The following is a 71,149-nucleotide window of genomic DNA, read 5'->3' on the forward strand; positions in this document are numbered from 1 at the left end:
CCCTTATCCAAAAACACTTAAAAAAACACACAAGCGACACACAACCCCGGAGGTGCGAAAAAACCTTACCCAGCACAAAACGCCTCAAGTGGGTAAAGCGTAAAAACACAGCATTGCATAATAGCAACCAACAGTTAATAAATAATGAAATAGGAGACACCGTACCTCGTGTGTACAAACAGAACCGTAAGCGTAGGAAACAAAACACCGCGTAAGCGTCAGAACCCAGAACTGACCTTACATAATAATTAACCATATGTTAACCGAAAAACCTAACCCTCAGCATAACGGACATCAAACAGAAAACGAAAGTAAACGCAAAATCTAATTGAAGAGAAAAGTACCGTATAAATAAAGATGTAAGATGAGACCAAAAGGAGACATTCGAAGACAGTGAAAGTCACAGTTACGCACAGTACGTGCAGTTGTGAAGTGGTGCTGCTAAGTCTTGGTCGGTCAAGTCTCGATTTGCAAACAAAGTGAAATGTGTAGTTAAATTCAGTTATGTTTGTCTTCTGCCTGAAACATTGATAATATTCAGGAAACATCCGAAAACTCCACCCCTCGTGTTTTAAAAGTATTCCTAGAGTGAGATGCCTAAATTGTCGAATTACCTGTCGCGTACGAACCAACCTATTACAATAGCACTATCCGCTTTAACTCGTGCTAGCCGGTGGCAATCTTCTGCTAGCTGTGCTAGGATTGCATCTGTGCGCTCTTCCATGCTAGCAAGCAGCCTGACACGAATATCACGATCACATTCATCCTTCAATCCGCATACCAGGACGAGACATTTGAATTGCTCTTCTGTCATAGATGCAAATTCAAAATCGACGCATGCGCGGTTTACTCGGCCGGTAAATGACAAAAGATCCTCGGAGCGCGATTTGTTGATGCTCAAACATTTATACCGCTTGCTTAGGGTCGACTCCATTTTGCCAAAAAGCACCGTGAGCTTTTCCACCATTTCTGAAAATGAAAGGTCACGGGGGGCACGCGGTAAAATGAAATTGGTGAAATGAGCTTACTCGCCTGCTCCTAACTTTCGTCCAAGGAGTCGAACTTTTGCAGCGTCGTCGAAACGGGATACATCTTGCGCGAAAAGGTTATCGTATCGCGCGTAACATCACTCAAATGTGATGTTGGCTTCCGCATCATGATGAAACTCGGTGAGGTTGCCAGCAAGAGCTTCGAGGATGAGCTCCGGATTGCTGGGTTTCGCGGAAGGTTGAAGCTCACTATAATGGGTCACTGGTGTAGGTAGCTGCTGTTCCCGTTGCTGCATAAGCTGAGAAAATAGTTGCTGCTGCTGTGTCATTTGCTGCTGCTGTTGGGCCATTTGCTGCTGTAACAGGTGCAGCATTTGCTGTATCATTGTGATGTCCGATGTTGTTTGCAACGATGGCGCATTCTGCGATGGTGGTGGATGCTGTATGAATGCTGCGTTCAGGACACCATTCTGCGACAGCCGTCTCTGCTCCTCTGTGATCGGCGTCTCTTCGGGGCTTAACATTCTACGGCGTTTTCGCGGAATTGTTGCACTTAAAAAAAACGTTGACTGGGTTCACTTAGCTCGTCACCACTTTTGTGTTTTGGTACTATATGCTTTTTTTCGACAAAATAACTTTAGTAAACTAACACATTAAAAATTGTACACATATAAAAAGACGATACGCGGTAGAAAACACGTCCTGCTACGACGGCACCCGAAATGGAAGAGGCCGATCTCTCTCGCTTTGCCGCCGCGCGAAGTACCGACGAACCCTTCGGCTGCGTCGGATGCTGTCGGTTACCAGACAACACCGAGTACCTGTGGCTGCGTACTGCGCCCAGCGTAAGACCGCGCTTGCACAACAATGATTGATTCGGGAGCTGATGTAAACACGATCGACGAAAACAGTTTCAAAAAATTAAAAGAACTTAACTCCGGAACAATGCAAATCTTCAATGTAAAGAACGGAACCGATCGACCCTTGAGAGCATACAGCGTGACAAACGAAATCCCAGTGGTGGCATCCTTCGTGGCTGAGCTGTATATTTCTGAAGAACGACCGCGATTTTGGGAAAAGTTTTACGTCATCAAAAAAGCAAAAGCATTACTCGGTAGGAACACAGCTATAAGATACAGTGTTCTTCAACTTGGAATGGAAGTCCCGGTAAGGAATTCTTCGTTGGAAAATAGCAATCGACTTTATCCAGGAGAAATTTTTGTTCTCTCGGCAACCGGTGAATTCCCGAAGTTTAACGTCGCTCCAGTAATGCTTACCTACGACAAAAGATTACCTCCGTCAAGGAGCATTTTCACATGCATACCACCAGCATTTAGGAATGAGACCGATAGACGATTGAACGAACTACTGTCGTCAGGAATAATAGAACCTGTTACAGAGCAAATGGATAAATCATTCTGTTCATCACTTTTGGTTGTTTCAAAAGGCAAAAATGACATTCGCCACGTCGTCGACCTTAGAGGGCCTAATAGATGCATAATTAGAACGCCATTCAAAATGCCAATGTTAGAAGCGATCCTTTGCAAACTAAACGGAGCTTCAGTTTTCTCCACAATTGATTTAACCAACGCATTTTTCCATGTCGAGCTTCATGAATTGTGCCGACACTTAACAAACTTTTTCGCTGGAACTGGTACTTATTGGTTCATAAGGCTACCCTTTGGACTATGCAACTCTCCTGATATATTTCAGGAGTTGTTACAAACCGTTGTGCTAGCTGGGTGCACAGGAGTTATTAACTACTTAGATGACATTCTGGTCTATGGAACTACAAAGGAAGAACATGATAGAAATCTACATGCCACGCTATTACGACTCCGTGAACTTAATGTGCGTCTTAATGCCAGTAAATGCGTTTTTGGAGTAGGTACTGTTAATTTCCTTGGATTCAATCTATCGGGCGACGGGTGGAGAGTAGAAGACGACAAAAGACAAGCAATTCAAAACTTCAGAAGACCAGAATCATTATCAGAGGTGAAAAGTTTCCTAGGGCTGATGAATTTCACTGAGCGCTTTATTCCTAATCGAGCAGAAAATACAGAAAAACTTCGAATGCTAGCTAGAGCTGACAACTTATACTGGACTGCGGCAGAAGAAGAAGAATTTCAGTTCTTAACGAACGAAGCGCTTAACGCAATTACCAGACTGGGATATTTTGACTGCGATGACCTTACGGAACTATACGTTGGTGCATCACCTACGGGACTAGGTGCAGTCCTTGTACAATTCAACAAGACAGGTAAACCACGAATCATAGCCTGCGCTTCAAAGTCTCTCACATCTACTGAACAGAAATATCCTCACACTCAAAAAGAAGCGTTGGCAATTATCTGGAGTGTAGAAAGGTTCAGCTACTACTTAATTAACAAATTCTTCATTATAAGAACCGATTCTGAAGCGAATGAATTTATATTTAGTGGGCTTCAACATACAGGCAAAAGAGCTATATCAAGAGCAGAAGCTTGGGCACTTCGATTATTACCATACAACTACAGAATCGCTAGAGTCCCGGGGCATTTAAATGTCGCAGATGCACTTTCTAGATTAATTTGTTCATCTCAAGAAGATGATGCATTCGATGACGACAATGACAAACATTTACTGTATTCACTAGATGCAGGCGATATGAATATATCTTGGAGTGAAATACAAGCGTCATCCGAATTAGACGAGGAACTGCAAGCAGTACGGCTAGCAATACAAACCAGAAAATGGATGAATAGTCTACGACGTTATGAGTCGGAGGCTTAAAGTTTAAGAACTCTAGGACCACTAATATTCAAAGACGACCTAATAATCTTACCTATTAATCTTCGTAGTAAAGCACTAGAGGCAGCTCACCGTGGTCACGTTGGCTGTGGAGCCACGAAGAAAATTCTTCGGGAATTCTTCTGGTGGCCAAACATGTCAAAGGAAGCCGCACAATTCGTAGGTAATTGTGAAACCTGTCTCATGATTTCAAGGAGAAACCCTCCCATCCCCCTTTCCAGTAGAAAATTACCAGACGAACCATGGGAAATCCTACAGGTAGATTTTTTATCAATGCAAGGTCACGGCTCGGGAGAATTCTTATTGGTAGTTGATACTTATTCCCGCTACCTTTATGTATCAGAGATGAGACATACAGATGCTAAGACCACCAACGCAGCACTGTGTAAAATATTCACCATGTGGGGTTTACCCCTAATCATTCAAAGCGATAACGGTCCTCCCTTCCAAAGTAAAGAGATTACTGAATACTGGGAAGCTAAAGGAGTGAAAGTAAGAAAATCAATTCCATTAAGCGCACATTCAAACGGAGCAATAGAACGCCAGAACCAGGACGTTATCAAAGCAATGGCTGCAGCTAAAGTAGAAGGAAAGAGTTGGAGAGTGGGGTTGGACGAATACGTTCACACGCATAACATCCGGAAACACCATTCGCGCTTAGGAGTGACACCATTCGAGCTTTTAGTCGGTTGGCGTTACAGGGGGACTTTTCCATGTTTGTGGACTGCCAAAGGTAGATCAAGACGATATACGAGAAAACGATGCGGTTTCGAAATTGGCGAGTAAGCAATTTGCAGACAAACATCGGGGGGCAAAAGAGAGTAATATTGCGACTGGGGATATCGTTTTGGCAACTGCGCACCGTAAGACTAAGACTGATCCAATTTTTTCGAAGGAAAGATTTACAGTTTTATCAAGAGAGGGAGCGAAAGTTGTAATCATTAGTGGATCCGGCGCGAAGCTGACCAGAAACGTTCGAGATATCAAGCGTATTAATTGAGAAGATTCAGACAACGAGGATATTGAATTAGCGGAAGGGGAACGTTCGCCAACTTGGATTGATTCTCAGCAAGAGGCAACACGAGATGCTCTTAGTCGCCCAAAAAGGGACATTCGAATACCAGAGAGGTTCAAAGAGTCTGTTATGTATCACATTTGGTGATATAGAGTAGGGGTGAAGAAAGATGTAGGGAATAAGATAGGGTAGAAAATATAATAAAAAAAACGACGAGAGAAAGGTAGAATATCAACGTAAATCATAACCGAATAAACAGATAATCAAGATGTATATTGAAATCAGGCGAAAATGTCAGAACTGTCAAAACAATCGTCAGGCGAAAATAGAGGGGAATCGGGAAACGACAGGACGCGGAACAACGTGCTTCAGTCTTGTGGTGGAACTCACAACGGATACATCGAGTAATAAAAGTAAATAGTAATAGTAAAAGTAATAGTAATAGTAAGTAAAGTATCGAGTAAATAAATAAATAAAAAATAGCTTCATTCAATGGATGATTCATTCGACGATCACGAAACTTATGTCTTTTTCTTTTCTTTCAAATGTTGTATTACAATGTAACAATATTTTGAAATTAGCACTGAAATCTTCTCTTTTAAAATGATACCAACCACTAAAAGCAAACGAAATAAAATTGGCTGAAAATTAACACACACATTCATACTTTTGGCATAATGTTACTGCCGAATAGGGATAGGTGTTTTGGAGCGCACCACTGGCTCCGAAGTCGGCTCTGCACCCACGGCTCCATAGCCGGATCCACACCAACAGCTCCGGAGCCGGATCCGCACCAACAGCTCCGGAGCCGGCTCCGTACAAACAGCCCCGGAGCCACCGACGAATCAAAGGCTCCGGACCAACGGCTCTGGACTAACGTTTCAATAGGGACGGCATTGTATGATAGCCTAAAAAACGAATCTATCTTCTCGCTAGTGTAGAAGCTAACACCCAATGTGATTGTGTGAATGTTGAACAATGTTCAACACTTATCGATTTTTTTATAGATTCCTTTCATCATTATTTACTCAGCTAATTATGGATCTTCCCGATTGAAACTTTATTCAAAATGATTTTTTTGGTGCAATCTGTAAAAACCGGCTTCGGAGCCATGAGTGCGGAGTCGTTGGTGCGGAGCCGGTTCCGGAGCAGCTGGAGTGGAGTCAGCTCCCGAGCCGTGGGTGCGGAGCCGGCTCCATTGGTTTGGAGTGGAGGAGGTTCCGAAATTGTCTGAAGCCGGTCGGAGCCGGTTTTTAATAAAACATAATGAGCATATTTTAACTTTTGAACTGAACTTTTGAACTTTTTCTGTGAACTTTTGAAAGAAACGTAAGTAAAACTTAGAAAAAAACTAATCATCCACTTAAAACATGGAGCCTGGCCAGTTATGGTGGTGGAGTGTTAAAGTGAGCAACCTCTGCTTAAATATTGCTTATTACGATATGTCACTTTGACATTGGACTTTGTTCATTGGGAACTAGTGTTGGGTAACCGTATTAATACACGATGCGCAATCTCAGATTGCGCATATATTCGTTTTATCAAAATATATGTCATTTCGCGTAGCCAACCCTGAGCTATAAACGTCATTTCCATACAATTTCAGATTGCGCCAAGATTGCGCATAAATTTTCAAGATTATATGTCCGAGATATATAAATTTTTTTTGACAGATAATTATATCAAACCGACCCGTTTGACAGATAAATATATGCGCAATCTGAGATTGCGCATCGTCTATTGCTACGGTAAAGTGCTGCTGTGCGCACTGTGCGCACAGCACACCATACTGTGCGCACAGCACAGCACAGTGCCTTAAGTGCTACCACAGTGCTAGCACTTTCGCACAGTGCTAGCACTTTCGCACAGTGCTAGCACTTCCGCACAGTGCTAGCACTTTCGCACAGTGCGCTCTCTGATCACAGTGCGGAAGTGCTAGCAAAGTGCTTGCACTTTCGCACAGTGCGCTTTCTGTGCACTACACAGGGCTACGTGCACTTTTGCGCTGTACGTTTTTTTAATCCTGTGCGCTCATAGAGCAATTTGTGCACTAAGTAGTGCCTCGTTAACGTGGAAAAAGCGGAAACCTAATGGCACTAACAGCATGAAATAACATGAAAGATGAGTATGAAGTGTAACAGAAAAATAATGTTCCAATGGTCATTTTCCCTCCTGTAATGTTGTATAAATGATTGTGTTTAAATTATAAAAACTAAATAGGTACATGAAGTTGATTCAGAATATTTATACTATACAACCGATATGCAACACAAATATAATTCAAACGAAAGATAGATTGTTAACAGATCTTCGGATTACTTCCCTACATTTTTTTCCTTTTGTTTTGTTTTATAAGGAGAGAGGATCTTCTAAAAGACACCCTGGTAGTGTGGGATTTTTACCCACTAAAAACTCTCCTTCATGAATTCGAAATAAGCATCTCTTGAAACCGGCGTATAGCCTAGCTATCGCATTCAAAAGAGCTTGAAATCAAGAATTTTTCCGACTGGTTAGAGTAAATCAAACTTGACAAAAAATCGTTTAATGCAGTGACGATCCCATGGCTCCATGTGCAAAAATCCTTATTTCCCAAAAGCTTCTGAAACCAGCGAAAACGACCTATTGAAGATTGAAGATTGAAGATTGAACTAATTGAAGATAGTATGTTTGATATAAAATTATAGAAAAAAAATCAAGCATGACAGCTTATTTAGCATCAACACTTATCAAAAAAGTTGTGTTTAACCAAATTAGTAGTAGTATTCTGGTTATTAGTAGTACAATAAAGGAATGGTAATGCAGTAAAATTATGAAATATGTATGGTGTTTAAATGTAAGTAAAATGAAAAAAAAACGGTAGTGCAATTGATTCTACGCTCACTTTATGCTTTTTTAGCACTGCTGCTAAACCGGTTCTAGCAGTTTTTATTGTGTTTTATGAACAATATTTTGTTCAATTTGTTTGGTTTTAGTCGATTTCGTTTACTTCGTTCAATGTCTCCTGCCTTAGAAAACACTCGTTCACAAGGAACTGATGTAGCAGGTATGCACAACTCACGGAGCATTACTTGGTAGACTGTTGGATTTTTATATTTGTTTAGCTTCCACCATTCTAATGGATCATCGTTACGGTGTGCCAAAGGCTCTGCAACGTAATTATCAAGCTCTTTTTCTAGACAACTCCGTGAGTTGAGCATGATTTGTGGATGATTTTGATTAATGTCAAATTCTGCCCAAAGATTCGTATCGTCCGTGGCAATTTCTGTTCCCGTTACAACAATTTCTGGGGAGTTGTTCAGGTCGTTTTGGAAGTTGTTCTCCATTCTCAACTCTCGTAATACTGCATTACAACATTCTTTAAACTCGTGTTCATCAGAAAATCCTTTTTGTTTAAATCGAGGATCAACAACGGTTGCTCGGGAAACAGAGGTGGTGTATGCATACTTAAATTTATTATTTAAGCCATCGATCAAAAGTTGCATCATTTCTAAAACTGGTTCCGAACTAGTCTTAGTTTGCAACAACGATTTTAGTTTTGACAACAGTAGCTTATGCAAAACACGAACCTTTGATACAGTTACATTTTTTTCAGCTGACATTTCTTTGGTTACTACATCGAATATTTTTAGTATGTCAGACGCCTCCTTCATAATTAGACATTCAGCTTCATTTAATTCATATTCAAACCGGAGCAATGCAAGAGTAGAAATTATAGGTTCTTTATTTGCGTAAAATCGCTCCAGCATATAGTACGTAGAATTCCACCGTGTGGCTACGTCTAACAAAAGTTTCAGCTTTGGATATTTCATATTGTTCTGCATCTCCTGGAGCTTCAACAGAGCAATTGTGCTTTTTTTAAAAATGTGTAACAATCTTCCGTATTTTTGTAAGCATATCTGATATTGTTTTACTGATTGCATCTTTTACAATTAAATTAAGCGTATGAGCAAAACATGGAATATGGCGGATTCCTAAGCTATTCACTGCACTCTTCATGTTAGCCGCATTATCTGTGACAACACAGCAAACTTTTTTTGAAATGTTATAGTTATCCATAACAGTTCTCAACCACTGATCTATATTTTCTGCAGTATGTCGTTTTGCAGACTCGTTACAATCTAACAAATAAGTTGTCAATTTGCCGTCCGTTTCATTAATAAAATGAGCAGTTGCTGCTAAAAAGCTAACATTGTTTATGTCGGTCCAGCCATCCGATGGTAAACACACAGCTTTAAAATTATTCAATCTATTTTGTACTTTTTCCAGAAGCTTCTGATACTCGTTGTTCAGCATTGTATTGCTAAACGTTTTTCGGTTAGGTAGGTTATAACTTGGGCAAACGGTATGGAAGAGTTGCTTGAAATCATCAGCTTCCAATAAATAAAAGGGCAACGCATGATTGCAAAACACATTGAGAAGCTGCTGTTCAATACTCGTTTTTGTATTGGTGCTTAAAGGCTTGAAAACATCAACATAGTCACTAACTGATGACTGAACTCGTTTGCCTAATGTTGTTGTATTTTCACGCTGTTCTTTCACTAAGCTTAAAGAAACTGAACTTTGCGCGGGTTCGAAATCGGTGGTCGGATGTTTTTTAGCAAAATGACGCTTCAAGGTGAACGATGAAATGCCGCTTACCGTTAAGACATCTTTACAGATATTACATCTGTATTTATTAATCGCGGCAGTATGACGCTCAAAAAACTTCCAAATACCTGCATTCTTTTTTGATGCTTCCATTATTGCCTCAAATAGTCTGCACTTCGCTAACACTGTCGATACCCAAGCTCCCGACCACGCTGGTTTTCGCTGGTCTTTTCGGGGCCGAAAAGAGCAACGAAATACAGATCATTTTCGGGGATAGTGAACACACGTGAAAGATGAACCCATGCAAAAAAGAGCTAAAAATAGAAATGAACATTCAGATTCACTCCCTCCCCTCATGTTCCAATTCATGCTCATGCTTCATCCTTGATGCTACCAACCACATCGCTAGTTCTACTTCGAATCACTTTGCCAGTTGCGCCACCATATTATTATTCATTATCGTGCTATTTACTGGTTTGGTTGTATGAAGGGGTACTGATACTAAATGAGTTAAAAGAAATAAATAAAACAATAAAAATAACAGATTAACTATTAACCACGCATTTCTTACAATGAGTAAAGGGGTTTGAAGTTATTGGAGCTGGATGTTTTAAAAATTAAATAAAACTTTAAATCATCAAAAAAATTATAAAAATGGAATTGAACTCAGGTCGACCATGGTACAAACAGTACACCATTAACATTTGACCATAACTACTTCATGAACATGAATTGTTATCTATCTCTTATAAACCGTTCAAATATAGTACAATGAACAATAAGATGTGTAAAAGTACATCGATGCGTGTGAGATAGTAGGGCTGATGAATAGAAAGAGATGGCATGAGTTTGTGTACATTATCCCCGAAAAATTTCGCTTGGGTATCCAATTGACATTTTCGAGCACGAATAATCGGGAATTCGAGCAAATTCCCTTAAACTGGAGCCTTAAACTTACCTTAAACTGCCCCAGTTTAAGGGAAATTTTAGTACAATTTCATGAAAACCGACCACTGGGCTTTGCTCTTTCCTGTCATTTCCAATTGTCATCATCGAAACGTCAAATGAAAATACAAAACAAAACCAAATTGTTCGGTGATGCTTCATAAGCTGAAATCTAAAATTCGTTTTATTATTTCTCTCGGATTTTCTGCAAAACATAAAAAGGTACATATTAATTAGAATAAATTGAAAGCAAATGATTCACTAAATAAACAAAATGTTCATTTAGGATACTGTAGGGATCAAGAGTGAGAGAGAGAAGTTTAGCGAAATCAGAGAGAGCGAAAATATTGAAACATGCAAAAATGAGGATGAGAGAGGAGAGATTGGACGAAAGCAGAGATAGAGATGGAGAAGGCGCGTGGAAAAGGAGACGGACGTCTACCGGTAGTTAGCGGTAGCTGGGATCAAGAGAGAGTGAACTCCGAGAGTGAATCGAGAGAGAGAGAGTGTGAGAGAGGGATAGATCGTGAGATCAGGGAGAGAAGACAAGTCAGGCGACAGGGAGAAATAAAGGAGCCTCGGGTCAGTCTTGTGGTTGATCGCAAAGAGATCGGTTGAGCGTGAAACAACAACAACAAAAAAAAGAAATTGAATAAAAAAAGCCTGATAAATAATTAAAATGTGTGACGATTACGACAATGGCGCATGTCGGTAAGTTTGGTGGTTTGATTAGTTCGAGATATCCTATTGCATATATAAAAAGGCAAAATAAGGTACTCGGTGTTTGTTTCGCGTGTTTTGCGTGCGTGGTGTGCGTGAACAATGTAAGGACGGAATTGACGCTTTAGCACTACCATTGTTCTCTTAACAAAAGACCGTGCATAAAAAAAGTGTGGACAAAATTGGCGCTCATACACCAGCCTTGTTCTTTTGACGTGATGATGTGTGTGTGAATAATGTGTGGTCGGAATAAAAAAAAAGGGGAGAGCCTCGAGCGGTTCGGTTTGTATCATGATACGAATAGCCAATTTTGATACAAAAAAAGCGAGAACCTCGAGCGGATTGCGCATGTGTATGATAAAATGAGAGCCTCGAGCGGTTCAGTTTATATTGTAATACAAAAAAAAAAAAACCAATGCGTGTATATTAAAAAAAAGCGAGAACCTCGAGCGGTTCGCACGTATATATACATATTATAAAAAAAAAAAGAGAACGAGAACCTCAAGCGGTTTGAACGTGTGTATGAAATAAAAATGAGAGCCTCGAGCGGCTCAGTTTATATTGAAATACAAATAACCAAATGCGAGTATAAATATATATATATATATATATATATAAAAAAAGCGAGAACCTCGAGCGGTTCGCACGTGTATATATATATATTAAAAAAAGGGGAACCTTGAGCGGTCCAAACGAATTTAACATAGTAACATAACAAAAAAAACTAGCTGGTATGCAAAAAAAAAAAAAAAAAAAAAAAAAAAACGGTGATTCGAGTAAGGGGGGGCGACTCAACACGTATTCGAAGAAACCTTACCGCACGCATGCGATCGTGATACACACACATTGAACGCTATTAAAACAAAAAGGGGTACAGGAAACTGACATGAACTATTCTATTGTTGTCTTTTCGTTAGCGACAGTGAAATAACAAAAGCGAACGTTGACGCTTTGATTCGGGCTTTGGAGAAAGAAAAGCAGAAGAACTCCTTTTTAGAATCACTGTTAAAGGATGGTTGCGCGAGTTCAACGAAACGACGAAATGACTGGATCGAGGAACCTTCCGACAACCAATTGTTCGAAGCTACTCCTCGTGGATGTTCTACATTTCTTGATTCTGGAACACAATCCACCAACGAGGCTTCCATGTCGGCGTCCATGTCTTTCGCCACATTGCAAATAGCCGTTTGCCAACCGAAAGACGGAAAAGAAGAAGTGGACAAGACGACATTCGATAGATGGAGAGAGTTATTTGAAGCGGCAATGGAGTTTGCGGGAATTACCAGTGAAACTCTAAAAATGAATGCCTTTAAAATGAAGGCAGGCCCTTCACTGTTGGGCATTCTAGAAAGTACGTCGACAAATGATTCAGCCAAGGATGCGAAACTATTTCCATACACTAACACAATGGATCGATTAGATCACTATTTTAATTCCCATTATTACGTGTTTCGTCAGCGTCAAAAATACGCACGATGAACCAAATCAAAGGTGAATCGGACTACCAATTCGTAAAACGAGTGATCGAATCTGGGAAATTATGTAATTACAAGGAGGAACAATTAATCGAAACAATTGTCGACGTGATACAGGTGCATGCTATTAACCCCAAAGTACGTATGGCAGGATGGAAAATTCTCAAAAAAACGCGGAACAATAACAGATCTACTGGAAAAAGTTCGAACATGCGAAATAGAGAAATTTAACGAAAACGCTTTCGCTAGAGACCACAGACAAAATGAAACTACATTAGAGGTTTCCGCTGTGTCGCATAACACCAACGCAAAAATGTCACGCACTAGGGAGTTTCAACGTGATTATCCCTCATACAAACAAAAACATTGGGGTATGCAGGAGAATAGAGGCTTTAGCAAAGGCGAATTTTCAAATTCTCCACAAATCGTTCATTCGGTATTCGTCGCATCCTGTGTTGGAGATGTAGCAGCAATACACACCAGCCAGAAAATTGCTACGCAATAGATAAAAGATGCCGCCGCTGCAATGTCATAGGACATATAGAACGTGCGTGCCATCCTGATCTCTTAAACAATAGCAAGCGCTATCCGACAGATGTTGTCGAACCGGCTGTACCTAATAAAATTCGGAAAATTGCTGCTATTACGGAAAGCGGTATTCCTGGAAAGTTGGATCACGAGCAAACAGCCGTAAGTGAGGCTTTTCCAACCGAATCTGAGTAGAAATCTACTTATTTTTGTTTACTCTTTTACTCCATTTATTTTTTTTATGTAATACATCAATATACACTTTCCTAAATTGGCGATGAAATTTAGAATGAATTTCAATAAACCTACTTGCTTTAATGAATAGATGAACAAATTCCTTGAATTCAAATATAATATGCAAGTTGTGGCGTTAAAAAAAAAAAAATTAAAATAAAACAAAAAAAAAATTTAAAATGCATGTATCTATTGGGATATGATCGGGTATACAAACATAAAGTAAAACGTATGCAGGAATAAATATTCTTAGACATAGATAGCTTCGATTCGATCATAATTTACCATCATTTGTTTAACGAATTCTATATAATAAATTTTTATATTTACGTTTTAGGATGTATCGCAACAAGTGCTTCAAAATAATTCCATCGAGATCAATAATTTCGTGAGGGAAAACAAATCCTTGCATAGCATTTGCCAAGAAAAAATCGATCTCGTGTTCATTACAGGTTACGTAGCGGGCCTCGCTATTAAATTTATGATTGATTCGGGTGCGGATGTTAACACTATAGGGAAAGATAGTTTCGATTGTCTATCAAAGGAAGACCCTAAGTTGTCTCATATTTTCAATTTAAAGAAAGGGTCTGATCACCATTTAAAAGCATACGGAATGGAAGAAGACATTCTGGTAATAGCTTCCTTCGTAGCTGAATTATTTATATCTAACGACCGCCCTCGAACGATGGAAAAATTCTACGTCGTGCCTAACGAAAAAGCATTATTAAGTAGAAACACAGCATTGCGATACAGCGTCTTACAGCTGGGCTTGAACGTTCCAGTTAAATCATATTCGGGATATAACACAATCCGATTATTACCCGGAGAGATTTTCGTATTGACAGATTTGATCGAATTCCCTAAATTTAATGTTGCTCCTGTAATGTTATCATACGATAAAGAAATGCCACCATCCCGAAACGTGTTCACCAGTATTCCACCAGCGTTTAAAAACGAAACGTTGAAAAGATTGGACGACCTTCTAACTACGGGCATCATAGAACGCGTTACGGACAAAATGGAAAATTCATTCTGCTCATCTTTGTTGGTGGTTCCAAAAGGTAAAAACGACATCCGTTTGGTCGTAGACCTAAGAGGTCCTAATAAAAGAATCATCAGAACACCATTTCGAATGCCAACATTGGAGGCGATTTTATCAGAATTAAATGGTGCCTCATGGTTTTCCACGATCGACCTGTCGAGTGCTTTTTTCCACGTGGAATTACACCAAGACTGTAGACACCTGACAAATTTTTCGCTGGAAATGGTACATTCAGATTCAAGAGACTGCCATTCGGTCTGTGCAACGCCCCCGACATTTTTCAAGAAATTCTACAAACGAAAATATTAGCAGGATGTCCAGGTGTCGTGAATTATTTAGACGATATTTTAGTTTTTGGTAGCTCGAAGGAAGAGCACGATAGTAATTTAAAAATTACCCTCCAAAGACTGCGAGAACATAACGTCCGGTTAAACTCCACCAAATGCGTGTTCGGATCGCAATCGGTAAAATTTTTAGGGTTCAATTTATCTGGAGACGGATGGCGAGTTGAAGACGATAAAAGGAAAGCAGTGGAAAATTTTCGAAGACCGGAGTCGTTGTCCGAGGTAAAAAGTTTTTTGGGCTTGGTTAACTTCACCGAGCGCTTTATCCACAAACGTGCCGAAAAGACTACAAACCTTAGAGCACTCGCAAAGTCAGACACCTTCTACTGGACAACGCAGGAGGAACAAGAATTCGAATACTTAAAGACAAGAGCATTAAACTCTATTGTCAGGCTCGGATATTTTGACCATAAAGATCGTACGGAACTATACGTCGATGCGTCTCCGACCGGGTTAGGTGCAGTTCTCGTACAATACAACGAAGAAGGAAGTCCGCGTGTAATATCGTGTGCGTCTAAGTCCCTTACCCAATCGGAACAAAAGTATCCTCAAACACAAAAAGAAGCACTGGCGATCGTTTGGAGTGTTGAGCGATTTTCATATTACCTGATAAACAATATTTCAAAGTAAGGACTGATTCAGAAGCCAACGAATTTATTTTTGGCGGGTCTCATCGCACTGGTAGACGAGCTATGACAAGGGCAGAAGCATGGGCCTTACGTTTACTACCGTATCATTTCGGCATCGAAAGAGTTCCTGGTAATATGAATGTCGCCGATGTTTTATCCCGACTAATTTGCAAGTCACAGGTTGACGATGCTTTCGACGAGGACAACGAAAAGCACATATTGCATTCCTTGGATGCGGGAGACATGTCTATTTCGTGGACGGAAATACAGACAGCCTCGGAGACAGACGAAGAACTGGAAGCAGTAAGGTTAGGAGTTCAAACCGGAAAATGGTCCAATGCTCTTAAACGTTATGAATCCGAATCAAAACATCTAAGAACGCTTGGTCACATTGTTTATAAAGACGATCTAATAATTCTACCTACATCTCTTCGTTCCAGAGCAATTAAAGCAGCTCATCGGGGTCACGTTGGTTGCGAAGCTACCAAACGAATTTTACGGGAGTTTTTCTGGTGGCCGAATATGGCAAAACAAGCAGCTCTATTCGTATCTAATTGCGAAATATGCCTGGTTATATCTAAAAGGAATCCTCCTATACCTCTTTCCAGTAGACAACTTCCAGATGGACCATGGGAAATTTTACAAATTGACTTTTTGTCCTTACATGGCTACGGATCCGGTGAATTTCTCTTAACCGTAGACACCTACTCCCGTTATTTACATGTTTCTGAAATGAAACAAACTGATGCCAGAAGTACTAATGCTGCCCTTTGTAGAGTATTTTCAGTTTGGGGGCTACCTCTCATCATACAGAGCGACAACGGACCTCCTTTCCAGGGATCAGAATTCATCGAATATTGGGAAAGTAAAGGAGTGAAAGTCCGGAAATCGATCCCTTTAAGCGCGCAATCCAACGGAGCCATCGAAAGGCAAAACCAAGGAGTTATTAAAGCCTTGGCAGCGGCAAAACAAGAAGGTAGGCCCTGGAGAATGGCGTTAGACGAGTACATCCACGCTCACAACACACGGAAGCACCATTCACGGTTAGGAGTGACGCCGTTTGAGCTGTTAGTCGGTTGGCGATATAGAGGAACATTTCCGTGTTTATGGAACTGGAAAAACAAATTAGACAGAAATACGGTCCGAGAAAATGATGCGTTTTCAAAACTGGTTAGCAAGCAGTTTGCTGATAGTCGTCGAGGAGCGAAGGAAAGTAACATAATGGTAGGCGATATCGTATTGACTACTGTTTTACAAAGATCTAAGACAGATCCTACTTTTTCGAAGGAGAGGTTCACAGTTTTAGCAAGGGAGGGAGCAAAAATCGTTTTAATTAATGGGAAAGGTGAGAAGTTAACTAGAAACATACAAGATGTAAAAAGAGTCCCCAATGGGGCAACAGAACAATCAATTGAGGAGGAATTAGTAGATCCAATTGAAACTACAGAAATCGATTATAGCGAGAGTGATCATTTAAAAAGACCCAAAAGAATCATACAAGTCCCTAAGAAATACAAAGACTCAATTATGTATCATATTTGCTACCAAGAGTAGGGGTGATGGAAGATGTAGGGATCAAGAGTGAGAGAGAGAAGTTTAGCGAAATCAGAGAGAGCGAAAATATTGAAACATGCAAAAATGAGGATGAGAGAGGAGAGATTGGACGAAAGCAGAGATAGAGATGGAGAAGGCGCGTGGAAAAGGAGACGGACGTCTACCGGTAGTTAGCGGTAGCTGGGATCAAGAGAGAGTGAACTCCGAGAGTGAATCGAGAGAGAGAGAGTGTGAGAGAGGGATAGATCGTGAGATCAGGGAGAGAAGACAAGTCAGGCGACAGGGAGAAATAAAGGAGCCTCGGGTCAGTCTTGTGGTTGATCGCAAAGAGATCGGTTGAGCGTGAAACAACAACAACAAAAAAAAGAAATTGAATAAAAAAAGCCTGATAAATAATTAAAATGTGTGACGATTACGACAGATACGTTTAGCGAAATGGCTTCAAACAACGTGTATAAAACGATAACAGCACCGATGGCAACAGTTCCAGATCTCAGCGTAAAAGCGCAGGCATCGGTAGTACCAGCGACCATCGTACCATTGAAGATATCCGTATCTACATCACCATTATTCCTTCCTGAAAATGTACAACAAACCAATAACCCGGTGATTATCCAAACCGAACAAATGTGCCGGCCAGCACTTACCGTGAATGCCCCTGTGAAGCTCGTGCAATGGTCAAAAGCATCAGCATCCTGCGTCCTTTCGGCATCTCCATTATCGGCTCTTGGCACTGTGAATCAAAACAACAAGCCAGTGAATGCCCCTGTGAACCTGGTTCAATCGTCAGCCATCGCATCCTCGTCCCGCGTCCATTCGGCATCACCGTCATCAGCTCCTGAAAGAGCAAAACAGGCAAATAGACCAGTGATTATTAAATCTGAACAAATTCGCCGACCAGTCCTCAACGTGAATGCCCCAGCGAAGCTCGTGCAATCATCAGCAACCTCGTCCCTTGCCCTTTCGGCATCACCGTCATCAGCTCCTTGCATTGCGAAACAGGCAAATAGACCAGTCATTATCAAATCTGAACAAATTTGCCGACCAGTCCTCAACGTGAATGCCCCAGCAAAACTGGTACAGTTGCCAACATCAGCATCATCATCTCGCATCCTCTCGGCATCATCATCAATGCTTCCTAAAAATGTCAAACCAACCAATAAGTCAATGATTATTAAAACCGAACAAATGTGCCGGCCAGTCCTCACCGTGAACACTCCAGTGAAGCTTTTCCGACCACCAACATCCTCATCTAGCATCATTTCGGCATCATCCTTATTGCTTCCTGGAACAGCAAAGAAAACCAAATCATCTGGACTGCAAAACTCAACTTCGTCCAGTATCCATGTCGCAAGCCTTGCTGCAGATCCTGAAAATGAAAATGCCAAAAAACAACCAGTGATTACCTCAGCAGTACAACAACACCTGGCCCAGCCATCAACCGGTAAACCAACTTATACGTATAGCCCTACAATACCATCTGGTGCTCATGAAGCTCTGCAACATACACCATTTGGCGAAATTGAAATTTCGGCACGGCATGGATCTTCAGCAATGGAGATAAGTGATGCAGAGTTTAAGAGAACAACCCTTAAAAAATTGTCCAACATTAACACGTCTATAGCAGGTGTTTGGGCCGAAATGGAGTATCGCACAGACCATCGAAGAAAATTCACCGAAGCTATGGATCAGGAAAATATACCAATCCAAATACCTCGCCTTACAACCACTGCAGAACTGAAATCTTTTAATGATCAGTTGGCTGAAGACACATATTTTCAGAATATTGGTTATCAGTTAACACAAAGAATGCAAACCAAGACAAATGATTCCAAAGGCCGAATGCACAATAGTTTTATATTATTATTTGCTAAAGAATTAGTTGTGCAGTGCAGCTGGCGTGGCGGGGGCAAAAATGGACCAAAGATTCCAATGAATCAAAATGTAAATGTAATTAAATTATTTAAGAGAATAGGAGAGGACGATATTTTTGCCGTAAATATTGACGACGTAGAACGTTTTCTTAAAAAAAGTTAGATAACGCTCAAAGCAGCTTGCAAAACTGCAAAGGAAAAATCAAGAGCTCTAGTAAAATTTATCATACACGCAATAATAGGATTAATAAATAAGTTATTATTATTATTTATTTAAATCTAAACCCTTCCTTATCTTTTACACTCAGAAGCAATATGTAGACTTTACCTTGACCTTGACCTACCTATTTATGACTTTAATGGGTTTGAAATCATAAATAAGTCTAAGATCACATTCCACCCAATACTGACGTATAAACTATGTGAGGTTTATTTAGGAGAAAAATCGCAAAAATAAAATTTTATAACATTAGACATGCAGTAAATTAATTAAATTAATGAAACAAGTATTACCATGTAGTTTTTTTTTACAAGTAAGAATTTTAATTGCTACAAACAACATCTACCATGCATCAGGAATAATATGATATTAAATAATTACGATGATAAGACCCACCGCTTTCCCATGCAAAAGCGTTTGAAAATAGTTAATGAAGAATTTCCTAGGCAATGCTTAAACAGCATTGCACTAAAAATAACATATTTTATGAACACAAAAGGTTTCAAACGCTTTTGCATACACATTCTTTTTTTTATCATCATAACTAAAAATACCAACAAAACTACAAACAAACTACAACTACGAGCAAATAAGTGGTTAGCTACAGAATGATTCTTAAAGTATAATGTTAGTGAATACGTGTCAATGATTTTTAATCCAACTGGAGGGTATGTAAAAGAGGGGAAAAAACAACTGTGCCTGGTTTTGATGGAGGATAGACTGCTACAAGTTTACATCTAATATCTAACAGAGAAATGTTTACGTCACACGTCTGAACATTTGCATCAACTTTATGAATAAGAATGTCTAAAGTTGAAAATACCGATTCCGCATCATCCGCACGCAAAGCAAAAGAAAATAAGCTGGAGCTACATTCAAATTGTTTTCCAGATACTATAAAACATCCATTACTCTTTTCAACTCCTAAAAATTGAATAATACCATTACCCTTTGTTAGAAGCCATTGGTCTCTTGACAAAGGGCTTAAAAGAAAGTTTGACTCTAAAAAGATACCTTTACCATTTCTAGTTAAATGGGGAAATTTGCGTTTTTTGCTTGCAGTAGCTATTTCAGTTGCGGAACGTTCTTCATAACGTGCTGCAACTTGGACGCTACATCTAAAGCCTGAACGAGACGAGCGTTTTAAAATTTGCAAATAATTCTCGTAGTCGTAAGTAGAATGCTTATGCAACGGTCCGTAATTAAAACAATCTCGTGCTATATGCTGAATATTATGGACATTGCTTGTCAGCTCGCCACGGCCATAAATCTCTCCGTAATCCTTGACAAAGCTGTTAAGGAATTCAGCAGCACGTTCCCAATGACGTCGATGGAATGAGGAGGAAAATATTGTCACTCCGCAGAAATACAGCAGAAAATGGCAATATGCTTTCTCAGGCAAAACATCTTCCATTAACACGGGACTTACATATAGCAAGTAAGATATGAATTCCGTACCCTTCCAATATCGAATTACATTCAGCCCTCTGAGTTTGCGATGAATCTCAGAGGGAAGTTGTACGCTGATAAGAAATTCAGATATCGCTTGCTTTTGACCCTTGGACCAGGTAGGAATATTTTCATACTTACCACCTACAAGACCGCACAAGTGTCGGCGAGTCGCACCCTCATCGCATAAGTGCAACCCACAACTAGTCGGTAATTTATCCACCATATCAAAATCATCAAGGTCTTCTAGAGGTGAACGCCATTCCTGGTGATGACCCGGACAATCCCTTGATTTAAATCCATGGTGCGTTCGTAGAGGAGCGCCAACGGAGTCGAAAATAATTTTTTTTCCAGGTTCATAATATTCTCCCACACAGGTACACCTCATACAACCGTGGTATCCATTGAAGTAGGTTGTTGCTGCAAAAAAAAAAAAAAACAAACATAATTAGCATTACACAAGCTCCAGATAATTGTGTACATATAAGCAATGGTTGTATGTTTACATACCTTTAAGGAAAGCCCGCGCAGGAGAATCTGCAATAATAGCTTGGATCGAGAATTTTATCATTTTATCTCCGATCCGCAATCCCCTCCGATGAATGTCATTTGCCTCCTCTACAAACTGTCTTAAAAATACTTCCAGACTGGTTGGTTTTGCTGGTCCACAAAACACTGCGATCATCATAATTGGTGCTGAGGGCAGTTCTACAATCTTCATAAGGATGGGCCAGAGCTGTGTAGGTCCACCTCTATGAAGAGGGAGTCCGTCAGTGGATACCTGTATCGACAATTCGTCGATTGATGGAACAGTTGACCTAAATGAATCAGAATGAGAACAATCGAAATACAATTAAAATACACAAATTTACCAGACACTGTTTAGGCTAAATAATTTTCAAAACTTACTTAAAATAATTGACGAGATTATTTTCTATCCCTTTGTACCAAAATTCGCCGCCCGCTATCGATTGTATCTCTTCCCCAATGGTTTTTGGCGTTTTCAATAGCGTGCGAGAATCCTTGGGACGAAGTAAATCTGTCCATATTCCAAAAATAGCTAAAATTTCATTTTCCGACGAGCGTGGCTGATTATGTACCACTGCCCAAGTTCGCAAACATTCACCAATATCGCTATGGTTGTTGCAGTTGTGAGCAGTTGTTGACCCTTCAGCCACGGCGTCGGTTTCGCTTTCAGAAGAACGATCACTGATGTAATCGGTATCGCTGTTGTGAGACGATGTTCCCATAAGCACTTCTGCATCGTATTCTGCTTGCGCGTGGTCATCGTACTGGGATGTTAAACCTGCAAGATAAAATAAAGTATAAATGGCAAATCATTTTCATTGTGTTATATTGTACTATTGATATGAAGAGAGAGAGAGAGAGAGAGAGAGAGAGAGAGAGAGAGAGAGAGAGAGAGAGAGAGAGAGAGAGAGAGAGAGAGAGGGAAATGTTTTGGTTAAACAATTATTTATAACACACTATATAGGATCTATGAACATTGGAGGAGACAGTTGTTGCTGCTGGTGAAATGTTTCTTTTTTTTCGAATAGAACAATCCGAATGAGTTACAATTGACCAAATGTTATCACAGTATTTTCATAGTCCTGAACCATACTAAAGCAAAGATAATATAAACACTTCCGTTGTTATTTACGAACACATCACACAAATTGAATCGATAAAATTCAAGGCATCGTGTCAATCGTGTCATCAACAATCTACGACACTTTTTGCTTACAAAATAATAATGAAATTGCCGCGCACAAGAGTGGTAAATACACAATTATTCTTTGAAATAACTCAAAATTATCTGTAGAATATTTCTCCAATAAAATACATTGTTACATTCGGTACCGGCCGGTACACTTCGGTCGTCATTTTGCTACCATTACAATAACATTAGGAATCGGAAATATTCTTTGTCATTATAGATAACTAGAACAAAGAAGCACTTGGAAATTTCACTCACTTTATAACACTGCTCCTAACAAACAACATACCCAAACGAATACGTAACATATTAATAATTAATATAGTTAAACTCACCGATATTACGGTGCGCCACTCCGCTTGTTCCCGCATCATCATCACCCAACATATTCTGCCGATCATACTCCGTCGACATAGCTGCAAGCTTCTTGTTCCGCCGGGAAGTAACTTTTCTGCTCCTCTTCATTGGTTGTGTAGCCATTTAACTGAAAAAATCCAACAAATTTTCACAAAAAATAGAGCACAAAATTTATTTTCTTCTTTCGTCAAACACCAAAGCCAAATAAATGACAGCTGAAAATGATGCCATCGTCGTTCGCTACAAGAAGATTACACGCACTCAATCATACTTCACACACACATCCACACTTATGGACGGTTCGAGCACCAATCGAGCAAATTTAGAACAAAATTTTAGTACCAATGTCAATTGGGTATCGTCACTGCTAAACCAAACTGCACTGACCAAGTGGCACGTTTGACAGTTATTTCAAAGAATGCTTTTTTTCTGCCAGCACACTTCTGTGTGGTTTTTTTCTCCCAAACAGCTGTCTGCCACTTATCAATATGTTCAGTTTTCGATTTCACGTGCTACATGTGTGTATTGTTTTGAATAAAACTGCCGCTGCTCCCGTTCACTATGCATACAAAAGAATGATTGTAGTGTTGGTAAGGTGGTGGCCAAAAATATACGTCTGATTTCATCCCAAATCCACAAGTAACGCACAATGTTTGCCGTAGTGTAAGGTGGTGTGCGGCCTAAAATGCTTTCTCGTTTCAACACCCCAAGCGAATTTTTTCGGGGATAATGAATGTTAGGATTCGGAATGAGGAACTACCGTTGTGCGGGTTTTCTTAGTTGGGAACGGATAGGATTGTGTCCGTCAGGAACGACAGGTTCTAGAGAAGGGTATATAAGAAGTCTGAATTTTGTATCGTTCTCTTTTTGCACTGCAATTTCACTCAAATAAAAACACAACGTAGGAAAACAGACCCAATCTTTTGGTCCCAATATTTGGTGCCGTGGCGACCAGGATTGAATTCCGTGAAATTGACCGGTCGGTGCAAAAGTGTAGCAATCAACAATGGAGAACGAGTCGAGCGATGAAGAATTCCGCGGCTACGTTGGAAAGTCAAACAGTACGCTGGTGGAGGCTTCGAAGAAGGTAGGAGGTACCACAAACGATCTTCATAGGAAGAAGTGTGAGTGTTTGGTTGGAACAATGTGACGCATACTGTCGTTCGCTGAATCGCATGTGACCGCTGAAAAAGAGAAAATAAGTGTGCGTAGTAAGTTTTTGGAGGAAGCTTGGGCGAGTTTCAACGCATTGCAGCTTGAAATATGTGACAGTAAATTGTACGAAAAGTGGAGTGTGTCTATTTCGAAGCCGTTGAGAAACTTGAAAAGCTTGCCTGTGCAAATATGTGTGTGCTGCAAGAGCCGGTTACCAGCAGTGAAAGAAAACCCGTGCAGCTGCCAAAACTTACGATTCCTACTTTTAGCGGGGCTTATGAAACGTGGACATCGTTTTATGACATGTTTTTGGAAGTGGTTCACAAAAACAGTGCATTGTCAAACACGGAAAAGGCACTGTTTTTTTTTTACCTTAAAAGTTTTTTGAAAGGTGAACCGTTGACCATAGTGCAAGCTTTCCCGATAAGTGACAAAGGTTATGAGGTCGCTTGGTCGGCATTAGTGGAAAGATACGAAAATAAGTATCTCATAAAGAAAAAGCACGTGAACAAGCTTATCTTGTTTCCGAAGATGAAAGTTCCCAACTCGGAGGGAATTCGCGCATTAATTAATTGCTGTGAAACGCCCGTGAAAATGCTAGGGCAATTAGATGAAAAGCCTGATGGTTGGGGCATTTTGCTCACATAGTTAATAGTGCTCAAGTTGGATGAAAATACGCAGAAAGAGTGGGAGAAGCATGTAGTGGATAAACCTGATTCCGGTTATGACGAATTGCTTACATTCCTGCGTAATGCAAATCGCTTATTAGAAGCAGTGTCGGGAAACAAGAACGTACAGGAATGTTCGGCTAGAAAGCAACCTGTGAAAGTGTTAGTGAACGCGGCGAGCGACACGCCGAAGTGTCGAGCCTGTGATGGTACACATTCGTTGTATGTGTGCGAACGGTTTAGGAATATGCCTAGTGAAGAAAAGATCGCTTTTGTCAAATCTCGAAAGTTGTATTTGAACTGTCTCGCTGGAGGCCATCTTAGTCGTTTTTGCAAATCGAAGCGAAATTGTGGAATTTGTGGCAAAAAACACCATTCTTTGCTGCATCAAGCTAGTGAAGCAACATCGTTGTTCACAAATACAACCGTAGATCAGCAGGCATCGGCAGAACCTTCGACCTCAGGAGTAAATGTGACGACTTTGTCCTCTTCTGGAGTGAGAGATTCGCGGAATTCGTATCAGCTATTGTCTAGTGCATTGGTCCGGGTGCGAACGGGAACGGGAGAATGGAAAATTGCGCGTGCGCTTCTGGATGGTGGTGCGCAATCTTGCTTGATGACGGAGCAGCTGTACAATTCGTTGGCGATTTCGGGACAATGTGCGGATGTGTGTATTAGTGTGGTTGGTGGTAAGGAGCTAAAAGCGACGCGGGTGGTCGAGACAGATATTGCTTCGCGATACAATGAGTTCAGGAAAGGCGTTTCATTTATTGTGGTGCCAAAAATTACCAGTGAACAACCTTTGAACACTTTGCAATTGTCAAAGCTGGTAATTCCAAGAGATTTGAAATTAGCGGATCCCGGTTTCTTCAAGTGTAGTGGAATTGATATTCTATTGGGGCAAGAAGTGTTTTACGAGCTGCATAAAACAAACCAAACAATTCAGTTCTGCGAAGTGGATGGTTTGCAATTTGTATTAACTCAGTTGGGATGGGTACCGTTCGGACAATTGGGTTATTGTGCGCAAACAAAAGATGTCCATAGTGTGTTGATTGGAAATAGCCTAACGGTGGCGATGGAAAAGTTTTGGTAACTGGAGGAAGTAAGGGAAGCATCGAAGCTTACCGATGAAGAAAAGGAGTGTGAAACCAGTTTCGTACAAAGTGGATTTTAGTGGTCGTTACGTGGTTAAACTTCCACTGAAAAATGGGTACGAAATGTTGTTGGGTGATTCTAAAGAAATAGCTTTGCGGCGTTTGAAGCAATTGGAAAGGAAATTGAGCTGTGACGTTCAATTAAAATCCGGCTATGGTGAAGTGTTACGTGAATATTGCGCTAATGGTTATTTGAAGGAGGTAACAAGTGTAGATTCGCGAGTGGTTTCGTGTTATCTTCCTCATAGGCCAGTGGTGAAGGAGAGCAGTGTTTCCACGAAAATTCGACCTGTTTTCGATGGATCAGCGAAAACCGCAAGTGGGTAGGCGTTGAACGATCTGTTGCTTACTGGACCAGTGATACAGGAATCGTTGTTTGCAATAATGCTGCGCTTCCGAATGCATGCGATACCGTTATCAGCCGACATCGAGAAAATGTATTTGCAAGTGCAAGTGCATCCAGACCACACACCATTGCAAAAAATCTTGTGGCGATCGTCAGTGGAAATGCAGCCCAAAGAATACGAGCTGCAAAGGGTGACGTTCGGCTTGGCTCCCTCTTCTTTTCTTGCAACGCGGGTTTTGCAGCAACTAGCAGAAGATGATGGTGCAAGGTATCCTAATGCGCAGCGTGTCCTCAGGGAAGATTTCTATATGGACGATCTTCTTAGTGGCGCGCAGAGCTTTTAGGAAGCAAAAACCCTTCGTGCTGAGTTAAGTGAATTGTTGAGTGGAGGAGGTTTTCAATTGCGAAAGTGAGTGTCAAATGTACCAGCTGTGCTAAACGATGTGCCTGTGGAACATCTATCGTGTCCTGATGTCATCGGTCTTGGTGAAAATGTTCTTGTGAAAACCTTGGGTTTGTTGTGGCGACCGTGCTCAGATGACATAAGTGTGGAGATCAGGCAACCGGAAGAAAATGAATTTCTTACAAGAAAAACAATTTGTTCGCAAATCAAGTTCGTCTCTTTGATCCGTTGGGAATCATTGCGCCTGTGATAGTATGGGCTAAGATTCTGTTGCAGCAGTTGTGGATCTCAACAACGAGTTGGGACGAACCGGTTAACAAAGAGATCGAGATCAAATGGAAATCTTTTGTGGAGCAAATGTCGTGTATGCAGTGTATGCGTGTTCCGCGATTTGTGCTTTTGCCTGGAAAGTGCAAACTCCAACTGCATTGTTTCTCGGATGCGTCGGAAAGGGCTTATGGTGCGTGCCTTTATGTTCGATCGGTGGATGATAGTGGTTGTGTGAAGGTGTCTTTGGTGGCAGCTAAATCCAAAGTAGCACCGTTGAAACGTGTGAGTTTAGCGAAACTCCAGCTGTGTGGTGCTTTGCTAGCGGCAAAGTTGTGGAAATCGGTTTACAGGGCCTTCAAGGAACCGGAAATTCCGTGTTTTTTTCTGGACGGATTCCACTGTGGTATTGTGTTGGCTCCGATCTCCATCTTATGTTTGGGCTACCTTTGTAGCAAACAGAGTGGCTGAAGTGCAGGAAACGTGTAAGGGTTATCCGTGGCTCCATGTGAAGGGTTCAGAAAATCCTGCTGACATTGTTTCTAGAGGATTTCTACCTCAAGAGTTTGCAGCACATTCGTTTTGGTTGGAAGGGCCTTCTTGGCTATCTATGCGTGAAGAACAGTGGAATTGTGTGACAGTGTTGGCTGATCCTGAAGAAGCGTTACAAGAGCGGAAGAAAATTGTGTTGTTAAGTGCGACGGAAAAGGTGTTCGAACCGCATTTTTTGCTGGATAAGTTTTCTTCATATTGGAAAACCGTTCGTGTTGCTGCCTACTGTTCCCGATTTGTGAAAATACGTCTTGGAAAGGAGCACGATGAAGGAGAGTGTTCTAATAAGGAATTTAGTGATGCGGCGAAACTGTTGGTGAAAATTCTGCAGCAGCAAGAATTTGGTGAGGAACTGCTGGCGTTACGGAAGGGTGACAAAGTGTTTTTGATTTCGCGCTTGAAGTACTTGCGACCGTTTTTGGATCCTGAAGGTGTACTCCGTGTTGGTGGCCGCCTTAAACATGCTACCATCGGGTATGGTGCAAAGCATCCGATGATTCTCCCTGCTAAGACGAACTTCACTAGAATCCTGGTGAAGGCGTATCATCAGTTGGCGATGCATGCTGGTCCCCGTCAAACTCTGGTTTTGGTGCGGCAGGAGTTTTGGATCCTGAGTGGAAAATCGGTTGCGAATGCTGTTTGTCGTAGCTGTGTGACATGCTTTAAGGCGGACCCTTTGCCTATCGTGCAGCCTCTGGGACAACTTCCGGCTGAAAGGACAACACCATCCAGGCCGTTTTCTTTCGTTGGAGTGGACTACTGTGGACCGGTGTTTCTAAAGCCAACGCACCGTAAGGCGGCGGCTTTAAAAGCTTACATTTCTATTTTTGTTTGTTTTAGCACCAAAGCTGTTCATATCGAGCTGGTGGAAGATCTTTCGACTGGAGCTTTCATCGCGGCTTTTCGTCGGTTCATTTCTCGGCGCGGGCTTCCGATCCATGTGTACTCGGACAATGGATTGAACTTTCAAGGCGCGCAGAAGCAACTGTTGGAACTATTTGGCATGCTGAAAAACAAGTCGGCTAAAGCGATCGTTCAGAGTGAAGCAGTGAAGCTTGGCATAACTTGGAGCCTCATCCCCCCGAGATCTCCCAACTTCGGCGGACTTTGGGAGGCTGTGGTGAAGGCGGCAAAGAGAACTATGCAGAAAGTGCTTGGCGATCGACAGCTATCGTTTGGAGATTTTGTAACTGTTTTGACCCAAATTGAAGCGCAACCCCTTACACCATTATCAGAAGATCCTTGCGAGCTGGATGTTCTTACTCCAGGCCATTTTCTTATAGGGACGTCATTGTTAGCACTACCCGATCAGAATGTGTTAGAAGTACCTATGAATAGGTTGAAACTAAAAGATCAGTTGCAACAGATTGTTCAAGATCATTGGAGAAGATGGCGGGTAGAATATATGGGAGAGTTGCATAATTCTTATCAAAAGAATAGGGCAGTGCACCAGCTTAGTAAAGGACAAATGGTAATGCTGAAGGAAGAAGATAAGGTTAGTGAAGAGTGGTCTTTGGCGAGAATAGTAGATACTCATCCAAGGAAAGACAGCGTGGTGCGAGTAGTTACGGTTAGAACAGCGAAAGGGATCTACAAACGCCCAGCTTCCAAGTTATGTCTTTTACCTTTTGAGAGAGAGATAGGAGATTATTTTGAGAATTAAAAATTGGTTCAATTTTGGTGGCCGCCATGTTAGGATTCATCATAATTCAAATTAACGGAATGAGGAACTACCGTTGTGCGGGTTTTATTAGTTGGGAAGGGATAGGATTGTGTCCGTCAGGAACGACAGGTTCTAGAGAAGGGTATATAAGAAGTCTGAATTTTGTATCGTTCTCTTTTTGCACTGCAATTTCACTCAAATAAAAACACAACGTAGGAAAACAGACCCAATCTTTCGGTCCCAATAATGAACACAAACTCATGCCATCTCTTTCTATTCATCAGCCCTACTCTCTCACACGCATCGATGAACTTTTACATATCTCTTTGTTCATTGTACTATATTTGAAGGGTTTAAAAGTGATAGATAACAATTCATGTTCATGAAGTAGTTATGGTCAAATGTTAATAGTGTAATGTTTGTACCATGGTCGACCTGAGTTCAATTCCATTTTTATAATTTTTTTGATGATTTAAAGTTTTATTTAATTTTTAAAACATCCAGCTCCAATAACTTCAAACCCCTTTACTCATTGTTAGAAATGCGTGTCTAATAGTTAATCTGTTTTTTTTTTTATTGTTTTATTTATTTCTTTTAACTCATTTAGTATCAGTACCCCTTCATACAACCAAACCAGTAAATAGCACGATAATGAATAATAATATGGTGGCGCAACAGGCAAAGTGATTCGAAGTAGAACTAGCGATGTGGTTGGTAGCATCCAGGATGAAGATTGAGCATGAATTGAACCATGAGTGGAGGGAGTGAATCCGAATGTTCATTTCTATTTTTAGCTCTTTTTTGCATGAGTTCATCTTTCACGTGTGTTCACTATCCCCGAAAATGATCTGTATTTCGTTGGTCTTTTCGGGGATAATTTGTTAACGAATTATCCCCGAAAAGACCAGCGAAAACCAGCGTGGTCGCGAGCTTGGGACAGCGCTTTCATAGACTCTGTTCTAACAGAGCGAGAAAGCATGCTCCTTTTGCTACCTGCAACGACATGTCTACACACAGAAAAATTGTCGATCACTATAATACAGGGTTTCAACTGTTTTTTTTTTATTGTTTCCCGAGAATATTTAGATACTTCCCTGATTTGTTTGGATACTTTCCACGATTTATTATGCATTATGGAAATTATTTGGAGATTTTTATTGATTTGTTATAGGACCATGAACATAAATTGTGAGAACAAATCAAACATATTTGGCAAACGGTCGGTAACTTTTCAAACAAACTCAAATATTCAGGGTAAAGCAACAAAACCCGCAAAAAACCCTGTAAACAGCAGACAGCTATTTGGGAGAAAAAAACCACACAGGAGTGTGCTGGCAGAAAAAAAGCATTCTTTGAAATAACTGTCAAACGTGCCACTTGGTCAGAGCAGTTTGGTTTAGCAGTGACGATATCGACAGTGTTAGCGAAGTGCAGACTATTTGAGGCAATAATGGAAGCATCAAAAAAGAATGCAGGTATTTGGAAGTTTTTTGAGCGTCATACTGCCGCGATTAATAAATACAGATGTAATATCTGTAAAGATGTCTTAACGGTAAGCGGCATTTCATCGTTCACCTTGAAGCGTCATTTTGCTAAAAAACATCCGACCACCGATTTCGAACCCGCGCAAAGTTCAGCTTCTTTAAGCTTAGTGAAAGAACAGCGTGAAAATACAACAACATTAGGCAAACGAGTTCAGTCATCAGTTAGTGACTATGTTGATGTTTTCAAGCCTTTAAGCACCAATACAAAAACGAGTATTGAACAGCAGCTTCTCAATGTGTTTTGCAATCATGCGTTGCCCTTTTATTTATTGGAAGCTGATGATTTCAAGCAACTCTTCCATACCGTTTGCCCAAGTTATAACCTACCTAACCGAAAAACGTTTAGCAATACAATGCTGAACAACGAGTATCAGAAGCTTCTGGAAAAAGTACAAAATAGATTGAATAATTTTAAAGCTGTGTGTTTAACATCGGATGGCTGGACCAACATAAACAATGTTAGCTTTTTAGCAGCAACTGCTCATTTTATTGATGAAACGGACGGCAAATTGACAACTTATTTGTTAGATTGTAACGAGTCTGCAAAACGACATACTGCAGAAAATATAGATCAGTGGTTGAGAACTGTGATGGATAACTATAACATTTCAAAAAAAGTTTGCTGTGTTGTCACAGATAATGCGGCTAACATGAAGAGTGCAGTGAATAGCTTAGGAATCCGCCATATTCCATGTTTTGCTCATACGCTTAATTTAATTGTAAAAGATGCAATCAGTAAAACAATATCAGATATGCTTACAAAAATACGGAAGATTGTTACACATTTTTAAAAAAAGCACAATTGCTCTGTTGAAGCTCCAGGAGATGCAGAACAATATGAAATATCCAAAGCTGAAACTTTTGTTAGACGTAGCCACACGGTGGAATTCTACGTACTATATGCTGGAGCGATTTTACGCAAATAAAGAACCTATAATTTCTACTCTTGCATTGCTCCGGTTTGAATATGAATTAAATGAAGCTGAATGGCTAATTATGAAGGAGGCGTCTGACATACTAAAAATATTCGATGTAGTAACCAAAGAAATGTCAGCTGAAAAAAATGTAACTGTATCAAAGGTTCGTGTTTTGCATAAGCTACTGTTGTCAAAACTAAAATCGTTGTTGCAAACTAAGACTAGTTCGGAACCAGTTTTAGAAATGATGCAACTTTTGATCGATGGCTTAAATAATAAATTTAAGTATGCATACACCACCTCTGTTTCCCGAGCAACCGTTGTTGATCCTCGATTTAAACAAAAAGGATTTTCTGATGAACACGAGTTTAAAGAATGTTGTAATGCAGTATTACGAGAGTTGAGAATGGAGAACAACTTCCAAAACGACCTGAACAACTCCCCAGAAATTGTTGTAACGGGAACAGAAATTGCCACGGACGATACGAATCTTTGGGCAGAATTTGACATTAATCAAAATCATCCACAAATCATGCTCAACTCACGGAGTTGTCTAGAAAAAGAGCTTGATAATTACGTTGCAGAGCCTTTGGCACACCGTAACGATGATCCATTAGAATGGTGGAAGCTAAACAAATATAAAAATCCAACAGTCTACCAAGTAATGCTCCGTGAGTTGTGCATACCTGCTACATCAGTTCCTTGTGAACGAGTGTTTTCTAAGGCAGGAGACATTGAACGAAGTAAACGGAATCGACTAAAACCAAACAAATTGAACAAAATATTGTTCATAAAACACAATAAAAACTGCTAGAACCGGTTTAGCAACAGTGCTAAAAAAGCATAAAGTGAGCGTAGAATCAATTGCACTACCGTTTTTTTTTTCATTTTACTTACATTTAAACACCATACATATTTCATAATTTTACTGCATTACCATTCCTTTATTGTACTACTAATAACCAGAATACTACTACTAATTTGGTTAAACACAACTTTTTTGATAAGTGTTGATGCTAAATAAGCTGTCATGCTTGATTTTTTTTCTATAATTTTATATCAAACATACTATCTTCAATTAGTTCAATCTTCAATCTTCAATAGGTCGTTTTCGCTGGTTTCAGAAGCTTTTGGGAAATAAGGATTTTTGCACATGGAGCCATGGGATCGTCACTGCATTAAACGATTTTTTGTCAAGTTTGATTTACTCTAACCAGTCGGAAAAATTCTTGATTTCAAGCTCTTTTGAATGCGATAGCTAGGCTATACGCCGGTTTCAAGAGATGCTTATTTCGAATTCATGAAGGAGAGTTTTTAGTGGGTAAAAATCCCACACTACCAGGGTGTCTTTTAGAAGATCCTCTCTCCTTATAAAACAAAACAAAAGGAAAAAAAAATGTAGGGAAGTAATCCGAAGATCTGTTAACAATCTATCTTTCGTTTGGATTATATTTGTGTTGCATATCGGTTGTATAGTATAAATATTCTGAATCAACTTCATGTACCTATTTAGTTTTTATAATTTAAACACAATCATTTATAGTACAACATTACAGGAGGGAAAATGACCATTGGGACATTATTTTTCTGTTACACTTCATACTCATCTTTCATGTTATTTCATGCTGTTAGTGCCATTAGGTTTCCGCTTTTTCCACGTTAACGAGGCACCACTTAGTGCACAAATTGCTCTATGAGCGCACAGGGTTAAAAAAACGTACAGCGCAAAAGTGCACGTAGCCCTGTGTGCTAGCACTTCCGCACTGTGATCAGAGAGCGCACTGTGCGAAAGTGCTAGCACTGTGCTAGCACTTTCGCACTGTGATCATAGAGCGCACTGTGCGAAAGTGCAAGCACTGTGCTAGCACTTCCGCACTGTGATCAGAGAGCGCACTGTGCGAAAGTGCTAGCACTGTGCGAAAGTGCTAGCACAGTGCTAGCACTTCCGCACTGGTTCCAAGTGCGCACTGTGCGCACAGTGCGCACAGCACACTAAGGGCAATGTGCGTGTGTGCACAGCACTTAATTGTGCTACTTTACCCAACACTATTGGCAACGCATTTCTCTTTTTTAGGTTGGCAGTCATGCCGTTAATCTTGATTCGTTGAACTTCGTCTTTCCTGTACTTTTGTAGCGACAAGTCGCATATCGCTCTTGCTTCAATAAATACAATTTTAGGTTATAGGCCCAGCACATTTTTGGACAAAGGGAAAGTGACTAATCGAAATTGTGTATTGTGATGGAGCAAGAAAAGAACGATCATCATTTTCTCTCGCTGTTTGACGGCACAAATTATACCGCATGGAAGAATCGGATGACAATACTCTTATAGGGCCTAGAGCTAGGCATAGACAATAGGGCTAGAGGTGCTGAAGGACGAGGCGGGAGATAGTGAGGCGATAGCTAGGGAAAAGGAGCGGAGCCGTGAAGCGAGGGCTAAGTTAGATCGGCGATGCAAATCATTACTTGTATCGAGAATACACGACTCGCAATTGGAGTATATTCAGGACTAGAAAACTCCAAAGGACGTATGGGATGCTCTTCGGCGTGTGTTCGAGCGACGCAGCATTGCAAGTCGCATGCATTTGAAGCGACAAATGCTTACTCTTCGTTTCGAGGGCGGAACACTTCAGCAGCATTTTTTAAAGTTTGATAAACTAGTGCGGGAATATCGGGCTACTGGTGCTGTGCTGGAAGAGTTTGATGTGGTTTGCCATTTGTTAGTTACGCTCGGATCGTCATATTCGACCGTTGTAACAGCATTGGAAACAATGCCCGAGGAGAGTCTGTCCGTCGAATTCGTTAAATGTATGTTGCTTGACGAAGAAACAAAAAGAAAGAGTGTAGATCTTCGCGCACCGGAAAATGAAGCTGCATTCTCTGGCACGAGGCCAAATTGGCAGCAGAAAAGTAAGGTTAGGTGTTTTGGCTGCAAGGTTATCGGAAATAAGTTATCTGAGTGTCCGAACAAAAGGCAAAATTACACCAATCGCAGGCACACGTCGGTGAAGCAAGTGTTAGTTTTGTTGGTGTAAATGCGGGATGTTTTAACAAAATGGAGTGGTATATAGATTCGGGCTGTTCCGATCATCTGGTGAATAACAAAGAGTTTTTCGATGAAATGTGGCTATTGGAAAATCCGATTGAAATTGCGATTGCTAAGGATGATGATTCGTGCGGAATATTCTGGAAACGTGAAGATCATCAGCAATGTGTTCGAAAAGCAAATTGAGTGCGTGGTGCGAAATGTTTTATATGTGCCTGATTTGCGTTGTAATCTTTTCTCAGTAATGCGTGTTGATGCTGCTGGTATGAAAGTGGTATATGCAAACGGAGCGGTACAGATTTATCGTGGTTCGGAAATTGTCGCGTGTGGTTCACGGGTTGGAAAATTATATCATCTAGATTTTAGTTATGTGAAGCGTGGTGAATATTCGATGATGACGACAGGTCGAGTGTCTAAAGAGCTGGAATTATGGCATAAGCGTCTTGGTCACTTAAACGTGCGCAGTATTGAGCTATTGATTCGGAATGAAATGGTTTCTGGGTTGAAAGTGAAATGTACCGACAAAAATGTTGTGGTGTGCGAGTCTTGTTTAACCGGGAAGCAAACACGGAATCCGTTTCCATCGCGTAATGAAAAACGATCGTCGCGAGTGTTGGAGCTCATTCATTTGGATGTTTGTGGTCCAGTTACTCCAGTTGGTAACGGTGGTGTGAAATACTTACGTGTACGTGTCTTTTGTAGAAGACTGGAGCCATTTTTGTATGGTTGTTTACGTTTTTTGTTATTGTTGTGTCTTGACAGCTAGGGCTACGTTCATCCAGCAAATTGTGTGCGTATTTTCACTGGGTGAAGCGTTAGCGTTGCGTTTGAATTGTCGATGTATTAGTGTTAGGTCCGTTAGGCTAAGAACAAAATTGTCAACCATTGTCGTTAAAGGATTCGGAATATACTGACGCGTACGCCAAAGGTCACCGTTAAACCCTGAGAAATTTTCACTGCACTTTAACATAAAATATCACAACGTAGGGCCGATCACGAACATTTGGTGCCGTGACCAGGATTGGTGTATTGTGAAGTGAAATTGTTGCTCGTTTTTTGTGTGATTTTGCTGCGTGTAAAAATCTGTTGACTTTACGTTTTTTCGTCACCGACCATAGACAACGAACAGTTTCTTTCGAAATTCGTTGTCCAGTGCTTGTTGCGTGTTGTGACTTGATTGTTGAGCATTGTGTAATTGTTTGATTGCTGTGATAATTGATCATACGCACGGACAGAACATTTGTGAATTTGTGTTTCGTGTTCAGTGTCCTGTGTTTTTTGCGCCATCGTTCCATCTGCCATTACGAGACTGATATGGCTAACGCTGTAAATTTGCTGTCCAGACGGCGAACCCTGGAAGAAAAAATTCAGCGTGTTATAGCATTTGCTGCTAATTTTGTGCCTGAGCGGGATGAATTCAGGCTTGGCTTATTCATCTCCGACACCGAACGTGTTGCAGCAGAGTTCGATACAGTATAGCAGTTGATCGAGGATGGAGCAGCACCCGAAGCGCGCGAAATGGAGAGCCATTTTCGCGCTACGACTGAGGACGCCTTAATGGCCGCGAGGGCCAGCCTACAAGCGTTGTCGCGGCCATCGCATAATGCTATTCCCGCCTCATCGACCATTGCTACATCTGGAGTGAGGCTGCCAACCATTTCTCTTCCAGAATTTGACGGCAATGAGATGCAATGGGCGACATTTCGGGACACTTTTGAAGCACTAATCCACAGCAACGAAGAGGTGCTAACTATCCAAAAGTTCCATTATCTTCGAGCTGCGCTCAAGGGTGAAGCTGCAAAGTTGCTGAAATCGATTCCGTTGTGTGCATCTACTACTACAACATTGCCTGGAAATCGTTGGTGGACAGATACGCCAACGAGTATCTACAAAAGAAGCGTCATCTACAGGCAATTTTCAACATCGGCAAGGTGACCAAGGAATCGAACGCATCATTGCACAGGCTGGTTGACGATTTTGACCGTCACGTAAAGATGCTGCATCAGCTTGGCGAACCAACAGCGCAATGGAGCACCGTGCTAGAATATGTGTTGTGCACCAAGCTTCCCGATGAGACGCTACGAACGTGGGAAGATTATGCTTCCACCCTCAGCAGCCCGAACTACAGCATGCTAATTGAGTTCCTGCAAAGAAAAATGAGAACATTAGAATCGATTTCTATGAACCATCCGGCAACGAGAGAAGCTACTCATCCTAGTTTTTTACGGCGAGCTCCACAGCACCTTTCTTCCTGCTCAACCATGGCGAGCAGTTCAAAAGGGTGCCCGCATTGCCAGCATGATCATGCCTTAAGCAGTTGCTATAAGTTTTGCCGTCTTCCTCTGTCTGAGCGTTTTCAGATAGCTATTGAGAAGAAAGTTTGCCATAATTGCTTAAGGAAAGGTCACTTGGCAAGGAACTGCGCTTCATCGTCCAGGTGCAAACACTGTGGTGAGAGACATCACTCTCTTTTGCATCGTTCGTCTGCAGTCGGTACGGAACCGAAACTCGTGTATGCGGAAGGACAAGAATCCACAGGAAGGAATGATCGTAACCAAGCACAGTCGCTCAACGTTACTAAGCATCCTATTCGATCGGAGGAAGTGTTTTTGCTCACTGTTCGTTTGAGCATAATTGATGCTGATGGTAAAGAGCATTTGGTACGCGCTTTGCTAGATTGTGCATCTCAACCCAACCTCATGACAGAGAAACTTGTCAAATTGCTGCAGCTACAACGGTGTCCTTCTAACGTTGAAATAACGGGAGCTGGAAGGATATCTCGAGACGTTCGTGGATCGGTGTTTGCTGAGATACGCTCCAAGAGGCAACCATTCAGCTGTGGTGTTCAGTTCCTGGTAATGGACAAGCTGACATCCAATTTGCCTTCTGAGACTGTAAGTGTCAGTCACTGGTGTATCCCTAAAGGCCTCGAGCTAGCTGATCCCGAATTCAACACATCGCAGCAGGTTGATTTGGTGATAGGTATCAAGCACTACTATTCATTCTTCCCCAGTGCAGCCAGAGTACATTTGGGTGATGGGTTGCCGTTATTGATTGATAGTGTGTTTGGTTGGATTGTTGCTGGTTCGGCTACGTTACAATGCTCGGAACCACAGGTAACAAGTTCAAACGCTATCTGTATGATGTCGCTGGAAGAGAGCATCGAACGATTCTGGAAGACAGATTCATTAGTGATGAAGGATGGCTACTCGCCTGAGGAACGAAGATGCGAGCAGATATTCCGTGATACAACGGCGAGAAATGAGACTGGGCGTTATATCGTACGCTTACCCCGTCATCCCGATTTCGGCATCAGACTGGGTGCTTCCAAGGTAAGCGCAGTACGAAGATATGATCTGTTGGAGAGGAGATTCGCTAAAAATGCAAAGTTGAAGGAAGAGTACCATGCGTTTATGAAGGAGTATCTTGATCTCGGGCACATGAGTTTAGTTCGGGATGGAGATACAGTACCTGCTGAGTCGTATTATTTGCCACATCATCCTGTGTTCAAGGAGTCTAGCACCACAACGAAAATCAGGGTCGTGTTCGACGGTTCTTCTAAAACCACCAGCGGATACTCGTTGAATGATGCTTTGTGCGTGGGACCAGTGGTGCAGGACGACTTGCTAGATCAGCTTTTGCGGTTCCGCACGTATAAGGTGGCATTAGTTGGCGATATAGCAAAAATGTACCGCCAAATACTTCTTCATCCTGACGATCGACCGTTGGTGCGAATCTTGTTTCGCTTCGAGCCGCAGCAGCCAGCGGAGACCTACCAGCTGAATACAGTAACGTATGGTCTCGCGCCTTCATCCTTTCTCGCTACGCGCGCTCTTATTCAGCTGGCCGATGATGAGGGTAATGCATACCCACGAGCGGGCCCAGCTCTACGAAAGAATTTTTACGTCGACGATTTCATCGGTGGAGCCCAATCAGTTGAGGAAGCCACCCGCCTACGAACTGAATTGGCCGAACTACTACAAAAGGGCGGATTTGAGCTGCGGAAATGGACGTCGAACTGTGTTGATGTGCTGCATGGGCTGGATGAGGCACAGGTTGGAACCACAACCAAGATGAGCTTCGATTCTCACGAAGCCGTGAAGACACTTGGCATCAGTTGGGTTCCACAAGGTGATTGGCTGGTGTTTGAGGGTGTGTGCCAGCCAGACGACGATGTGATCACCAAGCGATCTGTGTTATCTGCCATCGCAAAAATGTACGATCCTTTGGGGATGATAGCGCCGATAATCATCCGTGCTAAGATGATTATGCAGGAGATATGGGTGTCGTCACGCGATTGGGATGAATCGTTGCCAGAAGACATCGTATGCAAGTGGAAGCAGTTTCAGAAGGAGATACGATCTCTATCACAATAGCGAATGGACAGATTCATACTGCTTCCTGAGGCGCGAAACATCGAGCTGCACACTTTTGCTGATGCATCTTCTGCAGCCTATGGTGCTTGCACATATGTGCGGTGTGAAGACGCTGGGCGAGTTCGAGTCATGCTTTTAGCGTCGAAGAGTAAAGTTGCTCCGTTGAAAAATCTGACTATTGCTCGGTTGGAGTTGTGTGCCTGCGTTCTAGCTGCGCACTTGCATCACCGCATAAAAGGTGCCATTGATGTGGCCGTAAATGCATCATATTTTTGGACCGACTCAGATATCTGCATGCATTGGATCAAGGCGCCACCGAGCACATGGAAAACATTTGTGGCCAACCGTGTAGCGGAAATCCAGCATTTCACTAGTGGTGCCAAGTGGAGGCATGTAGCTGGAGTCGAAAATCCTGCTGATTTGATATCGCGTGGGATGGAGGTGTCCGAGTTCAACAACAGTCGAGCATGGAGGCATGGACCAGCCTGGCTTGAGCATTCGCAAGATGCTTGGCCCATGCCCAATCCACAAAGCATTTCTGAAGTGGCAGAGCAAGAGAGGAAGGAGTTAATTTCGGCGGTTACTGTGTGCCACAACGAATTGTTTCTGTGTTGGTCATCTTATACTCGCCTGGTGAACGTTGTCAGCTATTGCATGCGATTCATTGCCATGCTCCCTCATCTAAAGAAATTAAGAGGAAGAAGAGTTTTACGATGCAGCGAGGGGAATGCGCAACTGAGGGACGTTTCATCTCGTAAAGTTCTCAGCGCTCGGGAGCGAGCAGCAGCAGTTAATGCCTTAATACGCCTTGCCCAACGTGAGTCTTTTGCTGAGGAGCTACGCGATCTGCAAGGAGGAAAGCGGGTCAAAAAACAATCAGAGCTGAAAACCGGGTTGGCGTTTGTGGACGAAAAGGGTATCATCTTGGTTGGTGGACGACTGAATTTATCACAGCTGCCGTATCAGTCGAAACATCCCGCACTGCTGCCGAAGGGCCATCCTTTGGCTCGATTGATTGCTGAGCATGATCACAAAATGCTTCTTCATGGAGGAGGACGGTTGCTGCTGTCAGTTATACGAGAGAGGTTTTGGCCTTTGAACGGAAGAATGTTGGTCAAAAGCGTAGCTCGGAGCTGTATAAAATGTATTCGGTACCAGCCTACTATTGCAGAGCAGCATACTGGCCAGCTGCCCGCTGCCCGAATTATACCAAGCCGGCCCTTTGCTGTTACCGGGGTCGATTATGCAGGTCCCCTGTACCTAAAACCTGCGCATAGGCGCGCAGCATCGTTGAAAGCATACCTGTGTGTCTTCGTGTGCTTTGCAACAAAGGCGGTGCATTTGGAGCTAGTGGGAGACCTCTCAACTGACGGTTTTCTCGGGGCTCTACGGAGGTTTACGGCGAGGAGAGGTGTTCCGGATCATCTCCATTCGGACAATGGAAAAAACTTCGAGGGAGCGAGAAATGAGCTACGAGAGCTTTTTGCGACTTTGACGAGTGAAGCTGCGCAGAGTACCATCGCTTCGTCGTGCGCGGACCAGGGAATCTCTTGGCACATGATTCCACCGAGAGCTCCTCACTTTGGCGGCCTTTGGGAAGCCGCGGTGAAAACGGCCAAGCGTCATCTGTTCCGTCACCTCGGAAGTACTCGGCTCTCCTTCGAGGGTTACTACACCGTGCTGCACCAGATCGAGGCAGCTATGAACTCTCGTCCTCTCTTACCGCTTACGGATGATCCCAATGATTTAGCCGCACTAACACCTTCTCATTTTTTGATAGGCTCCTCATTGACGGCACTTCCGGACCCTGACATGACGATGGCACACACTAATGCACATGAGCACTTGGCGAAGCTGCAGCTATTGGTGCAGAAGTTTTGGAAACACTGGCAAAAGGAGTACTTGCAAGAGTTGCAAAAGGACCCGCGTGTTGCCAGGCAGGCAGATCAAATCCAACCCGGTCGAATGGTTATCCTGATGGACGAGTTGCTGCCTAGTACCCGTTGGCCGTTAGCGCGTGTGATAGAGGTGCACCCCGGTCTGGACGGGCTGGTGCGAGTAGTTACCTTGCGCACGATGAAGGGTTTAATTAAGCGTCCGATAACTAAAATATGTCCTTTGCCAGTAGAAGAGAGAGGAGATAACACTTTGCCAGCAGCTTCGTAACCGAAATGTCCGTATTTGTCGATTTAATGTTTGCGCACCGCACTTCGTCGTTGTATAAAGAAAACCACGCGGTTTGTGTCAGGACTGAGTTAGTGTTAGTGTTGATGGTACATCAAGGCGAGGAGTATGTTTACGTTTTTTGTTATTGTTGTGTCTTGACAGCTAGGGCTACGTTCATCCAGCATATTGTGTGCGTATTTTCACTGGGTGAAGCGTTAGAACAAAATTGTCAACCATTGTCGTTAAAGGATTCGGAATATACTGACGAGTACGCCAAACGGTCACCGTTAAACCGTGAGAAATTTTCACTGCACTTTAACATAAAATATCACAACGTAGGGCCGATCACGAACAATGGTTTTTCTGATTCAGTCAAAGGATGAGGTGTTCAAGCGTTTCTGTGAGTACGAGGCTATTGTTACCGCAAAGTTTGGTCAACAGCCGTTTACGTTGTGATAATGGCGGTGAATACCGAAGCAAGCAGTTTGAGCAATTCCTGAAGCAGAGTGGTATCGTTGTGAAGTGGACTGTTCCACATACACCTCAGCAAAACGGGGTTAGCGAGCGGATGAACCGTACCTTGGTTGACAAGGCCAGAACAATGCTGCAGGATTCCGGAATCAAAAAGCGATTTTGGGGGCAAACCATTCAAACGGCTGCATACCTTCTCAACCGCAGCCCCACGAATGCGATCGATGGCAACAAGACTCCATACGAAAGATGGGAAGGTAAGAAACCTGATTTGGCAAAGCTCCGAATTTTTGGATGTGATGTGTACGTTCACATTCCGAAAGAACAACGTGCTAAGCTGGATGCAAAAGCTTGGAAAGGAGTTTTAGTAGGATACTCTGTGAATGGGTATAGGGTTTGGAACCCGGAGCAGCATGAAATTGTGCACGTGCGTGATGTTGTATTTTTGGAAGGCTGTCATATTACTTCAGAAGCAGTAGGAGATATGTCACACGACGATTTTTTTTTGACACCAATGAATAGAGAAGGTTCATCAGATGATGTTGAGTTAGACGATAAAGCAAGTCCATGACCATGACATTGAATCTGCGGAAGGGTATGAAACGGCTCCTAGCCTGAATTCTGATGTTGAAGTGGTTCCTGATGATGAAATTTCAAAACGACAACGGACGGTTCCTGTGTGGCACAAAGACTATGCGGTGGAATATGCAGCATACGCATTGAATGCCGCAAGTTATGTTGAGAATCTACCGACCTCACTAGCAGAAGCTCGTCAGCGCGATGATTGGAACGAATGGAAAAAGGCTGTTGCTGAAGAGATGCAGTCCTTGGAAAGGAATAAGACATGGGAGTTAGTAAAGCTACTGGAGAATAGGACACCGATATCATGCAAATGGGTGTTAACAATAAAGCGGAGCATGGATAACCAACATTATCGTTATAAAGCTCGCTTAGTGGCTAGAAGTTTTAGCCAGCGTTACGGTTTCGATTACAATGAAACATATTCTCCGGTTGCTAAATTGGATACTCTGCGCATGGTCTTGGCTTATGCTAATGAAGCAAAGATGATAGTGCATCAGATGGATGTTCGAACTGCCTTCTTGAACGGCACGTTAACGGAATAGATTTTCATGACACAGCCCGAGGGTTTCCAGACTGACGGAGATCTTGTGTGCCGTTTACATAAATCTCTGTACGGTTTTAAGCAGGCGTCGAAAGTATAGAATGATCGGTTTAACGATTTTGTTCATGGACGTTTGGGTTTTAGACGGAGTCTAAACGACCAGTGCCTTTACATAAGATCAACGAAAAACGGCGTTGTTATCATCGTGTTGTACGTGGATGACCTCGTGATCGTGGGTTCAACTCTAGAGGATGTGGTTTGTGTGAAAAGATGCCTATCAAACGAGTTCGAGATGAAAGATATTGGCGAGGTGAAGTGCTTTCTTCGAATGAACATAAGCTACGATAGGGAACAAGGTGTGATGCAAATTCACCAGCGACATTATCTTCAAGATGTCTTGCGACGGTTCAAGATGGAGACATGTAAACCTTGTTCGACACCTATCGAGTATCGTCTAAAGCTGATGAAAGGCGACGAGGATAAACGTACGTCACAACCCTATCGTGAATTAGTAGGTTGTCTGATGTATGCTGCTCAGACGACAAGACCTGATCTGGCCGCTGCAGTGAACTTTTTCAGTCAGTATCAGAGTTGTCCAACGGACGAGCATTGGACACATCTCAAGAGAATCCTTTGCTACATAAAAGGATCTCTAGATGTGGGGCTCGTGTATCGCAGAGGCAGAGGAAAAGCGCTGGAGGTGTATTCGGATGCAGATTGGGCCAATGACCCCAACGATAGACGATCAGTGAGCGGAAGCGTTGTTGAATAATTTGGTCAGTATGGGAATGAGAGCAGCCTTGCAGTTAATGAGAATTGCGCTGGGAATATTGTCAGGCCCAGGTGCGTAGGAAAGCTTCAACAACGAAATAGCACATTCCACCTCATCATCGTTGATTAGTGGTGTGCATAAATTAACCTCATCATTTATGAAGGATAAAGCCGATGTTGAGTTAGACGGTACCGAGGAATTGTTGGTGTACACAGAAGAGAAATATGAGGCAAATGCATTGCAAAACTCTTCATCTCCGGTAATGGAGTTTCCCTGAAACTGAATCGAGGAAGGAAGTCGTCCACAGGATTCCTTATCTTTAGCAAATTTCCAGAATTATGTGGGATGTTTTTTGATATTGATTTCAATTTTCCTGACGTAGTTGGCGTAGGCGGTTCGGTTCAGCTGCTTATATATTTTTGAGGCACGAGCAAAATTTATTTGATTAGTGCTGTTTTTTAGTCGATGCAGTTTTTTAAGGGCCCGTGATCTTCGACGTTTAGCCAAACGTAGTGCAGAATTGGTCCATGGTGCATGAGCACGAACACTAAACCGTGGTATGAATTGTTCAAACAGTTCATTCATTTGAGAAGAAAATTCAGCCACACTGTCGTTGATGTCGTCATAATCAGCGATAGAGTCCCAGTTGATTTGGTTAAGTGCAGAAACGAGATCAGTGAAATTACTTTGTCTAAAATTGAAATCTGCTTGACGTGGGGTTGAGATGACGGTACACTGCATTGCGGGAGCGTGAAGTATGTAAGTAAAGCTGGATGATGTCCATGAGGTTCAACAATACTTTCGATGCATAATTCGATTGGCCTCATGTAATCAGCAACTTTGTCGTTCGCAAACACTAGATCTAACATATTGTTATTGTGGCTTAGAACAGTGTTAAGTTGGCGAAGACCTTCAAAGCTTAGTTCATCGAGTAGAGCTTGACTGGTAGGGGATAGTCGGGTAAGCATAAGATTCAGTGTCGGAAATTTGCCGTTGATATCCCACTTAAGATAAGGTTGATTGAAGTCCCCGAACAGAATAAAAAAGTCATTCTTATATTTCTCTGTCGTTAAGTGCAATGAATTACAGAATGCATTTATGGTATCAATGTTGGCTGATTGATCAGGAGGCAAATAAAATGATCCGATGATTAACGAAACATTAAGAACTTTTACTCGAACCCAAAGGCATTCAATTGTAGATGTGTTTGTCGAGCACAGAAAGGAAGCATAATTTGCATTGATCGCAACGAGGACACCACCACCTCTAAATTTGTTACTGTTGGCTGCAGAACGATCCGTACGGAATGTATTAAAGCGGTTGTTATCAAACAAAAGCTCAGATGGAAAGCTGTCATCTAGCCACGTTTCCGTAAGAACGATAACATCCCAGTCGGCGATTGCAGTATAAAAGATATTGAATGTGTTTAGTACTGGCTCCATAGGTAAAGTTGAATGACTTAATGTTGGCTTAAAAAAGTCGAACCGGAGGAATTATTTTGAATCAGATGAGTTTCAGGTAAGTTTGCATTTTTAAGATGATGGCTCGGTGATGGACTATGTTGTGTTGTATGTGTTGGTGGGATCACATTTATGCAGTTGACATCATTATACTTAAAAATAGTAGTTGAGAAACTTCTGGCAGTTGAATTGTTTGAAGCAGGAAAGCAAGATACCGGGAGTGTTGGTGTGAATTGTTTCTGTGTACGTTGGTGAAATTCAAACTGGCGGTAAACAAATCCGCATGGCCAAGTTGAAGGAGAGAAAGCGAGCTCGCAAAACTCTGATGGAATGCCGATCTTACAGGACACATACTTTAGTGAGCTTGTAACACGACCTCTTGGTATGACACACTTCACCGAACAGTCAGTGCATTTTAACCTTCCTAGTATGAACATTTTCATGTTCTCCTCAGTTACAGTGGGTGCAATCCTAGTTACAAACATCCAAACTTTTGGCTCAGGTGCAGGAATGAATTGTATGGTGTCTGTGTTGATGTGATCATTGGCAGTGCCGGTGTGAAGAATTGCTTGTGTTGGATTAATGTGTTCATTATCAGAGGGCATACGCGATTGTGAGTGTGGTAGTGAGTTCTGTTTGACGGCAGTTAGTGTTGGTGACATAGGAGTATCGGTGGATGTGTGGAATGTTTTATCGGTGAGAGAGATGGTACTCACAGTCGGAGCGATTTTCTCACGCTCTTGCGGCATCACTCTATTTGGATCCAGCTGAGATATCCTTTGATCAAGCTCACTCCGTATTGCATTTCTCAACTCATCTTTCAGTGTATTCATCAAGCACGAAATTGATGAGAAAAAATCTGATCTCGAGTCACGGTATTTCTCCCACATCCAGCAGAGTTTAATGCATTCCGGATGAAAGGCAGAATTGCACTCCGAAAAATGAAGATTGCCAATACAAACAACCGGATCTTTGTTGATAGTAGTAGAGCAGATTGCACAGTCCATTATGAGAGAGAGTATCGATCACTTAGGTGAGCAGTGAGAGTGAACGGAGAGGACACTGATTGATGAGCTGTTGCGAATTACTATCTGAGTGTATTAAGCAGGGTCAATAACACTGAACCGCAGTCGCCGATGAAACAGAAATCACGTAGAAATACAATTCAGGTACGCGTTCTCGTAGAAATTCTCGTACGATGCAGAAACAAAACGCTTCAACACAGCAAAACTTGCGACAGGAACAGCTTCACAAATTCAAAAATGAACAATTTCAAACAAAAATCACACCAAAAACAGACAGTACACAGGAACAACGCAGAAACACGTCCAAACGCTTCAGTGTACAGTGTTTTTGCTATCCTTGGCAATGATAAATGCTGTTGATGTTAAATCGCCAACCAGTTCAATATGTACTGCTCTTGTTGAAAAACATACAAATATGGCGATGTATGCTTTAATCGCACTTCTGTTGCGGATAGTTTGTTTTACGTAAATTGGTCCGCAATAGTCTACTCCGCATACTGAGAATGGTCTAGTTGGTGTGACTCGTGATGTTGGCAAATCGGCGATACTTTGCTAAATCAGTGTAGGTTTGGCTTTAAAACATGCGTGGCAACTGTGGCATACAGACTTGCATAAATTGCGACCGCCAATTATCCAAAAGCTTTAGCGTAGTGTTGTTAAAAGCAGTTGTGGTGCAGCATGCAGCTTAGTCAAATGTATCGAGACAGCTAGTAGTGCGGACAGTGGGTGTTTCGATGATAATATTACCAGGTGATTTTCTGATTCCGACAGATGTGCGTTACTGAGCCGGCCACCAATGCGCAGAATACCTTGCGTATCTATGAAAGGAGAAATCCATTTCAATTTGGAGTTCTTCGGAATCTCTTTGCCCTTCTGCAGGTGTTGTATCTCCTCGGAAAATGTGTCTTGTTACGAAAGATAACACAACTTGAGTTCTGACGCCATGAGTTCGTGTACAGTGAGCGGTGGCATGTCCTTAGCATGGACCTTGTTTCCTACGCGACGCTTTGCGTTTAGTATAAAGCGCAAACAATATGAAACAACTCTTTGCAGTTTGTGGTAGATCGAAAATCGTGAGAACAAACTGTTTCGAAATTCCCAGATTAATGCTGTGCTTGCAACCCGTTACGATAACTTTTCTTCTTCTGCGCTCTCATCTTCGCTTGATGATGGTGTGTTCTGTGGCCATTCTTCCGAGTTGCGTGCTAACCAATGTGGCCGGTGCCACCAGCGCTCACACACTGGCAACCTTTCCGGAGTTAAACCTCGCGAAAGGTCGTCTGCTGGATTGCCCAAGCCTGGGACATGCTTCCAGCATTGTATTCCAGCCGTTTGCTGAATTTTTGCAACCCTGTTTGCAACTAAGGGCTTCCATCGATTTGGTGCTGAATTCAGCCAGTGAAGGACAGTCATGGAATCGGTCCAACAGATGGTGGTAGCAGAAATTTTCAGTGATTGCTGCACTTTCTCGTATAGGAGTGTGGCTAGCCGCGCTGCACATAATTCCAATCTAGCTATGGAATGTGAATTGAATAACGCAACGACCTTTGACTTGGCTGTTAGCAGCTGCAAGGTGACTCCTTCCATGCTTTCAGCCCGAATGTAGCAACAAGCACCATATGCTAGTTGTGATGCGTCAGCAAAGATATGAATTTGCAGACTTGTTGCCGTGCATTGCGATATTTACCGTGGGACTGTCAAATTGCGTAGTGAAGATAATGTAGCGTGAAATTTCGACCATTCATGCTGTAAGTGCGATGGTAGCTCGCTGTCCCAGTCATCCCGTCCGGCAAAATGAGTGTATTTTTTGAGTGATTTGAGTGACGCTAGCGAAATACAGTGTCTCTTCGACCAATGAGTTACACCCTCGCGCGAGCCCTCCCCCTCCCCACCCGTAACGCACAGTGCGCTCTGCAGTTCTTAAAGTGTTCGTGTTCTTTCCAGTCATGCTACCAACACATCCAAAGATAGTTGTTTCTTTCGTTTCTCGTTTTCTTTCATGCATAGACACGATCTCAAATACGCACTTATTCTAACAACAAACACAAACACGGTCATTTTTTATTTCATTAAAAACTTTATTGAAACATAAATTACACTTTCACAACACATTTAGAATCCTTCATACTCACGCATGGCGTCATACTGAAAAGTACCGGGTCGAGCCAGGCTACGGGAAACTTGTCCACAATCTGCGTTGCCTCTGTTCAGCAAATTCTTACTTGTCGATCCACGCACTGCATGTGCGTCTGTGCACACTGTTTATTCACTTCACACTTTACCAAAACACACCGGCGCACGAGACTTTGAACGAAATGCGCATTAACGCACAAACACTGCGCGCGGGACTTAGAACAAAACGCGCACAACCATCTCCGGCAAAGCGTCGCGATGTACTGGTGGTTTGGTACGCGTAGGAGGGGTTACATACAGAGCGATGGTTCGATGCTGTAGTGTAAGCGAGACAACACGATGTGACGAGCAGCTCCAAGTTGTTTAGATCGCTGAAAGACACATACACATTCACAGACGGCTCGTCAAAGCACGGTATTTGTATTGGTGTTAGTGAAGCGCGCGTGTAAAACAGAATGCGAACTCTCATCGCAGCGCGTTTCTCCTTGCTTCCTCAAGCTTCCTCACACTCCTCGGCCTGAATCACTCAAAATTTGGGGTCTCATTGTTTGCGTGGATATGCCTTTCCATTAATCTTGAGAGCCCATAGTTGCTGCATGAATATCTTTGCGATGATGATCGTTGGGCCCAGTAACCCGAGGGGATCAAATATCTTGGCGATATATGACAAAATTTACCTTTTCGTCATGCTAGGTGTTGTAGGTGGTATCTCAATACGAAACCGTAGTGTATCTGTTGCCGGTTCCCAAACGATGCCTAACGTGGATACTTGTTTCGAGCTCTTCCACTCGTGCGTGAGTTGTACCGCCACATCTTCTGAAGGAACGTTCTGCAATGCTTCGGTGCGGTTCGATTCCTATTTTTTCAGCGTGAAGCCAGCTGAATTTAGCATATCTGAGATTTGCCCTTGTATGACAATTGCTTCGGACAAATCATCGGTACCCGTTAGCAAATCATCTACGTAAAAGTCGTTCGTGACCGCATTCATTGCCAAAGGATACTCTTCCTTGTGATCAAGAGCAATCTGTTTTAGGGTCCTGGTTGCCAAAAATGGAGCAGAGGCTGTGCCGTACGTAACCGTTTGTAGCTCAAATGTCGATATAGGATCTGCAGGATGTTCTCTGTACCGGATGCGCAGATAGTTACGGTCATGAGGGCTATGTAAAATTTGCCGATACATCTTCTCTACGTCTGCAGTGAGAGCAATGGCACGACAACGAAACTGAAGGATAATGGATAAAAGATCTTCTTGAACGACTGGTCCCACTAAGAGTTTGTCGTTCAACGAGTAACCACTCGAAGTCTTACAGGATGTATCGAACACGACACGCACCTTCGTGGTTGTGCTTGATTCCTTAACGACAGCGTGATGTGGGAGGTAGTAATGCTCTACAGAATCGTTTGCAGGACTGGTAAGCCGCTTCATATGCCCTAAATGCTCATATTCTCTCATAAATTTCACATACTCTTCTTTCATTGTAGCATTGGTGTTCAACCGCCGTTCGATACAACGCAGTCTGCGATCGGCAATTTCCTTCGACTCTCCTAAAACGATATTAGGGTTGGAGTTAAATGGCAAACTAACGACATACCTTCCACTTGAGTTGCGAACAGTTGTTGCTGCGAAATGCTTCTCGCAAGTATTCTCCTCAACCGATAGCACAGGATCCTCGGCTATGGTTTCACTCTCCCAGAACCGCTGCATGGTCTCCTCCAGTGGAGTGTCGTATGCATATAGATGGCACAGCCGCGGACCGATGGACGAATGATGAGTGTTGCCGGTGACAACCCAACCAAAATGGGTTTCGACCAGCCACGGTTTGCCTCTACCGATAGAGCGCTTGCGACCGGTGTGGAGCTCCCAGAACGTATCGCCTCCGATGACGATGTCGATTTGCCCCGGCCACCTTGATACCACTAGCTGCTTGATCCTTCACGAAGTTGTTGGTCTATTTCAAGATTTGGATACGATCTTGCACGAAGTCGATCACATCCTTATATTTGTCCGTCGTGAAGTGCACGGAATGTTTCTCCCAAGCCAACAATGTCTCTCGATCCAACTTCATCAGCAGCATGTTTGACAGGGGTGTATCTCACGAGTCAACCGGTTCATTCAGCTTTTTCAACCCGTAGACGAAGCAGGTGAATTCATCCACCTGGTGCATGCGCTTATCAACGCACACCAATTGCACTCCCGGAAGGTAGTGCAATTTGCGATAGTATTCGCGAATCAACAGACGAGAATTGTCGTAATTGTCGTTTAAGAAGCGCCGTACAGATAACCGAATAGTTGTCCGACGTTAAAGGTGTATGCTCGAAGGGTACCGCCGCGTCCCCCTTCAACGATGACAATAAGTATTGCAGCTTCGCGATAGATGGAAGCTCGGCTGAAGCGTCGATCATTGCGATGAAGCGATCCCGGAAAGAAAGCCATTTTGTGTGATCTCCGTCAAATGTTGGAAGTTCGATTTTGGGCAAACGTAAATTTAGCGCGTGAGGTCGACCGAATGCAAGCATTGAGCAAGCCAAGCCCGTTGTATCGTTGAGCGAACCTTCTTCCTTTAGTTGTCTTTCCCGTAGAAATGAATTTAGCTTGCGACAGCGTTCTTCAATGTCGATCCGTTCCATTATGCTGGCTTCGACCGCTTCGTCTCTATCGTCAAGCTCTTCCAGTTTCGAAACTGCGGTGAAGAACTCTGCCTTGTGCTTCTCCAGATCTTCTAACGCCTCCGGAATCTGCTTGACATCATCACTCGAATATTTTGCCTGGAACCGTGCCAGCGATTTTATGTTCTCCAGGGCGATCCTCTTTTTCAGTTGCACTGCGTCAATTTTCTCATCCATTGCACAAAGAAAATACTGCGATATCACACGAAAATAACGAACAGAGTGATGGCGCGAATTTCAAAATGATGGCGTTTAACCGACCGTTGCCCTTGATGCGGGGCGATATGCGATGGCGCGAATTGTCACGGAATGACTTGCACACTTGACGACGAATACCGAATTCCACTCTTGATGCAGAATGAAATTTAATTCTTCTCTGTATATCACGATCCGTTTCGAAGGATCAAAAATGTGAAATATATTCACGAAAAGGGGCTGGCTGTGATATTTGGAGGAAATTTGAATAGGAAAGTGTACACCTCTATCGCTGGTCGGTTTGCAACTGTATATTCGTTTGTCCTTTTTGTATATGATAATTCATGCAGGTCAAGCAGTTTCTAACGTCTAGTAGTTTATAACCTAATCTTAGTTTCCTTACGCTTTGTTTCATGTACCATTCAAATTTAAGTTCGAAAATAATTATTCAAATTCCAACAGTTATAAAACATTATAATGAACCTATAAGACAGTTTTCATTCAAATCTTACAAGAAATTCAAAAGATATCCTCTTTTAACCACGAAAAACATCATTGTTCCATACAAAACGTATGGCCTACCCGGGTTGGCGGTTGTACGATTACGTAAAGTTTTTTGGTCGTACACAAGACGGTTGAGCCAAAAGTAACAAAAGCTCACATTTTGAAATTGTCAGCATTTTGTCACTCCCATGACCATGCTCCTATGTGCTCTGTCAGACACAAACAAACAAACAAACACGACGAACATCGAATCGAACATGTCAGTTGAATCGGCCTGTGATGTTCGATACCCGACAGACAAAGAGAACGAAATTTTCAGGCGAGGGGTAGGTAGAAACATGCGGTGGGGGCCCGGCCCAAGATCGGATCCGAAGTCCGTTGTTTTGGGCTCGAAATTAAAAATGGCGGATGGAGCGCTACCACGGAGAGAATGCGCTCTCTTGCTTGCCTTTAAAATAGACGAGGCGCTCTCGCTGTAAAGAACGCTCGCTCGCGCTGTTTCATCATACCCCTTCCTCCCCGTTTCTTTCGGCTTGCGCAGAGCTGAACTGGTACCCCCTCCTACTTGATTCCAGCGAATTGCGCTGCGTTGGACTGACACCCTCTCCCGCTCGTTTCTTTCGTAGCGCGCTGTGCGCTTTCCTTCACACGGACTTGGTGCTCCCGAATCAAAACAAAAACTTGAACACATCAAACTCGGTTTATATTTTATCACTTTTATTGCAAATAAATGCACATTTAAATACATAGCTTCACACAATCTTGCTTCAAACCACACACATTCATTACATAAAAAATCGTCGTATTTCAAATAGCCCTCTAACTGCGTGGATCTCGTTGTTGAGGTTGAATACAGCAAAAAAAAAACATTGAAATAAAGCAGCGCAAATCACACATTTAAGATAAATGGTGAAAGAAAAGCGCAGTTTCATTTCAATGTGCACAGCACGTCAACACTTAGTGAAACTTCGATCGCCCGGGACTTAGACTAACACGCGTGCGTTCTTTCACGGCGAAAACTTGAACTGAACTGACGATTTCGTGTGGTGGCAAGAAAGGAAGCGCACAGAGGAACACTCGGTGCACTAGTGCGAGCGAGACACCGATACCCGCATGCCGCTGCGACAAAACCAAACTGAGCGCGCAGGCTGAAAGTGAACGCACACATTCACACATGTGTAATTGTGTGAGTGAAAAAACTGTGTAGAAACCAAAACACGCTCGCGCCTCCGCGTAATTCCGCGTATTTCCAACCGTCTCCCCATGCTTCTACATGCCCCTCGCCTGAAACTCGCACACTTTTTCATTCTCATTGCTAGTAGGATACCCACCTATGCTATGAGTCAAGGTGGATTATAAAAATCAGTGTAGAGTTGCGTACAAGCAGTGTTGTATGCAAGAGAGAGAACAAACATAGAATGAGGGGAAGTGTGAGAACGTTGACTAAAAGAGAGGGAATTGTGGGAGAGAACATTGGTCACTGTTGGAAGTTATATAAAGAGAACGTTGGTGAGAATAGGGAGATGGTGAATAAACGGTGACGAGGAAACATCAACGATACCGTGTTTATCATTTAAAAGAGGAGGATTCTACAATTGGCGCAGCCGGTAAACGAAGCACAGAAAAGAGGAAATTTGAAACGAGAAAGGTGAGTCAAGAAATTTGAGTACAAGAAGAAAAAAAAATGGTTCAATTAATCATGAGAATTATTATAAAATAATTGTGAAATGTGCGAGTGATAAACATGATTATGGTAGCAAAGTGTGGTGAAACCGGTTATAATCCCGAACGAACAATGTGAAGTCCGTTATAAAACGTAAAAACGAATAAACGTGTGGTAGTAGTTAGCAAGCGAAACAGCCCAACTAACAAGAGAATAATAAAAGAGTGAGAATTTAAAAGCTAAAAAAAAAAATAATAAAAATAATAATAATAAAAAAAAAATTAAAGATAAACGAAGATGTGACAGGTTAAAACAAAAAGAGTCCGGATATACCGTAGCAAAAGTGGCTGAGACCGGTGTGGTACCGTAGCGCCCAGGAAAGAGTCCGGATATCCGTAGCAGAATTGTGAGACCGGTTCATTCCGTAGCACGTATTTGAGTCCGGCTATTCCATAGCATAAAAGAGTCTGGAAAATCCGTAGCATAGCGAGGAGGAGTCCGGTAGAACACCGCAGCACCAAGGGGTCCGGATATACCGTAGCAAAAGTGGCTGAGACCGGTGTGATACCGTAGCGCCCAAGAAAGAGTCCGGATATCCGTAGCAAAATTGTGAGACCGGTACATCCCGTAGCACGTATTTGAGTCCGGTTATTCCATAGCATAAAGAGTCTGGAAAATCCGTAGCATAGCGAGACCGGTAGGATACCGCAGCGCAAAGAAAATTTGATAAAGCGAAAAGTAACCGAAACCAGTGCGGAACCGTAACATAAAAAAAGGGTATATAAAGCAAATGAAATTAAGGAAATTAGAAAAGATAAATAATGTGCGACATCAAAGTGTACAGAGTGGAATGAAATGAAAATGTTGCAAAAGAAAGGACAAATTCGAATAATGTAAATGGTCAAACAGAGCGTGTGGTCAAATTGTATTGCTAGAAGTTGGTTAAAATAGTCTGTGCCTGAATAAACAAGTGGCAATCTAGACAACTGAGGCACGACAAATTTTTTTAGAAGACAAAAGAAAAAAAATGAAAAGACATGTGTGGTCCGACGTGCATTCGCGGTGAGAGTAGGTAAATTTTAAGTTCTTTGGAACAGTAAGACAGCAGCTATTGTGTGACGGATTCGACCGATGGGACAGCGTGTGTGTGTGATATAATAAACAAGTGACCATCTGGACAACTGAGGCACGACAGATTTTTTTTTTAGAAGACAAAAGAAAAAAAAATGAAAAGACATGTGTGGTCCGACGTGCATTCGCGGTGAGAGTGGGTAAATTTTAAGTTCTTTGGAACAGTAAGACAGCAGCTATTGTGTGACGGATTCGAACGAGGGGACAGCGTGTGTGTGTGTGATATAATAAACAAGTGACCATCTGGACAACTGAGGCACGACAGATTTTTTAGAAGACAAAAAGAAAAAATATGAAAAGACATGTGTGGTCCGACGTGCATTCGCGGTGAGAGTAGGTAAATTTTAAGTTCTTTGGAACAGTAAGACAGCAGCTATTGTGTGACGGATTCGAACGATGGGACAGTGCGTGAGTGTGTGTGTGTGTGTGTGTGTGTGTGTGTGTGTGTGTGTGTGTGTGTGTGTGTGTGTGTGTGTGTGTGTGTGTGTGTGTGTGTGTGTGTGTATGTGTGTGAATGTGAGTCATAATAAACAAGTGACAATCAGTGACAATAGAACCAACGAATTTAGCGACGGTTGAGAACCCAAGGCGAATTGAGCCCAAGGCGGGGCAGTAGATTAATATTTTGTTGTTTACTTATTTTCTTTACTACATGTAGCAATTATTAGTAAATGAAATTTGAGTAAATATTATTCCACATAGGTTTTAAATTACATACAAGTGTGAGTGTAGGTGCATTTCATATTGATCAAGTTATTATGAAAGAGATAGAGCGAAGTTTATTGCGGAATATTATTGCTGGTTCAGTAGTGTATTTAGAGTATGGGAAATAATAACAGCAATAAATGTCATAAAATTAAAAAAAAGGAAAATAAACAATTAATACAAATACTAATATTTATAATAAAAAAAAAATTAATTACAGATGGATACTGAACATTGGCCTTTGCAGCCATTCAATGATATTGCGGATGCATCGGATCTACGTCGCGAGTGGGAAGAATGGCATAGAGCATTTGAACTGATTGTCACACTGAAGAAAATCGAAACACAAAGCGAGAAATTAGCATACATGCTGGCACGTGGAGGTCGGGGCTTGCAGCGGATATATTTCAACTTAGCAGCGGTGCCAGGAGAACAACATCCAAGGGCAGTTTCGATACCGTTTAAACAATTACCAGTACCGGAATACGACAATGCCATCAAACGACTGAACCACTTCTTTCTCGGAAAAAGAAATGAAAGGATAGAGTTAGAAGTGTTTCGGTCACTTAAGCAAGAGAATGAAGAGTCCGTTAATCAATATGTTCTGCGTCTTCGGGCACAAGCTTCTCGATGTGACTTTCAGGACCGAGTAACAAAAGAAATATTACATCAAATAACAATAGGAGCAAAGGACGAAAGAGTTCGGGACAAAGGCTTAGAAGACATAATGGAATTAGATGAGCTTATTAATTATGCAATTAACAGGGAAGTATTAATAAGCCAGAAAATGAAAATTAAAGACAAAGAAATTGAACCGTCAATTGCATACGTCAAACAACAACCAATGATAACAAAAAGAAAATGGCAAGATACTAGCTGCCACCGTTGTGGGTCATGGCGACATAACGGAAATTCTAATGAGTGTTATGCTAGAAAAGCTCGTTGTAATGCTTGCGGGCGCATAGGACATTTCGGTAGATGTTGCAAAACGGAAGGAGAAAATGTAACAAAGAATAGGTTTCAATGGAAAAAACCGAAAACAGAATCATCAGGACATATGCAGCGAAATCAAAGACGAAACTCAGATGCGGTAGACAACCTTAATGAGGTAATATAATAATAATGAGGGCTCGTAGAATCCTTGTAGATTTGACAATTAAAATAATTAATATTATTATAGCGATTAACGACATCACGGCTTTGGGAGAACGGTATGGTCACATGTACATTGGATCATGTTCCTGTTGAATTTTTAATAGATTCAGGTGCGTCTGTGAATACCGTTACGGAGGAAGTATGGAAAACATTACAAGAATTCAAAGCAGATATTCACGATATCACGTACGACTGTAACAAGAATATAACTGCGTATGCGAGCAAACAACCCATAAAAATAATTCTTAAATTTAAATCATTAGTAACAGTTAACGAAAATAAGCCAACGGTATATGCGGAATTCTTTGTAGTGCAGAATAGCAACAAATCATTGTTAGGCAAAACTACTGCCGAGCAGTTAAAAGTGTTAAAAGTAGGTTTAGAGGTACAGAATTTAGAAGAAAAAATACAACCTTTTCCAAAATTTCCAAATATTCAGATCAGATTATCCATTAATAAGGCAATACCCCCAAAAAAAAAAATCGTATATTAGAGTTCCAATTGCGTTAGAAAAAAAAGTAGACCGTAAAATTCAAAACATGCTTGATTCTGACATAATTGAACCAGTCTTAGGCCCTCCGGAATGGATATCCCCAATGGTAGTAGTACCAAAGGGAAAAGATGATATAAGAATTTGTATCAATATGAAATATCCAAACCAAGCTATCCAACGCGAACATTTTCCGTTACCAGTCATTGAAACATTGTTAAACAAGTTACGTGGATGCAAAATATTTTCTAAACTCGATATTACTTCGGCATATCACCACATTGAACTTCACCCAGACTCAAGAGTAGTTACCACTTTCATGACTAGCAAAGGGCTTATGCGTTTCAAGAGATTAATGTTTGGAATTAATTGTGCACCAGAAATATTCCAAAGAATTATGACTCAAATGTTAATAGGAATAGATGGAGTGGTAATTTACATTGACGATATAGTTGTAGCAGGTGAAAATAAAACAGAACATGATAAACGCTTAAGGCAAGTGTTAGGAGTCTTAAAACAAAATAACGCAACCTTGAATAAGGAGAAATGTGTAATTAGTGTTGACAGTTTAGAAATACTTGGGTACAAGATATGTTCGTCAGGAATTGCACCCGCTGAAGATAAAGTAGAAGCCATTAAGAATTTTAGAAAACCAGCAACAAGGGAGGAAGCTAGAAGTTTCTTAGGTTTGGTAAACTTTGTAGGGCAATTTATACATCATCTATCGAGTAGGTCAGAACCTCTACGTAAGTTTATTAGAGGAGAAGTAGAGACATTTGGCAAAGAGCAGGAAACAGCTTTTGATGACCTGCGTACAGAGTTGTCCAACAATGTTCGTGAATTGGGGTTCTATAAGCCCGAGGATGAGACAGAATTATATGTTGACGCATCTCCATCGGGATTAGGAGCTGTTCTTACCCAGAGAGATAAGGAAGGAAAATCTCGCATTATAAGTTTCGCGTCAAAGGGTCTAACGAAAACAGAAAGAGTCTATCCTCAAACTCAAAGGGAAGCTTTAGCAGTTGTATGGGCAGTGGAAAAATTTTATCCATACTTGTTTGGGATAAAGTTTACAATTTTCACCGACCATAAGACGTTAGAATACATTTTTGAAGGAAAACACCAAAATGGTAAACGGGCATGTTCAAGAGCGGAAGGTTGGGCTTTGAGATTACAACCATACAACTTTGTAGTTAAATACATTCCCGGAAACTGTAATATTTCTGATAGTTTATCGAGATTGGGATCAAATTGGGATATCAACAAACCATTTGACGAAGCTTCAGAGCATTACGTCTATACTATTGACAATGAATACGAGGCGATAACATTAAGCGAAATCAGGTCAGAAACAGCACAAGATGAGACAATGAAGAAAGTTGTCAAAGCTATAGAAAATCAGACATGGGGCCCAAACTTGGCACATTATCAGGCGTTCAGCAAAGAACTAGGAATTATACAAGGTATGGTTGTGAGAGATGACAGGATAGTTTTACCAGGAAAGCTGAGACAAAAAGCATTACATATAGCTCATGCAGGACACCCAGGAGAGGTAACAATGAAAAGAAAATTACGAGAGAAAATGTGGTGGCCATTTATGGACAGGGAAATAGAGTCGTACGTCAAAACGTGTAGTGGATGTGCAGCAGTAAGGAAAATGGGCACAGCAGAACCAATGATACGGAAAGAAATGCCTGAACGACCATGGCAAGACATAGCAGTAGATTTTTTTACGGTAAAAGAATTTGGAACGTTCCTGGTACTAGCTGATTATTATAGTAGATTTTTAAAAATTGTGGAAATGAAAAACATTACAGCAAGTAAAACTATTGAAGCTATAGAAACGATATGCAAAGATCAAACATTCCCCGAATCGATCAGGTGTGACAATGGGCCTCCATTTAGTAGTGAAGAGTTTAGATCGTATTGCAAAACAAAAGATATAAAGATAGTACATTCAATTCCCTATTGGCCCCAAATGAACGGACTAGTAGAGCGAAATAATAGAGGAATACTAAGAACATTAAGAATTGCAAAAGCACAAAACAGTGATTGGCGTAAAGCTATTGAAGAGTATGAACATATGTACAATACTACACCACATTCCATAACAGGTAAAGCCCCCCTAGAATTATTAAATGGAAGGCCAGTTAAGGGACTATTACCATCATTAAAAACAGCAACAGATTGGAACCGCGACAAAGATGTGAAAGAGAGAGATGCGATACGGAAAATGAAAGGAAAAATCTATGCGGATGAGAAGAGACGATCCAAACCTTCTGACATTGAAGTAGGAGATATAGTTCAAATATGGAACTATCACCAAGGAAAGGCAGAGCCAAAATATGGAACTGAAAGATTTAGAGTCATAAAAAGGGTTGGAAACGATACTATAGTAGTAAGTAATGAAGGAGTTAAATATCGCCGGCCTGTTGCACACTTATATAAGATTCCCCTGGTAGAAGCGATAAAAACAAAGAATTCACAAAATAGTAAACAAAAAGATGGTAACCAAAGTGTAGGTAAACGTCCAATACGAGTTCGAAGAATTCCAAATAGGCTAAAGGATTAAGATAATAGTTTTTTTTCTCTCTCGTATATCAATGTAAATATTAAAATACAATGTAAGTTTTGTAGTACTTTTGAAATTGGATTAACTTCAGAGGAGAAAAAGGATGTAGAGTTGCGTACAAGCAGTGTTGTATGCAAGAGAGAGAACAAACATAGAATGAGGGGAAGTGTGAGAACGTTGACTAAAAGAGAGGGAATTGTGGGAGAGAACATTGGTCACTGTTGGAAGTTATATAAAGAGAACGTTGGTGAGAATAGGGAGATGGTGAATAAACGGTGACGAGGAAACATCAACGATACCGTGTTTATCATTTAAAAGAGGAGGATTCTACAATCAGGTGGGGGATAAGGGCCTTTGAGGGACTTAACGTCATTTTAAAACCGTTAAACAATGGTTTCCGCACACAAAGCATAGAAAATAGAAAAGATTTCTTTGTTTCTAGGTGCGATTTTGTGTTTCTTTTGATTTTATAAAAAAATAGATATATTAATAAAAGATTTTATGATTTGTTTCTGCACGAAAATCATGTGAGTAAGAGTTCGAATCTCACGTAAATTGTCCATGCGGCTCGCAGATAATAAGGAATTATTGTTAAAATTGCAAAAATTAACTATTTTTTGTTTTTATCATCAAAAATGACGAAAACATAATGAATTATAAAATAAATTCATGGAATAACACAAAATCTTCTTCTTCTTTGGCGCAACAACCGCTGTCGGTCAAGGCCTGCCAGTACCCACTAGTAAAGTGAGCTTGGCTTTCAGTGACTTATTGTTACCATAGCAGGATAGTCAGTTCTGCGTATAGGAGCACGGTCTATTCGGGACTTGAACCCATGACGGGCATGTTGTTACGTCGTACAAGTTAACGACTGTACCACCAGACCGGCTCAAGGTAGTAATGTTATAACACACTTTAATCCATGTTTTAATGTTAAATAAGAACTCGTAAAGTTAAAAATATATTTTTAAGAATATTTAATCAAAAAATGAGGTAGATAGATTATATTGTAACGTCCGGATTAATATCGTCCACTGTGCACTCAACCCAAACCCCGAACGCAGCAGTATAAACGCATTATACCTTGACCGCTGGAGCCCAGTGTGCTAGATGAACTGTCATAGAATAAAGCTCTCTTCTTGGCGCGACATTGAACTGAACAGCCGTAAGCCACTGATTTCTGCGTATAATTATTTGTGTGCTCTTCCGAATTGTGCTAAATTTTATAAAAACGGCCAATTACCTTCCGCCAACCGTAAAACGCTTGGTCATTACATCTCAGAAGTGGGATTACCAACAAAAATCGCCTGCAAGCCGCCTAACCAGCCTGTATCCGTGTGTACCTGTGTACGTGTGTGTATTACACAACGCCATTTTCCATCATGCTGAGGAAAAAAGAACTTCGTCGGGCGCTTATAGAGGCCGGCATCGACGTGCCGGATACCGCTACCGTCACACAATTCCGACAGCTTTATGCCTCCTTCGAGCCGGTCGCTCGTTCCCCCCGTGCGCCGCCGACCATCACCTCAGCGACGACACCGGCTCCCGCTTGTGCAAACCACCAAGAGGCCGCCATTTTGTGCCTTCCACATGACAATGGCGACGCTGATTTTGCGCATCATGAAAATGTTGCGAACGCTGCCGCTTCGATGAAATATACCACTGATGTCGTTTCCACCCTTCCTTCTGCCCATGGTGTGGCCGCTGCCCTTCCTCGCGGCCCTGACGACATCGAGGCCCATTTTGAGAAGGTGCGACAGCAACAGCATCTGGCTGAATTACGCCAAAAGGTGCACCAACTTGAAACGCCGCAGCCAGCCGCCCTTTGCGTAAAGGACTTTGAAGCTTTCATCAAGCCACTCGACGCCGATAAGAACCCCAATGTCATCCGTTGGTTCCGCGACTTGGCGCGTCTCTTCGCACTTTACCGAGTGCGCGATGCAGATAAATTTTTCTTCACCCTTCGGCTTCTCACCGGCATAGCCGCGAACGTCGCAAAAGAACTTGTTGTCACCACTTATGATGAGTTGAAGGGGAATCGATTGGGGCCCCAGGAATCCACCCTGCATTACTTGTTTGACATGCAGCGCATCGCAGGCCAAGCCCGTATCACCGATTCAGAACTGATCCCGATCGTCATAAACGACTTGGGAAGCCCGTCAATTACGTCGAGTCTGCATTTCATGCCTCTTACGATGGACGACTTTCGGAAGAAACTTAAACTTTTCGAATCTTGCCGTCATCTGCCCATGTGAATCTTGAATCTTGCCCATGTGCGTCAAGTCGATCGTCTGTACCATCGTAAGTTCGTGCCTGGAGTACTGCTGTCCGATCTGGTGCCCGCTTGGCGTTGGTGACATCAATCGCCTCGAAGCCATTCAACGGAGACTCACCAGGTACGCGGTTCGACTCCTTCCATGGCAATCCCACCACGCTCGGCCCTCCTACCATCACCGGTGTCTGCTTCTCGGACTTGAACCACTCTGCTCTCGACGTAAAAATGCCCAATGCCTTTTCATATTCCGGCTCCTTAACGGAGAGATCGATTCCCCGGCATTACTAGCCAGCATCAATTTGTTCGCTCCGTGTCGGATTCGTAGATCCAATTTCCATCTCCGTGTACCGCGTACCCGCAACAACCATAGCCAGGGACACCCCATTACACGTATGTCCCTCGAGTTAAATGAAGTGTTAGATTTGTTCGATTTTAGTATGTCTACATCTACTTTCAAGGAGAAATTGCGTCTACGTCACACTTAATGTTAGCTTATAACTAGAGGTCTATTTATATGCTCCTTAATTTAATTATAAGGTTGCCGATTAGACACGATGGTCCGTCGGTTGTGTATGAAATAAATAAATAAATAAATATTTTCACCATCAAGCCCCCTTCCGCCGATGTTCGGGCCCCAATGAACAGCCGTATGGAACGGTCCCAACCGTCGCAGGAACCTGTCCGCTGCTTCAACTGCTCCCGATTTGGAAACCTTCAGAGTGCCTGCTCCAAGCCGAAGCGCCCACCCGGCGGATGATTCCGCTGTTTCCAGACTGGGCACGTCTACCGTAATTGCCATGAACGTCGGGCCAACGCCACTGTTGAGGGCAAAACTAGTTCGGACGAAGCTCTCGCCACACATCAAGAGGTGAGTTTGACATTTTTACACCCTTCTATTAAGCGTACCACCCTTCCCTGCGTTCGTTCCCTTCTCGACACAGGAAGTCCTGTGAGCTTCATTAGCGACACGATAGTACCAGTTAAGATGCTAGGACCTCTTTCCGTTACCGAATACTGCACTATGTTTCAGGGACCACTTTACTCTCGAGGAAAAATCGATTGTACTATCCGATTCAAGAATCATTCCGTTCGACACTCTTTTATTATATTACATGGAATTGCGTGGCCAGTCATTATCGGTCGCGATTCACTTAATTCTCTTAACATCTCTCTTACTTATTCATCTTTTTCAAAATCATGTAATACTAAAACCCCGTTGATGGAACTCGAAGAAGTTGATACAAATCTTCCAGAAAAATTAGAAGATACTATTAGGAGTATTTGCTCGCTCGATGTAATCGAAGCCGAAAATGAACTGGATTTAGGAGATACTCTATCCTTAGAGCAGCGTAGCGTAGCATACCTCAAATATATTTCAAACACTAAACCACTCGTACATCCAATGAAGATCAATCTTACCCATAATACACCGATATTCACTAAGCCGCGTAGACTTTCTTATGGCGAAAGACAACAGGTGAAACAAATCGTTGATAAACTCCTAGCGGAAAACATCATCCGCCCTACCAATTCTCCTTATGCTTCCGCATTAGTTCTCGTTAGGAAAAAGAGCGGCGAGGTCGTTCGTACCCCCTCAACAAAATTACCGTTCGGGATAATTACCCCCTACCCCTCATCGAGACTTGTTTGGAGCATCTGTGTGGGAAAAGATTCTTTAGTTTGCTGGACTTTAAAAGCGGTTTCCACCAGGTCCCAAAGAGTGAAGAAGCCATCCCTTACACTTCTTTTGTAACCCCCGATGGTCAATTTGAATATTTGAAAATGCCCTTCGGTCTCCGCAACGCCCCTTCCGAATTCCAACGTTTTATCAATTCTATTTTAAGAGAATTTATTGATGATGGCAGAGTAGTCGTCTATCTTGATGACATCATCATCGCTTCCACCGATCTTAACTCACATCTTAGCACTCTTCGATCCGTCTTAGAAAAAATTAAACAGAACAATTTGGAACTCCGTCTTGATAAGTGTAAATTTGCTCACGAAGAAATAGAATACTTGGGCTACAAAGCTAATTTCAATGGGATTCAACATAGCGATCGGCATATTCAAGCGCTTACCAATTACCCTATGCCCACTAACCTGAAGCAGCTTAGGCGCTGCCTCGGGTTGTTTTCATATTTCCGACGCTTTGTTCCCTCCTTCTCTTGCATAGCCAAACCTATGACAAAACTACTTCCGAAGGACGAAGCATTTAATTTCGATTCAACTTGCGTACATGCTTTTGAAACCCTACGTGACAAACTTGTTCATTCCCCTGTTCTTTCCATCTTCGACCTATAGCGGGAAACCGAATTACATTGTGACGCGAGTTCTTCTGGTTTTGGTGCCATACTCCTTCAAAAACAAGACGACAATAAATTACACCCTGTCGCTTACTTTTCCAAAACCACTTCAAAAGACGAGTACAAGTTAAACAGTTATGAACTTGAGACGCTTTCCATCATTTACGCTCTTAAGCGCTTCCACGCATATGTTCATGGGCTCCCCATTAAAATAGTTACTGATTGCAACTCCCTGGTTGAGACCCTTAAGAACCGTAATGCTTCCGCTAAGATTACCAGGTGGTCCTTGTTTCTGGAAAATTACGATTATACCATCTGTCATCGCTCAGGTACCTCTATGCCCCATGTCGACGCACTGAGTCGCTCGGAAGCTGTGGGTGCCATCGGTGAGATCGACCTTGACTTCCAGCTTCAAGTAGCTCAGACACGTGACCCATCTATCGAAGCTCTTAAACATCGGTTAGAATCAGAAGAAGTTGACGGATTCTTACTTCAAGATGGGCTGGTCTATCGCGACATCCCTGATGGTCAACCTCAATTGTATGACCCTTCGGAAATGGTCGACAACATAATTAGACACACTCACGAGCGAATTGGCCTCCTAGGCATTAACAAAACCTTTAGCAAAATTAGTCAGCATTACTGGTTCCCCTATATGAAGCCCACCATTGACAAATTCATTAAGAACTGCCTCAAGTGTATCGTTTATTCTGCACCTCATCATACTAATGCCCGAACTATGTACAGCATCCCCAAAGAACCTCTGCCCTTCGATACAATCCATATCGATCACTTAGGTCCACTGCCTAGTTCCCCTTTACGCAAGAAGTACATACTTGTTGTTATCGATGCTTTCACTAAATTAACCAAACTTTACCCAACCTCCTCAACTAATGCAAAAGAAGTGTGTTCTGCCCTTTCCCAATACATGTCTTACTCCCTGCAACCGCCCAAAGCGGATTGTTAGCGATCGTGCTACTTTTTATGTTGTTGTTGACTTATACTTTATTTTAACAAACATATATATAAAAAACGATCAAATGATAAAAGAAAAAGGAATACGGTGCCGCGCGCGCTAGCCACGTCTATTGAGATATACCACGTCTGGTGCAGATAAGATCCCGAGTGTTCGTTACATCGCAGGATCCCCGATCGTAATGGATCATGCAGAGAGAGAGAGAAAGAGAAAGAGACGACTATATTCGCTATACATCGAATGCTGTCAGTTCCCGGAAAGCATCGAGTGTGCGAAGAGGCTGCAGTCTCGGCGGACTGCAACATCTCCCCCGGCTAAATGAGCTGATAGGCTCCGAGCCAACGCGGAAGTCTTATTACTCCAGAAGACCTGCGTGGCAAATCTATCAGGCGCTGGTCGGTCCTACCTTCGTGACGGTTGTCAAGGTCGGCAGGAGGTAGCGAGCTGGATGTCGTCAAAGGAACATCCATCGGGGTCGTCGCTGCTAGTGATGAATAAGCGGGCGATGACCGTGTAAGCGCTGTTGGCTCGCTTACGATTGGTTCCAGCTCCGGCTGGGTTGGCTCTGGTCGGGAAGAAGAAGAAGACCATTCCTCTAACAGTACATCAAGCGGCAGCTGATGTCCCTCAGGTGCACGGGCTACCGCACGACGCCTGATTTGGTTTATGTGGCGCCGAAGTAAACGTCCATCACTCGCAATGACGCCATACATAACGCGTCCACAGCTACGAACGATCTTTCCCGGTATCCACTTCCATGAGTTTCTATAGAAAGATTTTGTAGAAACGAGATCGCCAGGTTGAAAACTTCGCACTGAAATAAATGAGGAAGGAGATAGTGAGTGTGATGATGGGGGCCGCAACAGCTCCAGTGCTGTCCTGATGGGGCGGCCGAACATTTCCTCAGCTGGAGATTTCTGCTGGCTCAACTGCGCGTTTGGTGTCGATCGGTACGTCATGAGAAACAATTCCAGGGCCTCATCAATGGACGTCTCGTCGCTCTGGATCTTCCGCAGTGTTCGTTTCAGCGTATCGACGAACCGCTCCGCCTGTCCATTTGATTGCGGATGGAACGGTGCTGTCGTGATGTGCTCGATCCCGCTGCTGTTGCAAAACTCCGCAAACAAGGCGCTGGTAAATTGCGGACCGTGGTCGCTAACTAACGTTTCAGGCATACCGAAGCGAGCGAAAATGTTCCGTAACATGGAGATGGTGGCAGATGTTGTTGTACTCGTAGTTTTGTAGATTTCAGGCCACTTGGAGAAAGCGTCAACTACCACTAAAAAGTAATACCCTTCCAGGGGCCCAGCATAGTCCACGTGTACTCTACGCCAGGCGCCCGATGGTGTTGGCCATGTCGCTGGTGTTGCTCGAGGGGGTGCTTTGGCGGCTGCCACGTAGCTCACAATATTGTCGTCGATCATTGGCCAATACAGGTACTTTCTCGCAATCGCCTTCATTCTCTGCATCCCCGGATGACCCTTGTGCAGCTGCAGCAAACAACGGGAACGCAGTTTCTCCGGGATGACCACTCTCTCCCCGAAATGTATACACCCCTTAACGGTTGAGAGCGATTCTTTCCTATTGTGGTACCGTGCCAAATCTGCTCCGAATGAAACATCATGCGGCCATCCGTCCTGCACGTACTTATGGACTTTCCGGAGCAAGGGGTCAGTCTGCGTAGCTGTCTCAACGTCTCTAAAACATAAAAGAAATGAGCTAAGCGCATTAATGGCAACTGACCTTAAGTCGTTTTCTAACTCCAGGCTGGCGATGACGTATTCAGCTTCAGGTTTGGCGTGATGATGTATGAGCCGAGATAACACATCGACGTTTCCAAATGAGCCTGTTGCTACATACTCGATGTCCATGTCATACAGCTGAAGAGTAAGTGCAAACCTCTGCAGCCGGTTTGCTGTGTATGTCGGAATTCCTTTCTTACTGCCAAATATGCGTACCAATGGTCGGTGGTCGGTCTGCAGTGTGAAATGACGACCGTATATCATGCGATGAAATTTGGTTACAGCGAAAATTATTGCCAGTCCTTCTCGGTCGATTTGGCTATAACCAATCTCCGCCTTGCTGAGTGCTCTGGATGCGTGTTGTACCACTTTTAGGGATCCGTCTGGGTATTTGTGGCATAGCGTTGCTCCTAAGCCAACTGATGATGCATCGGCGGACACAACTATGTCGCGCGTTGGATCGTAGTGTGTGAGCAAGAGTTCCGTAGACAAGAGGGCTTTAAATTGGTCAAAAGCTTTCTGACATTCAGGTGTCCACTGGAACACACTTCCGGCTAGCAGCAACTTATCCAATGGGTAGCGCAAGTTACGCATGTTTGGGATAAACTTGGCATAACAATTTATCGCACCGATGAATGATCGAACGCCTGTGACATCTTTTGGAGCTGGCAATTTTTGATGGCGTCGATCTTTGCCGGGTCGGGTCGTAGGCCTCTGCTGTCGATGATATGCCCCAAGTAGCGTATTTCCAACTTGTTGAATGCGCACTTTTCACTCCAGATGGTAAACCCATAGTCCCTTATGCGCTTCAGCGTTTCTTCAAGAGCTGCATCATGCTCTTCCTGTGTTTTCCCTCCAACTATTACGTCATCCATGTAAGTAGATACTCCATTTACTCCGGCGAGCATTTCATCCATTATCTGCTGAAAGGCACCAGGGGCATCTTTTATGCCTGGAGGAAGCCTGTTGTAATGGTATAGACCACGATGCGTATTAATTGTCAGCAGGGGTCGGCTCTTTGCTTCTATTTCTACCAGCATAAATGCATCGGATAAATCAATTTATGAAAATATTACGCAACGGGCTAGCTTAGAAAAAATGTCCTGGGGTAAAGGAAGCGGATATTCGTGCGGGTGTAATGCTGCATTGAGTCCGGTGCTATAGTCTCCGCAAAGCCGTATTTTGCCGTTAGCCTTTCGAACCTCTACGACTGGTGCTGCCCAATCCGAATAGTCACAGGAACTGATGATGCCTAGATTCTCAAGCCGATCCAACTCTTTATTTACAGCATCTTCCATCGCCTATGCAACCGGACGTTTCGGTCGAAAAACTGGTCTGCTCCCTTGTTGCAGCTGTAGGTGAATTTGTGCATTGGTGCACAGGCCCGTTCCACTAAAAAGCGAAGGAAATGCTTTCTCCCAGGATCGTGGTTCAGCTGTGCCTATGTGATTGCAATAGCTATCCATCAGGGCGGTCCCCAAGCCGAAAAGATGAATTAAATCAGCCCCGAACAATGACACATCCGCTTTTGACACGCGAATTGTCGCTTGCTTGGTGGTATTATTAATGCCCACGTTCGCTTCAAACTCACCTTGAAGGCCGAAAACTTCACCAGTAGCTGCTTTCGCTCTTACCTTGGGTGGGTTGAGGTGAGGCTTACCTAACTGCTTCCATAGTTGCTGGTTAATGACAGTGATGTCCGATCCGGTGTCTAGCTGTAGTCGAGCTGGCTTCTCTCCGATGAGTATGCTGACGAATTTCCGCTTCTGCTGCACGCTGCATACGTTGACACGTGCTACTCGCGATGACACTGCACGGCGATGATATCATGATTTAGAGAGAGATTGACTGTCAAACTGAGTGGATGTGCCTTCCTAGTGCTCCTGATTTTTTATGCTGTTTTGCCGTGCTATTTTCTGGAATTTCAACATTTGCAACAGTGGTGCTGCTGAGTTGTTCGTGCTGGCTAGTGCGTGCCTTCGATTAATATAAAGTTGCACTGGAGTTCTTCTGTTAATTCAACATTTTTGCCGAGAAAGTGTTTGGCTTCGTTTCTGCTCCTGTCACTCATCAGTTTGTGCTGAGTCATCGTTATGCAGTGCTCAACCTGCAATGCACCCACCGATAGTGCTAATTCGGTGTCCTGTGCCGGTGTTTGTGGTTCCAAGCATCACACCCATTGCACGGGGTTGTCTCGTGATTCTACTCGTGAGCTTGGGCGTAATAATCAGTTATTGTGGTTGTGCAAAACATGTCACGAGTTTCGCAATGGCACAAATTCACTTCTCACAAGTGAGATAGCAGCCCTACTCGAATTGGTGAAAGCAGATATTCTCACCACAATTGACTCATCTCTCTCTTCTCTTAGATCGGCTATCAAGAGCGATTTGCTTCCTGAGATCCTCGCTCTCGTTGATAAGCGAGCGCTAGCACCCATATTAGCTAAGCCGTCTGTTAGCAACGCATCGCTTACGCACACATCCACTAATGTATCGTCGCTCAATGCCACAAATACATCCAGAACGACTAAAACAGCTTCCGCTCGCCGTACATTTACTAACTCAACGGAGCTCACTGCTGATATCCAAGCTGCGAACGATACCAACACTGTAGAAGATTCTGTCAACTGTAACCACTACAATCATCGTACTAAGCCGACTAGTGATGTTAGTGCTGGAAACTACCGAACAAATACACAAGCATCTTCTGATCCTGTTTTGAACCAAAACACCACCAACACGGGCATAGCCGAGAAAGTATGGTTATACTTCACGAACATCAAATCGCATGTCTCCGCTGATGATATGCGTGTGTGGCTTAAAGCTGTGCTACCAACGGACGATATTAATGTTTACCGTCTCACGAAAAAGAATGTGAACCTGGACTCGATGTCCTACATATCGTTCAAAGTGAGTGTTCCTAAATCTCTTAAGGAGCTTGCGCTGCAGTCTACTATTTGGCCAGTTTCACTTACTGTTCGGGAGTTTGTTGCTCGTGGCCTACCAAAGCAACGTGTACATGAAAGGGCTCGATTTGACCCTTCTGAGCTTATTTCGCATCGTACAAATAGTGAAAATTGCTCTTCAGCTGTGCCAAAAACTACCGCTCATCCGGATCATTTTTTGGAACATCGATCGCCACCCCCACAGCGCGGGATTCTATCACCATCCCAGTTGACCGAGATCCTAGAGGCTATTCAACTGGAGTTTCCTCTCACACCGCCTCAGTTATCACCGGGGGTGGGGCTTCAATCACAATTCAATCTCAGCAACAGAACAGCTCACAATTGATAGACCCATTCGTGATATATTACCAAAATGTTCGAGGCCTTCGCACCAAATACAATGAATTGCGCCTTTCTGCGAATGAATCAGGGTTTGAAATGCTTGCCCTTACTGAAACCTGGTTAAATGAATCGATTCCATCCAACATGGTCCTTGATAGTGATGCCTACAACATATACCGCTGCGATCGAAGCAGGTTAAACAATGAACGTTCGCGTGGGGGTGGTGTGCTACTTGCATGTTCCGTTCGATATCCTTCTGTGGCACTTAACATTAATCAACCCACGCTTGAAGCTTTATGTATACGTGTTTCTTTTTCTAAGTTTCGTCTTTATGTGGGGATTGTTTATGTGCCACCGTATTTGAGCAGCGACCGCAACTATTTGGAATCCCTTTCTGCTTTCATCAGTGATGCATACATGCAAATGAAACCGAATGATCATCTTATCCTTCTGGGCGACTTCAACCAACCTGCGTTAGAGTGGTCGCTTTCTACCGTAGTAAGGCCAGATTCATCTTCAGCTATAAGACATTATGTGCCACATATTTCTTCGAATACATCCAGTTCCTGCTTTTTGGATATGTTAAACTTGCATGAACTCTATCAGCTGAACGGGGTGCATAACCATTTAAATCATTATTTGGACCTGGTGCTCTCCAACTCTGCTGCAGCAGCTTGTTGTTCTGTGTATCCTGCTTCGTCACTGCTCCTGCCCCAGGATGCCCATCATCCTGCCCTAGAAATTGTGTTACCGTCTTCTTTATTTAGGGCTAGTAGGGTTAGGAATGTATTACCTTCTGCTCCTAATTCATTGAGTGTTCGTTATAATTTTCGGCTCACAGACTATCGTAAACTTAATTCAATTCTATCTCGTTCCGACTGGTCTTTTTTTTATCAATGTACATCGGTCGACGAGGCTGTCCAATCGTTTAATGCTTTGTTAACCTCTGCACTCCTTTCATGTACACCTATTTTTCGTTCCCCTCCTAATCCTCCCTGGTCCAATCGTACTCTTCGCAACCTGAAAAAGGATAGAATGAAATATCTTAGCAGGTATCGTCTGAACCGATCTGCATTCAACTTTCGTTTATTTAAGTACGCTGCCTCTGCGCATCGACTATACAACAGCCCAAGGACGCAAAAACCGACGGCGGCCTGTGTAAGCTGAGCTCCCTACAAAGCTCTCCACAAAGCTCTCGTTTGCAGTCTTGTCGAGAGCTTCGCCTCAGGCGCCCAAACCATCCGTCACGCACACATCTAAACGTTCTGGTTTCGTCAGCCACTCACGCATACCAATGTGTTTGCTCCACCCCCTTTTTCGGTTTACTTATAGAAATGATGAGGCTGTTCACATTTGCTTTATGCACACATTCGCATGCTGTTTATAAAATAATATCTCTCTCCCTTCCCACATGTGTTTCGGCATACTCCCGCTGTGTAGACGGCAGAACGCTTTCCCCGTTCCAAATTTACCGTTCATCCTCCTCTTGTTCTTCCTTCCTCCTACCGCGCTCGGGGTACCATCCGTGCTGCGCGTGTTCCACTGGCTTCAGTTTAGTGATGACGTCATGAACAGGAGCTGCGCGTTTTGAACCGGCTTCTGTTAAGTAATGACGCTGGGCTGCGCGCCTTTCGACATGTTCTTGGCGTAATCCAGTGCGTTGGTTTGTGGCAGTGTTGTGCTGAACGCTGTCCAAAAATGAACCAATAATTTATGTACGTAGTATGTATTACTATGGAGAGTTTTGCACATATGATTAGATCAACACTTACCTT

The 71,149-nt window shown here is 42.6% G+C and overlaps 6 protein-coding genes across 10 annotated transcripts in view; 3 read left to right on the top strand and 3 right to left on the bottom strand.

Moving 5' to 3' along the window:
• Positions 1 to 10,625: 10,625 nt before the first annotated feature.
• Positions 10,626 to 12,525, top strand: LOC121601219. The gene is made up of 2 exons (XM_041930025.1): positions 10,626 to 11,037; positions 11,964 to 12,525. The coding sequence occupies exons 1-2, from the start codon at positions 11,006 to 11,008 to the stop codon at positions 12,523 to 12,525; spliced, it is 594 nt and encodes a 197-aa protein (XP_041785959.1). The 5' UTR covers positions 10,626 to 11,005.
• A 4,812-nt stretch (positions 12,526 to 17,337) lies between these two features.
• LOC121601213 lies at positions 17,338 to 22,703 on the bottom strand. Of its 3 annotated transcripts, none has more exons than XM_041930017.1 (7): positions 22,457 to 22,703; positions 21,305 to 21,701; positions 20,906 to 21,213; positions 20,537 to 20,815; positions 18,061 to 18,221; positions 17,500 to 17,990; positions 17,338 to 17,429 (listed from the first exon to the last, which is right to left on the bottom strand). In XM_041930017.1, exons 1-6 carry the CDS (start codon positions 22,590 to 22,592, stop codon positions 17,904 to 17,906), a joined length of 1,368 nt encoding a protein of 455 aa, XP_041785951.1. In that variant the 5' UTR covers positions 22,593 to 22,703; the 3' UTR covers positions 17,338 to 17,429; positions 17,500 to 17,903. The 3 variants fall into 3 exon arrangements, with proteins under 3 accessions (XP_041785951.1, XP_041785950.1, XP_041785952.1); XM_041930016.1 differs by having other exon boundaries at positions 22,448 to 22,702; XM_041930018.1 differs by having other exon boundaries at positions 21,305 to 21,756; positions 22,448 to 22,702.
• A 772-nt stretch (positions 22,704 to 23,475) lies between these two features.
• LOC121601220 lies at positions 23,476 to 38,560 on the top strand. Its single transcript, XM_041930027.1, has 2 exons — positions 23,476 to 23,556; positions 37,301 to 38,560. Exons 1-2 carry the CDS (start codon positions 23,476 to 23,478, stop codon positions 38,558 to 38,560), a joined length of 1,341 nt encoding a protein of 446 aa, XP_041785961.1.
• Positions 38,561 to 52,447: 13,887 nt separating this feature from the next.
• On the top strand, positions 52,448 to 59,133 carry LOC121601214 (uncharacterized protein K02A2.6-like). Of its 3 annotated transcripts, none has more exons than XM_041930020.1 (3): positions 52,448 to 52,724; positions 54,796 to 55,683; positions 55,756 to 59,133. In XM_041930020.1, the coding sequence occupies exon 3, from the start codon at positions 56,270 to 56,272 to the stop codon at positions 58,790 to 58,792; it is 2,523 nt and encodes an 840-aa protein (XP_041785954.1). In that variant the 5' UTR covers positions 52,448 to 52,724; positions 54,796 to 55,683; positions 55,756 to 56,269; the 3' UTR covers positions 58,793 to 59,133. The 3 variants fall into 3 exon arrangements, with proteins under 3 accessions (XP_041785954.1, XP_041785955.1, XP_041785953.1); XM_041930021.1 differs by having other exon boundaries at positions 55,756 to 58,694; XM_041930019.1 differs by having other exon boundaries at positions 54,796 to 59,133.
• A 5,246-nt stretch (positions 59,134 to 64,379) lies between these two features.
• LOC121601215 (uncharacterized protein K02A2.6-like) lies at positions 64,380 to 68,026 on the bottom strand. Its single transcript, XM_041930023.1, has 2 exons — positions 64,753 to 68,026; positions 64,380 to 64,474 (listed from the first exon to the last, which is right to left on the bottom strand). The coding sequence occupies exons 1-2, from the start codon at positions 66,680 to 66,682 to the stop codon at positions 64,446 to 64,448; spliced, it is 1,959 nt and encodes a 652-aa protein (XP_041785957.1). The 5' UTR covers positions 66,683 to 68,026; the 3' UTR covers positions 64,380 to 64,445.
• Positions 68,027 to 70,359: 2,333 nt separating this feature from the next.
• The window catches only part of LOC121601221, a 4,508-nt gene continuing 3,718 nt past the window's right edge, over positions 70,360 to 71,149 (bottom strand). Inside the window, exon 2 of the mRNA XM_041930028.1 lies at positions 70,360 to 70,394. Coding sequence (XP_041785962.1) covers positions 70,360 to 70,394 — 35 coding nt within the window. The remainder of the gene's footprint in view (positions 70,395 to 71,149) is intronic.

The sequence above is a fragment of the Anopheles merus genome, unplaced genomic scaffold (assembly GCF_017562075.2).
Source record: "Anopheles merus strain MAF unplaced genomic scaffold, AmerM5.1 LNR4000039, whole genome shotgun sequence".
NCBI lineage: Eukaryota > Metazoa > Arthropoda > Insecta > Diptera > Culicidae > Anopheles > Anopheles merus.

What these genes read in the sequence shown, in the direction of transcription:
- LOC121601219 (XM_041930025.1), top strand. Translation starts at nt 11,006, where the DNA reads ATGTGTGACGATTACGACAATGGCGCATGTCG. An exon ending in TACGACAATGGCGCATGTCG is followed by an intron (nt 11,038 to 11,963) that starts GTAAGTTTGGTG and finishes TCTTTTCGTTAG; the next exon opens with CGACAGTGAAATAACAAAAG.
- LOC121601213 (XM_041930016.1), bottom strand. Translation starts at nt 22,592, where the DNA reads ATGGCTACACAACCAATGAAGAGGAGCAGAAAAGTTACTTCCCGGCGG. An exon ending in CTTGTGCGGTCTTGTAGGTG is followed by an intron (nt 18,222 to 20,536) that starts GTAAGTATGAAA and finishes TTTCATTTTCAG; the next exon opens with GATCTGCAGCAAGGCTTGCG. An exon ending in GCTTCACTGGAGTGTTCACG is followed by an intron (nt 17,991 to 18,060) that starts GTGAGGACTGGC and finishes TGACATTTTTAG; the next exon opens with GAAGCATTGATGATGATGCC.
- LOC121601220 (XM_041930027.1), top strand. Translation starts at nt 23,476, where the DNA reads ATGGAGAACGAGTCGAGCGATGAAGAATTCCGCGGCTACGTTGGAAAG. An exon ending in TGGTGGAGGCTTCGAAGAAG is followed by an intron (nt 23,557 to 37,300) that starts GTAGGAGGTACC and finishes TCGGAACCACAG; the next exon opens with GTAACAAGTTCAAACGCTAT.
- LOC121601214 (XM_041930019.1), top strand. Translation starts at nt 56,270, where the DNA reads ATGCTTGATTCTGACATAATTGAACCAGTCTTAGGCCCTCCGGAATGG.
- LOC121601215 (XM_041930023.1), bottom strand. Translation starts at nt 66,682, where the DNA reads ATGCGTAACTTGCGCTACCCATTGGATAAGTTGCTGCTAGCCGGAAGT. An exon ending in CCTTGACAACCGTCACGAAG is followed by an intron (nt 64,475 to 64,752) that starts GTAGGACCGACC and finishes TATCTGCACCAG; the next exon opens with ACGTGGTATATCTCAATAGA.